Source organism: Glycine soja, chromosome 5, assembly GCF_004193775.1.
Source record: "Glycine soja cultivar W05 chromosome 5, ASM419377v2, whole genome shotgun sequence".
Classification (NCBI taxonomy): domain Eukaryota; kingdom Viridiplantae; phylum Streptophyta; class Magnoliopsida; order Fabales; family Fabaceae; genus Glycine; species Glycine soja.
The window spans coordinates 8171956-8239314 of record NC_041006.1 but is presented as its reverse complement, the minus strand read 5'-3'; the positions used below and the strand labels follow the sequence as shown (position 1 = coordinate 8239314).

At 35.0% G+C, this 67359-nt stretch overlaps 3 protein-coding genes across 3 annotated transcripts; all 3 read left to right on the top strand.

The window, feature by feature from the left end:
• Positions 1-2678: 2678 nt before the first annotated feature.
• Positions 2679-3059, top strand: LOC114411103. Its single transcript, XM_028374865.1, has one exon. It carries the CDS (start codon positions 2679-2681, stop codon positions 3057-3059), a length of 381 nt encoding a protein of 126 aa, XP_028230666.1.
• A 25312-nt stretch (positions 3060-28371) lies between these two features.
• LOC114412275 (AUGMIN subunit 6-like) lies at positions 28372-40211 on the top strand. The gene is made up of 13 exons (XM_028376101.1): positions 28372-28817; positions 28894-28950; positions 29044-29138; positions 30462-30612; positions 30984-31109; positions 31242-31398; positions 31850-31910; positions 31994-32255; positions 36795-36920; positions 37615-37773; positions 37874-38120; positions 38509-38988; positions 39489-40211. The coding sequence occupies exons 1-13, from the start codon at positions 28602-28604 to the stop codon at positions 39527-39529; spliced, it is 2178 nt and encodes a 725-aa protein (XP_028231902.1). The 5' UTR covers positions 28372-28601; the 3' UTR covers positions 39530-40211.
• Positions 40212-57336: 17125 nt separating this feature from the next.
• Positions 57337-63997, top strand: LOC114412274 (serine/threonine protein phosphatase 2A 57 kDa regulatory subunit B' theta isoform-like). Its single transcript, XM_028376100.1, has 3 exons — positions 57337-57661; positions 58008-59538; positions 63072-63997. The coding sequence occupies exons 2-3, from the start codon at positions 58318-58320 to the stop codon at positions 63453-63455; spliced, it is 1605 nt and encodes a 534-aa protein (XP_028231901.1). The 5' UTR covers positions 57337-57661; positions 58008-58317; the 3' UTR covers positions 63456-63997.
• Positions 63998-67359: the final 3362 nt, after the last annotated feature.

Sequence of the window (67359 nt, the reverse complement as noted above, 5' to 3'; positions counted from 1 at the left end):
GAAAAACCCTTGAAAAAGAGACATTGTAAAAGTTTCCTTTTTATAAAATAGACTTTTTTTTTGTAACATTTGTTGAACCCTGGTCACAGTGGCGTGATCAGAATTTCAAAATGACCTCTCTTTGATATGAATCTCAAAACACCCCTTTAGCCCTTTTTTAAATTGAATGGGTATTTGACCCTAAAATTTAATATTAACCTTGACTTTGAAATCTATACTGGTATATAGAGCTCTACGTTTGGACGAACGAACATGAACCCAAGAGATCTTAGAACAACGCCGCAAGGAACTAACAGAGAGATATAGATAGGTGAGGGGAGTTTATTGTTTGTTTATAGCTTTTGATACCATAGTTGGGGTCAGAGAATCCAATTATGGGGATGTATGTTTGTCCCTGTGCATGCTGGTTTTCAAGAAAAACTGTGTTTTTAACTAATGGGATGTGATGTATTTTTTATTGATGTGCATGTTGGTTTTCAAGAAAAATTGTGTTTTTAACTAATGGGATGTGATAGGTTTGTTATTGATGATTGAAATTGTCAATGATGTTGTTGTTGTATTGATTGGAATTTTTGAGAAAAGTATTAATTATAGAGGAGACTCTGCCCAAAATTTTATATTTGTTCTTCTATTTACTTCTTTATTAAATTTTAAATGCGCATAAGAGTTTCTTTTGAATATCATAGTTTTCCCCTTTAATTTAGAATTTTCCTTAAAAATATGTTTCTTATGATATTATAGATTGTTGTTGTATGAGGTTTATGTTGCTTGAAGACCTGAGAAATGTGAATCTCGGTCATGAATTTATATGTATGTATGTGGAATGTGATTTCTTGTGATGTTGATGATGATGTTGATGTTGATGATGTTATTGTGATGATGTATGTTATGTATGTACATAGGGGGTGTAGTGATCATGTTGGATATCCCTAGAGGGGGAAATCGAGTGTTTTAAAGAGTTTTAAGCATTCTTGGAGAGAGAAAGGGGATGGCTTAGAATCTTTAACTATTAATGGTCAGTGCATTGATGATGTTCATGTTTCATACTTCATATTGCATGGAAATAGTACAAACTTTGTCAGTAAGTACTCGTAGTTTTTCATGAGGAAAAATACTTGTACTTGGGGGCATGTCACTTGGTTTGGAACTTCCTTGAGACTCAAGTTGATCACCATAGGGGGGGAGTTGCCTGTGCACGACAGGGTGACCTCGACACTTGCTGCCTAGTTTCCCTAAGTGAGAGTGTCATGTGGACAAGCTTAGGCTATTTCCTAATAAATGGTACCACATTGCATTTTAGAGTTGAGTCAGGTACATGCATCATTCTAAGCATATATGAATTGAATTATGAAAAAGTTGATGACTAGTTTGTTAAGTGTGCGTTGAATCGATGGGTTATTAAGAATGATTGTGGTCATTGTTATTGTTTTCTTGTTAATAATTGTCTTTTGGTGTTTGTTGATCTTTTATAATAAACTCACCTTTGCAATTTTTGTATCGTGTGATTGGTGCCTGTGATGATCTCGAACTTTCATTCGTGGGAGCAGATGAGTAACAGTAGGTGACTTGGAGGGAAGTCTTTTGTTGGAGCCGCCAAGTCGACGTGATAACGTTGGGATTTATTTTGGGGGAGAGTTATGTTTTGTTATGAACTCTTCCTTAGTTGGTTCCTTGAATCTTTTTAATTGGCATGTAAGTCCCAAGTTTAGATATGTGTAAAAAAAATCTGAATTATGTTCTGACATTTGAAAGATGTGTAGTGGTGTACAATATATATATATATATATATATATATATATATATATATATATATATATATATATATATATATAAGTATGTATTTGTTCATTTGTTTGTGAGTTGTTTGATGAATGTACATCGTGAAAAATTTACCATCTTTTTCACAATCAAATTAATGAAGCTTTCACTTCTTAATTGAAATGTCACATTTTATGGTAAGTGATATCGTAGCAATGAGGCGGATTGTTACATTAATGGTATCAGAGCCGGTCGAACCTTTCGGCTAGTGAGTTGTGACTCTGCTATGTTTCTTTGTGCATTCTCTAGTTACCTTGTTGAATGCTTGGTGTTTGTTGTTTGGATTTGGAACTTTGTCACTTTGTTGTGTTTCGATGAGTGATAGAGATTTGAATGATGTAGTCATAACATGTTTGTATCCCTGATGTATGTTATACCATGAGTTTCAATGCCTTGTCATGAGTTATTAGACTGACCATCTATATAATTTGTGAAGTGCAATGGGACTACATGCAAGCGGTCAGGAATACAAAGGATGGAAAATGAGTGCTAATGTCTCAAGGGAAGACTATTTTAGAGGAGTATTTTCTTGAGGCATCAACTCTCAAGAGTAACTTAAGTAAGGACTGGAGATAGATATGAAATCATCTTATTCTTTTTATTGTGCGTTTTTTTTTTCATGTTCTCACTTCCTGGTATGCATAGGGAGTAATGACTAGATGGAATGATCGTGCGATAACTGATGCTCTCCAAGCCTTAGCCCAGGATATGGGAAACCAGAATAAAGGAGAAGCTGCAGGAGCTATCGAGTATCAAGGGTTGGATCGCTTCCAAAGAAACAATCCCCTACTTTCAATGGAGGATACAACCCTGATGGTGCTAAAAATTGGATACGGGAGATTGAGAAAATCTTCCGAGTGATGGCATGCCTTGAGGAGAAAAAGGTTGCTTTTGGCACCTACACTCTGGTAGAAGAAACTGAGTATTGGTGGGAGAACACTCACCAATGCTGGGAGGCTGAAGGTCAAGCTATGACTTGGGAAACCTTCAAGAGGGTATTTCTGGAGAAATACTTCCCTGAAGATGTTAGGAACAAGAAGGAGATGGAATTCCTTGAACTCAAGCAAGGGAACACGACTGTAGCTGAATACGCAGCCAAGTTTGAAGAGCTAGTGAGGTATTTTCCTCATTACCAAGGAAGGGATGGTGAAAGCTCAAAATGTGTGATGTTTCTAAATGGCTTGCGACCTGAGGTGAAGCAAGCTGTGAATTATCAAGGTGTTCATCAATTCCCACTATAGGTGAACGTGTGTAGAATTTGACAGTTGAAGAAAAGTTCTCCATAAGCTTGGACAGAAGAAAGTAGAAGAAGAAATGGGACAAAAAAAATGTTAATTTAAATTTTTTACAGCACAAGCCATGCTGGTGGAGCACAACCCATGCTACGTCAGGGTGTAAAACAGCATGGCCTGGGGAGCATGATCTGCTTCAAACCTAAGAGCATGGCTCGTGTTGTGATGAACAATCACAAGAATTCTAGAAAAACTGAGTAATTTTTTATCCAAAAACCACCTAATCTAAATTCATTGAAGATTAAATGACCTAAACTATCCTAGAAAGTCAAAACACAAAAACAAAAGCTAGATTAGAAGTCAACTTACTTGAATTGAAGAAAATGCAAGGAATGAGGGTTGAGAGAAGTGGGAATGTGAGGGAAAAGAGAAAGAAAACAAAGGGAGTGAGGGGAGAAAAAAGCAGTTAGGGAAGGGGGAATGGGGTTAGAAGAGTAAAGGATGCCAAACGACACTCCAACTTCCTTTTAAATTTGTGTACCCCACATCCTAGCATGACCCATGTTAATGTTGCATGGTGTCGCAACCTACCTTTTGGCGGGAGGGCGAGGCGAAATGCCAAAGCGCGTCCGTCTCCAAGGGAGAAAATGAGTGGAGTCGCCACTAACGTTTATTCGAGGGAAAACGTTAGAAAAACCAAAACGAGGTCTGCAAATTTTGAAAATAAGGGTCCAAGAGTTGTTTACGCATAGGGAAGGTATTTGCACCCCACACTCCCATCACAAGAGACAACAGTCTTTAATTGAGTGTGCAAAATATGACTTCAAAATTGTGTATTTTCCCTTTTTATATTTTTTTATTTTTTTGAGGTCGACAAGGCTGTTGTCATTGCTCCTACGTATCCTCAAGTGCGATGAGTGTTGGATCGAGTGGCCTGAGAATAATTAGGAAAGGGGGGGTTGAATTAATTATTCCTAAACCTTTACTAATTAAAAATTTACTCTTCTAAGGCTTTTACTATGTTGTTAAGTAAATGAAGAATAGAAAAGAAACTTAACCAAAAGTAAAAGCGGGAATTAAAGTGCACAGCGGAAATTAAAAGAGTAGGGAAGAAGAAGACAAACACACAAGAATTTTTACACTGGTTTGGCAACAACCCGTGCCTACATCTAGTCCCCAAGCGACCTACGGTCCTTGAGATTTCTTTTCAACCTTGTAAAAATCCTTTTACAAGCAAAGATCCATAAGGGATGTACCCTCCCTTGTTCTCTTTGAACAACCTAGTGGATGTATCCTCCACTAGAACTGATCCACAAGAGATGTACCCTCTCTTGTTCTCAGTCAAACCCAAGTAGATGTACCCTCTACTTGTACCATAAAGGATGTACCCTCCAATGTGTTAAGACAAAGTTCTCAGGCGGTTAAACCTTGGAAACTTTGTGAATGTGGATACAAAAGAATTCTCAGGCGGTTAGTCCCTTGAAATCTTTTGTATATGGGAAAGGGAAGAATCAAAAGAATTCTCAGATTGTGTCATTTTGAATTCTTTGACAAGGAGAAGGGAGACACAAAAGAATTCAGGCGGTTAGTCATTTGATCTTTTGGAAAAGGGAGAAGAGAGACACAAAAAGAATTCAGGCGGTTAGTCTTTAGCGAATTCTTTTTGGCAAAGGGAGAAGGTATTGGATCAAGTGGCCTCAAAATAATTAAGAAGAGGGGGTTGAATTAATTATTCCTAAACCTTTACTAATTAAAAATTACTCTTCTAAGGCTTTCACTAAATTGTTAAGAGAATAAGGAGTAGAAGAGAAACTTAACAAAAAGTAAAAGCGAAAATTAAATGCACAGCGGAAAGTAAAAGAGTAGGGAAGAAGGAGACAAACACACAAGAGTTTTTATACTGGTTCGGCAACAACTCATGCCTACATCCAGTCCCCAAGCGACCTGTGGTCCTTGGGATTTCTTTCAACCTTGTAAAAATTCCTTTTACAAGCAAAGATCCACAAGGGATGTACCCTCCCTTGTTCTCTTTGAACCTAGTGGATGTACCCTCCACTAGAACTGATCCACAAGAGATGTACCCTCTCTTGTTCTCATTCAACAACCCAAGTAGATGTACCCTCTACTCGTACCACAAAGGATGTACCCTCCAATGTGTTAAGGCAAAGATCTCAGGCGGTTAAACCTTTGATACTTTGTGAATGGGGATATAAAAGAATTCTCAAGCAGTTAGTCCTTTGAACACTTTTGTATTAGGGAAAGGGAAGAATCAAAAGAATTCTCAGATTGTGTCATTTTGAATTCTTTGACAAGGGAGAAGAGAGACACAAAAGAATTCAGGCGGTTAGTCCTTTGTTCTTTTGGAAAAGGGAGAAGAGAGACACAAAAAGAATTCAGGCGGTTAGTCCTTGGCGAATTCTTTTTGACAAAGGGAGAAGAAAATGAAAAGATGAATAGCACAAGTTTTCAAGGTTTAGAAAACCAGAAAACTTCAGAAAGCTTTTGGTACAAAGAAGAAGAAGAAGTTCAAAGAGATTCAAGGCTTGTAAAAGATTGATTGAATAAAATGAATGATCGAAAATGCAAAACAAAGCCTTGCTTTTATAGACTCTTCATGTCTGGTCAAGAGGACCATTTAGAAGAGTTATAACTTTTAGAAAAACTTAAAACCAGTTTGAAAAAGTCAAAAACCATTTGAAGAGTTACATCTTTAGATTTATTCAGAAACAATCACTGGTAATCGATTACCAAATCGGTGCAATCGATTACACAAAGCTTTTATGTGAAGGGATGTGACTCTTCACATTTGAATTTGAATTTCAATGTTCAAAGGCACTGGTAATCGATTACAACTTTTTGAAATTAATTGGAACGTTGTAAATTCAATTTGAAAACATTTTCAAAACCATTTTTCTACTGGTAATCGATTACAACAATCTGGTAATCGATTACCAGAGAGTAAAAACTCTTTGGTAAACATGTTTTGAGAAAAATCATGTGCTACTTAATTTTTGAGAAAAACTTTTCATACTTATCTTGACTAAGCCTTCTCTTGATTCTAGAGTCTTGAGTCTTAAATCTTGATCTTGATTCTTGAGATCTTGAACCTTGAATCTTGATTCTTGACTCTAAACTTTCTTCTTGAGTCTTGAATTCTTCTTGATTCTTATCTTGAACTCTTGAATTGTTCTTGATTCACTTGAGTTGTTCTTTGATTGATCTTTGATTCACTTGAGTTGTTCTTTGATTGATCTTTGAGCTTTTTGTCATCACTTTTGTCATCATCTTTTGTTATCATCATTGTTATCATCAAAATATCTTTGAATCACTCTTGATTCTTCATGAAGCTTTGCTTCGACAGAAGGGATGAAAAAAATGAATAGCACAAGTTTTCAAGGTTTAGAAAACCAGAAAACTTTAGAAAGCTTTTGACAAAGGAAGAAGAAGAAGAAGTTCAAAGAGACTTAGAAATCAATGTGGAAGAAATTGCTTGTGTAAAGAATGAACTGGAAAAGATAGATGTATAAAATGCAAAACAGAGCGTTGCTTTTATAGACTCTTCATGTCTGGTCAAGAGAACCATTAGAAGAGTTATGAATTTTAGAAAAACTTAAAACCAATTTGAAAAAGTCAAAAACTATTTGAAGAGTTACATCTTTTGATTTGTTCAGAAACTATCACTGGTAATCGATTACCAAATCAGTGTAATCGATTACACAAAGCTTTTTTGTGAAAGGATGTGACTCTTCACATTTGAATTTGAATTTCAACGTTCAAACACACTGGTAATCGATTACCAAAACATTGTAATCGATTACAACATTTTGAAATCAATTGGAATGTTGTAAATTCAGTTGAAAGCTTTTTGAAAACCATTTTGCTACTGGTAATCGATTACAATAATCTGGTAATCGATTACCAAAGAGTAAAAACTCTTTGGTAAAAGGTTTTGAGAAAAATTCATGTGCTACTCAGTTTTTGAAAAAACTTTTTAATGCTTATCTTGATTAAGTCTTCTCTTGATTCTTGAATCTTGATCTTAATTCTTGGAAGCTTGAATCTTGAAACTTGATTCTTGATTCTTGAAATCAAATTTCCTCTTGAACCTTGAAGTGTTCTTGATTCAATCTTGAACTCATTCTTTGATTCTTGAGATCATCATCTTTGTTATCATGAAGTGTTCTTGACCTTTGAGCCTTTTGTCATCACCTTTGTTATCATTAAAACTTCTTTGAATCAATCTTTATTCATCATGAAGCTTGCTTCTACAATGAGGAATTCAGACCTAAGTAGTTTTTTAAGTATGAATGTTTGTTTGTTAAATTGATTTTTATGTTTTTGAAAGATTCATTTTAATAGCGAACAAAAAGTCGTTTAAGGCATTGGACCTTGAAATGATGTTTTAAATATTGAAAAGCAGAGAGAATCGTTAAGGCATTGGACCTTAAAACAATCTTTTAAATTTGAAAAGCAGAGAGAATCATTAAGGCGTTGGACCTTGAAATGATCTCAAATGATATTTGATAAAAACAAATTAGTTATGAGTTGGTTTTATCTTGGTTTTGTTTATTAACTTTCAATCTCTTTAAAGACGACTTTACAACACTAGTGATCGGTTAAGATTGAACTTTACAAAGAAAAACGAGATCACCAATGAAAGATGGAGAAGATGGATGTGCACATAATAATAAGGGGGGCCCCTAAGGGTACATAGATCACATTCAAATCTTAAAAACAAAACTAAATGTTTTGGTAATCGATTACAACATTTTGAAATCAATTGAAATGTTGTAAATTCAGTTGAAAGCTTTTTGGAAACCATTTTGCTACTGGTAATCGATTACAATAATCTGGTAATCGATTACCAAAGAGTAAAAACTCTTCGGTAAAAGGTTTTGAGAAAAATTCATGTGCTACTCTGTTTTTGAAAAAACTTTTTAATACTTATCTTGATTAAGTCTTCTCTTGATTCTTGAATCTTTATCTTAATTCTTGGAAGCTTGAATCTTGAAACTTGATTCTTGATTCTTGAAATCAAATTTCCTCTTGAACCTTGAAGTGTTCTTGATTCAATCTTGAACTCATTCTTTTATTCTTGAGATCATCATCTTTGTTATCATGAAGTGTTCTTGACCTTTGAGCCTTTTGTCATCACCTTTGTTATCATTAAAACTTCTTTGAATCAATCTTTATTCATCATGAAGCTTGCTTCTACAATGAGGAATTCAGACCTAAGTAGTTTTTTAAGTATGAATGTTTGTGTGTTAAATTGATTTTTATGTTTTTGAAAGATTCATTTTAATAGCGAACAAAAAGTCGTTTAAGGCATTGGACCTTGAAACGATGTTTTAAATATTGAAAAGCAGAGAGAATCTTTAAGGCATTGGACCTTAAAACAATCTTTTAAATTTGAAAAGCAGAGAGAATCATTAAGGCGTTGGACCTTGAAATGATCTCAAGTTATATTTGATAAAAACAAATTAGTTATGAGTTGGTTTTATCTTGGTTTTGTTTATTAACTTTCAATCTCTTTAAAGACGACTTTACAACACTAGTGATCGGTTAAGATTGAACTTTACAAAGAAAAACGAGATCACCAATGAAAGATGGAGAAGATGGATGTGCACATAATAATAAGGGGGGCCCCTAAGGGTACATAGATCACATTCAAATCTTAAAAACAAAACTAACCGACGGTCACACGAAGAACGCAGAACATGAAACGAAGTAAGGAATGATCGTGGTCGCGATTCGGTTGCACCTCGGCCTCGTTTCCTCTTCTTTCTTTCTTCTCTCAATTCCATCAACTTTTGACCCTTGGAACCTCTCCTCAACCTCTTAAGCATGCCTATGTATAGGAAAATGGGCACTTGGGGCAATGGCAGCTCGCCCAGTTGAGCTGGAGCTCACCCAGGCGAGCTGATGCTTACTCCTGAAGTAACTAGCTCGCCCAGGCAAGCTGGTTCCTTCACCCTGAAGTAATTTGGGGGCCCAGGCAAGCCAAAGGCTAGTCTGGGCGAGTTAGGATCCAGGAAACTCAATGAAAAGATCCTTTTGCCCCTCTTTTTTTGGTATTTTTTGCATTTCTGATCAAAACAATGAATGTTTCCTTGCTTTGCATTGTAATTGGCGTTCAACACCGTAAGTCGAATAGCAATGAACAAAAGATCAACGAACGATAGTCCCCGGATGAAATTAGGGTATGGCACATGGCCTATGGTGATGTAACATGGGCCATGCTAGGATATGATCAATTTTTTTTGGGTAGCATGGTCATACTTAGAAAAGACAATGATGTTGCCAGAAAGTGGAATTTGAGCACGGGTTATGCTATGTAGAGCATGGTTTTGCTCGAATCCTGACTTTACTTTTTATTTAAAAGGAAAACTAGCACAGCCCGTGCTAGGACAACATGGCCTATGTTGGACGAAATAAAACATAAAAGTTTAAGAAAAGGAAAACAAACAACAAAAATAACATAAATACAAAACAAGGTGTCATACCCTAATTTCGTCTGGGGACCATTGTTTGATTGCATACAACCTTTGTTTGACCGCTTCGAGGAACTTAACACCCATCGTTAAGCAATCTGTGAAGTTCTGCGACATGTCGGGAGTCGAAAGGAAACATTATTGCGCAATCCGTAAAGTTTCGTAACATTCCAGAAGCTGAAGAAGGGATGGTTGCGTAATCCGTAAAGTTTTGTGACATTACGGAAAGAAAACAAGTATCGTTACGTAATTCATGAGGTTCCGTAACGTTATGGAAAAAGAATCAGCAAAAAAGGGGCAAATGGGGTGTATTTAGTAAAATGGGGGTGCAAATAGTAATTTTCAAATTTGGGCCCTTCTAGAGGTTTCTGGGCAATTTCTTGCTTAAGGTGGAAGCAACCTAGCTCACCTAGGCGAGCTGAGCTCGCCTCGCCTGGGTGAGCTAGGTGGCAACCACCTCCCCCGTTTTGTTAAAAAATGGGCTTCCGGGCGTCCGGGATACCCGTAATGCTTCCGTCAAATTCCCATAACCCTAAATAAGCATATTTCACTTAATATTGGTGGGAAGGAAGAGAAAAAAGAATAAAATCAAGTCCTATAGGCTTCCGTAACTTTTCCGTAAATTACGAAAGAAGGGGGTGAACTTATCAAAATTAGGGGGTACAAATAGCAATTTTGAAATTTTGAATTGGGCCTTCCAAACTGTTTTTTGAAGCTGGATTTCTTCTGGGCGAGCTGGGCGGCAACCTCCTCCCTTTTTTTCCTATAAAAAGGCAAAAGGGTGTTCTAAGGGTCCCTGATTCCCCTGGCTATGCATTTCAGTTGTTTTGGGTGACAAAAAATTATTTCCGTGAAGAAAATCCAAGCCAAGGTGCTTTCATAACGCTTCCGAGAGGTTTCCGTAAGCAAATCCGTGAAGGTTTTCCTCCGTTCTTCATCCGTTCTTCGTTCTTCAACGGGTAAGTTTCCAAATCCAAGACTTTTAATTCATTTCTTTCTTTTTTTTTTTTTGCTTTCATCTTTATTTCGTTCAATTTAGGTTTCTTTTTCTTCCGTTTTTAACGAGCTTTAACTGATCGTTTAAGTCGTTTTCTCGCCTAATAAATGATGAAATGAATTTAACTGATTATTTGCGTTGTAATATCGTTTAATCACTGTTAAAGCAAAATCTAACCGATCATTCACGCTGTAACCTCGGTTAAACCAAAAAAAGGGCAAAATAATAATAAAATAATCAAAATATCTTTAAATAAATTAATCAAAAAAATTGATCGGACATTTTTCTTTGGAAGTTTCCTTGAATGAATTGACTAATAACCAAAGTGAAACTAAGGCTAAAATCAACTCACAAATCAAGCTTTGTCCGCGAAAGTCACTAAAAACCGCTTTGAGGTCCAACGCCTTAAACAGTCCTCTTTGCTTTTATCGGTTAACATGGACTGTTCAAAAGCATAAAATCAACATGTAACTTTACCGCATTCGCGAGAACTACGTAGGTCTGATTTCCTCTTCGATGGAGGATACGTAGGAGCAAAAGCCCCGCTTTTGTCGACCTCGTGAGATGGTTAGAGGTCCAACGCCTTAGCTTTCTCACCAAGTAAAATGGATCATTTTAAGGTCCAAGGCCTTAAATGACCACATTCCAAGTAAAAAAGAATCACTTGATTCGCCCCTTTTGAAAGAGCTACGTAGGTCTGATTTCTTCTTCGATGGAGGGTACGTAGGAGCAAGAGCCCTGCTTTTGTCAACCTCAAAAAATAAAAAGAAATAAAAGTTTAGATACATAATTTCACACAATTCTAATCTAAGGTTGTTGTCCTTTGGAACAAACGTGAGAGGTGCTAATACCTTCCTCAAACGTAAAGATAACTCCCGAATCTGGAATATTCTCCATGACTGATTTCCTTTGGGTTTTTCTAACGTTTTCCTTTCAATAAACGTTGGTGGCGACTCCGCGCATTTTCCTCCTATGGAAGATGCACCTGTGAGCCCTCGCGTCGCCCTCCCGCAAAAGGGTAGGTTGCGACACAAGGATATAGGTGGGTCTTTAAAGACCCACATAACCTAGAGTTTGCCTCCTAGGGAGTGCTTGTTTAACGTCTCGAGCCTGACATGTGACATGGGGTAAATGTCACCCTTGAAGATGCACAATGTAGTGCACCTGAAGCAATGTCTCCTCATAATGCTTGTCCTCTTCATATTGATTTGAAAGGTGTTCCCACTGTTGCTTATTTGCTCAAGTACTCCATACAGGAATACTTTCACCACTAATAAGGGAACATACCACCTAGAGTGTAATTTTCCTAGTAAAAAGTACAGGTGTGAGTTGTAGACCAATACTTTTTCACCCTCATGGAACTTACGCCTCTTAATGCATTGGTCATGTCATTTCTTGGTTTTCTCCTTGTAGAGCTTGGCATTCTCATACGCAATTAGTTTGAACTCATCCAACTCATTCAACTGTTGCAACCTGTTACAACCTGCAAGCTCAAGATCAAAGTTTAGAAACTTCAGAAACCATATGGCTTTATGCTCAAGTTTAACAGGAAAATGACAATTCTTCCCATAGACTAGCCAAAAAGGAGACATCCATAGAAGCAAAGCTTCATGATGAATCAAGAGTGATTCAAAGGTGTTTTGATGATAACAAAGATGATAACAAAATATGATGACAAAGGTGATGACAAAAAGCTCAAAGGTCAATCAAAGAATGAGTTCAAGATATTCAAGATAGAATCAAGAACACTTCAAGATTCAAGAGGAAAGCTGATTTCAAGAATCAAGGATCAAGATTCAAGAGATCAAGATTTCAAGAATCAAGATTCAAGAGATCAAGATTCAAGACTCAAGATTCAAGAATCAAGAGAAGGCTTAATCAAGATAAGTATGAAAAGGTTTTCTCAAAAATTGAGTAGCACATGGATTTTTCTCAAAAATATGTTTACCAGAGAGTTTTTACTCTCTGGTAATCGATTACCAGATTGTTGTAATCGATTACCAGAAGCAAAATGGATTTGAAAAAGTTTTCAAACGAATTTACAACGTTCCAATTGATTTCAAAAAGCTGTAATCAATTACAATGTTTTGGTAATCAATTACCAGTGCTTTTGAACGTTGAAATTCAAATTCAAATGTGAAGAGTCACATCCTTTCACATAAAAGCTTTGTGTAATTGATTACACTGATTTGGTAATCGATTACCAGTGATTGTTTCTGAATAAATCAAAAGATGTAACTCTTCAAAAAGGTTTTGACTTTTTCAAATTGGTTTTAAGTTTTTCTAAAAGTTATAACTCCTCTAAATGGTCTTCTTGACCAGACATGAAGAGTCTATAAAAGCAAGGCTTTGTTTTGCATTTTCAATTTAATTAATTCATTCTTTCAATCTTGAATACTTTTCCAATCAATCTCTTACAATCCTTTACAAGCCTTGAATCTCTTTGAACTTTTTCTTCTTCTTTGTACCAAAAGTTTTCTAAAGTTTTCTGGTTTTCCAAACCTTGAAAACTTGTGCTATTCATCTTTTCATTCTCTTCTCCCTTTGCCAAAAAGAATTCGCCAATGACTAACCGCCTGAATTCTTTTTCTGTCTCTCTTCTCCCTTTTCCAAAAGAACAAAGGACTAACCGCCTGAATTCTTTTGTGTCTCTCTTCTCCCTTGTCAAAGAATTCAAAATAATTCAAAAGTGTTCAAAGGACTAACCGCCTGAGAATTCTTTTGATTCTTCTCACTCCCTAATACAAAAGTGTTCAAAGGACTAACCGCCTGAGAATTCTTTTGTATCCCCATTCACAAAGTATCAAAGGTTTAACCGCCTGAGATCTTTGTCTTAACACATTGGAGGGTACATCCTTTGTGGTACAAGTAGAGGGTACATCTACTTGGGTTTGACTGAGAACAAGAGAGGGTACATCTCTTGTGGATCAGTTCTAGTGGAGGGTACATCCACTAGGTTCAAAGAGAACAAGGAAGGGTACATCCCTTGTGGATATTTGCTTGTAAAAGGATTTTTACAAGGTTGAAAGAAATCTCAAGGACCGCAGGTCGCTTGGGGACTGGATGTAGGCACGGGTTGTTGTCGAACCAGTATAAAAAACTCTTGTGTATTTGTTTCCTTCTTCCCTACTCTTTTACTTTCTACTGTGCATTTAATTTCCACTTTTACTTTCTGTTAAGTTTCTCTTCTACTCCTCATTCTCTTAACAATTTAGTAAAAGCCTTAGAAGAGTAATTTTTAATTAGTAAAGGTTTAGGAATAATTAATTCAACCCCCCCTTCTTAATTATTCTGAGGCCACTCGATCCAACAAACACTTCAAGATTCAAGAGGAAAGTTGATTTCAAGAATCAAGGATCAAGATTCAAGAGATAAAGATTTCAAGAATCAAGATTCAAGAGATCAGGATTCAAGACTCAAGATTCAAGAATCAAGAGAAGGCTTAATCAAGATAAGTATGAAAAGGTTTTCTTTAAAATTGAGTAGCACATGGATTTTTCTTAAAACATGTTTACCAAAGAGTTTTTACTCTCTGGTAATCGATTACTAGATTGTTGTAATCGATTACCATAAGCAAAATGGATTTAAAAAAGTTTTCAAATTAATTTACAACGTTCCAATTGATTTCAAAAAGTTGTAATTGATTACAATGTTTTGGTAATCGATTACCAGTGCTTTTGAACGTTGAAATTCAAATTCAAATGTGAAGAGTCACATCCTTTAACATAAAAGCTTTGTGTAATCGATTACACTGATTTGGTAATCAATTACCAGTGTCTGTTTCTGAATAAATCAAAAGATGTAACTCTTCAAAAAGGTTTTGACTTTTTCAAATTGGTTTTAAGTTTTTCTAAAAGTTATAACTCTTCTAAATGGTCTTCTTGACCAGAAATGAAGAGTCTATAAAAGCAAAGCTTTGGTTTGCATTTTCAATTTAATTAATTCATTCTTTCAATCTTGAATACTTTTCCAATCAATCTCTTACAATCCTTTACAAGCCTTGAATCTCTTTGAACTTCTTCTTCTTCTTTGTACCAAAAGTTTTCTGAAGTTTTTTGGTTTTCCAAACCTTGAAAACTTGTGCTATTCATCTTTTCATTCTCTTCTCCCTTTGCCAAAAAGAATTCGTCAAGGACTAACCGCCTGAATTCTTTTTCTGTCTCTCTTCTCCCTTTTCCAAAAGAACAAAGGACTAACCGCCTGAATTCTTTTGTGTCTCCCTTCTCCCTTGTCAAAGAATTCAAAACGACACAATCTGAGAATTCTTTTGATTCTTCCCATTCCCTAATACAAAAGTGTTCAAAGGACTAACCGCCTGAGAATTCTTTTGTATCCCTATTCACAAAGTATCAAAGGTTTAACCGCCTGTGATCTTTGTCTTAACACATTGGAGGGTACATCCTTTGTGGTACAAGTAGAGGGTACATCTACTTGGGTTTGACTAAGAACAAGAGAGGGTACATCTCTTGTGGATCAGTTCTAGTGGAGGGTACATCCACTAGGTTCAAAGAGAACAAGGGAGGGTACATCCCTTGTGGATCTTTGCTTGTAAAAGAATTTTTACAAGGTTGAAAGAAATCTCAAGGACCGCAGGTCGCTTGGGGACTGGATGTAGGCACGGGTTGCCGAACCAGTATAAAAACTCTTGTGTGTTTGTTTCCTTCTTCCCTACTCTTTTACTTTTCGTTGTGCATTTAATTTCTGCTTTTACTTTCTGTTAAGTTTCTCTTCTTCTCCTCATTCTCTTAACAATTTAGTAAAAGCCTTAGAAGAGTAATTTTTTAATTAGTAAAGGTTTAGGAATAATTAATTCAACCCCCCCCTTCTTAATTATTCTGAGGTCACTCGATCCAACAACATCCCAATGGAAGTCTTAAAGGTTGTTTTGTAAGCCTAAAGTGCATCTTCCAATTTTAACAACCAATCCTTTCTAGATGCACTCACAATTTTCTCTTGAATCCTCTTCAATTTGCTAGTAGATACCTCAACTTGAACACTTGTCTAAGGGTGATAAGGATTAGATATCGTATCGGTAGCATGATATTTAGCCAATGGGCTATCAAACAATTTATTGGAAAAGTGCATTCTCCTGTCGTTAATGATTGTTCAAGGTGTACCAAAGCGTGTGAAAATGTTATTTTTCAAAAATTTTGTTACACTAGGAGCATCATTAGTGGGTAATGCTACTACCTTAACCTACTTAGACATGTGTTGGAATAATCAGGAATCTAGAAGGGGGGTTTGAATAGACTCTTTGAAATTTTACCAATTATTTCTTATATTCAATTAAAATCAATACCCCTTTATAAATCAAGGTTTTCTCAAAAGACTTGTTGAAGAAAGATCAACAACACATAAAACCAATATATTCAAAATCCTTAGAAAACATAATTTTATGGACCTTTCACATCAATTTCATTACAAAGATTGATTCCTAAAACTAAGGTTTAGAGAGAAAGAGAATCACACACAAAATTTATACTGGTTCAGTCCTCAAAAGGGCCTACATTTAGTTGTTCTAAGATCCCTTAGAACTTCCACTATTATAGAATCAAGTACAAATACTATGCACACACAATTCCATAAAATTCTACTTTTCCCTTAAACCCTACAAGAGAAAAATCAAAACCTTGTTGAACCCTACAACAAGAAATTCCAAGAGCTGAAACCATATCAACACAAAAAACCCTTGGTAACCCTAACCAAGATTAAGAAAGTAGAAAGAAATCAGAATTGGATTGAATACACCTTGATGCGCAAATCACAACATCTTCAACCTCTTCCTTTGATTATCAACTCATGATGAAGAATGAATGAATCCTGATCAACTTGAATCTCTTGATGAAATGCTGAGCAATTATCTTAGATGACTCTTAGTATGTGTTTTTTAAAAGATAAGATCGTATCAAGAGTTACTAATGAGAAAGAACAAGTGAGGGTATTTATAATTTCAACAACTAAAACTGATTTAATAGATTATCAAATATGGTAATCGATTAATTTGTTCAAATCCTTATTTGTTCTACATTTCCAAAATTGTGGTAATTGATTACAGAATGTGGTAATCGATTATCTCATATCACAAATAGCTTCTTGAGATTCTGTAGTTCTGGAATAATTGATTATCAAATGTGGTAATCGATTATTTTGACACACAAAGATGAAATCTAATTGATTACAAAATGTGGTAATTAATTATCTCGAGCCACAAAGTCTTCCTTCTACTGAAATTGGCTTATGTATGATTATTGAAATTGGTAATCAATTAATTTGGTAATTCTTGCCAAATTTCAAGTAGAAGTGAGTTATGTTGCTTCTTCTAACACTTTGTAATTGATTACTAAACTCTGTAATTGATTACATTGTGTTCAACTCATTGTTTCTAAGAAACTTTGAGATCAATTCATTAATCTACCATGTTTGATTTCTACTAAGCATGGATATAAGAAAACTACAACTAAATCACTCGTCGTCCCCAGTCTAAAAACATCCAATACAAATGCCACATCTTTTAAAACTTGTTTGGCATTGTAAAATGATCAAAAACAAAAACCTAAGACTAATCTTCAAGTCTTCAATCTTTGATTCAACAACATGTAGTCTATAGCAACCAGAATGTATTCACAGTCAAAAACCTTGAGTTAAGGACCCATGAAGTCAATCCCACACATCAAATAATTCTACCACAAGCATATTATTATGAGGCATCTCAAGGTGCCTAAACAAAGCACCAGTGCCCTGATGGCTATCACAAGACCTTACATTCATTTGAATCCCTATGAAGGGTGGGGAAAAAGAAGCCACATTAAAGGCCTTGTAAGTTGTCCTTGTGGGGGCCTTGGTGACCGCCAACCTCTATACAATGACAGTGTTGGTGAATGGAACCTACCTCCTTATAAGGCACACAATGCCTTACCACATCATCCTTACAAACCTTGTAAAGGTAAGGGTCATCCTAGCAGTAGTGTCTCACCTCTGCCATCATTTTCTTCTTCTCTTGAAACTTGAACTTAGGGGGAAACACCTTGCATGCTAAATAGTTGACAATGTCATCATACTAAGGTGCTCTGGGTAGAGCAGCTACAACCAACAAGTGTTATTCAGGGAATCTCTTGTATTGCTCAATCATCAACAAGTTGTCTAATAGAGGGATCAAGGTGAGACAAGTGGTCTGCCACCAAATTTTTTTACCCCTTCTTTGAAAAAGATGATGGAACTCACAAACCAAGAAAGGGTAAACTGGTTTTGAAAACAAATTGAAATAAAAAATATAGTTTTGAAAACTTTTGCTTCCAAGGATTATATCATAAACTTTTTGTTTAAAACCAATTATAGAATCAATCACCCAAACACAATATCTTTTTGTTAAAGCACTTAAAAAAAGAAACATCTTGAAACTCAACAAATTGATAAAGAATGTAATAGAGAGAGATAAGATTCAAGAGAAGATGGATAGGAAGATTTATACTAGTTCACTCTCTATTTCTAGATAAGCTACTCCAGTTATCTAATTCAACCTGAATTAGATTTCCACTATGCACTTTGAGTTCTTACAAGCAATCACAATCAATTTCATAATCCCTTATTGTTGTCTCCAAAAGTGACATATCCACCTTCCCTTAACATGAGGTTAGTAAGTTTGAACTTGTCACCGATCATGTGCCTAGAGCAGTCACTATCCAAGTACCATAATGAGTCTCTTGCTTTTAGGCACACCTACAAGACAAAATCAATTAGAGAGAGGTGGTACCCAACTGTGGTTGGATCCAATGGGGTTAATTTCCACAATTAATTCTTTGGGAACCCAAACATATATACCTCTAGGAACATCAAATCTCCTAACATAGCATTTATAGGATGTGTGCCCTTTTTTCATGCAATAATGACAAGTCTTTGCATTAGGTTTAGGATACACTATGCTTTTCTTTTTGGAGAATTTATTTGCATTCACCTTTCTTGGAAAAGTCAGTTTGCTTGTTATACCCTAAACCAATCTTATCGATAGTATGCTTTTGCACACTAAGTAAGTGACCAAAATCACTTTTACATTTATTCATTTTTCGAAAAAGATCCTTGAGATAGGAAAGCTCAATTTGCAACTTCATACATCTTCATAGTGATCCTTTTTAAACTTTTCAAACTTGTTTTGCAAATATTTGTAATCATCCATATTAAGAGAAGTAGAAGCACAAACACAACCAATGGCTTTATAAGTTGAAACAAGTTTTTCATTTTCATGCTTCAATTTATCAAGCTCACTTTGTGTTGAATCCAATTTAGTGATATGCCCTTTTAGATCGCTTCTCAGCTTATTGTTCGAAACAACAAGCTTTTGTGCTTCCTCATGCATTTCATTAAAGGCTTCCAAAAGTTCCTCAAATTCAGAATTTACCTCATTTTTTCAATGATTGAGGAGTCATCCTTTGAATCAGCCACTAAGCACACATTTGCAACTTCTTCTTCACTAAAAGAATCAGAGGATGTTGACACATTGTCTTCCCAAGCTATGTAGGCCTTTTTCAGTTTTCTATCCTTCTTCCCTTTCTTTTCAACACGTTGTTTTCAAAGGTAGATAGGACAATCTGATTTGATGTGGCCTTGCTTCCCACATTCAAAGCATGTGAAGGTGTTGTTGTTTTCCACCTTCTTTGAAGGTTTGCAGAATTTTTTGTCTTTGGACCTCTTGAGGAATTTGCCAAACTTTGTGACCATTATATTCAAATTCTCTGTATCTTCATCATCACTAGAGCTTTCTTTGCAATTTTCCTTTAAGGAACTAACTTTGAGTGCAATTCCTTTTCTTTTCTTTTATGTATCTTTTGCATGATACTGTTGAATCAACTCATGTTCATATGCAAGCAATTTTTCAAAGAGAGCTTCCATCGAAATTGATGCCAAGTCCTTGGATTTCTTGATCACTATGATTTTGGATTCCCAAGTTCTTGTAAGACAGTTGAGGATCTTGATGTTCAACTCATCATCTTCAAATGTTTTTCCAAGATGAAGCAAGTAATTCACTATATGGGTGAATCTTGTTTGAAGTTCTAAAATGGTTTCACCATTCTTCATTCAGAAAGCTTCATATTCAGATACAAAAGTGTGCTTTCTTGCTCTTCTCACATCCGCAGTGCCTTCATGAGTGACTTCAAGCATTTTCCATATCTCCTTTGCGCTTTTACACCTTGTATGGAAAATTCATTAGAAGATAAACCAGAAGTAAAAATGTTTTTAGCTTTTTTATCATCTTGCACTTTTCTTTTCTCATCATCTTTCATCTCATCTGATTCTTTAGGAACCAATTCACCATTGACTTCTTTAGTCGGTATAAATGGTCCTTTAACAATAACATTTCATGCACCAGGATAATTTGATTGAATAAAGATTTTCATTCTTTTTTGCCAAAATGAAAAATGCTCTCCCTCAAAAATGGTGGTCAATTAGGAGAAACACCTTCTTTGAAAGTGATTTGTTTAGATTCCATTTTTGAAAACTGTGATCTTGAGCAACCTTCAAAACGTAGCTCTAATACCAATTGAAAAAGATGATGGAACTCACAAACCAAGAGGGGAGTGAATTGGTTTTGAAAACAAATTGAAATAAAAAAATAAAGTTTTGAAAAACTTTTGCTTCAAAGGATCGTATCACAAACTTTTTGTTTAAAACCAATTATAGAATCAATCACTCGTACACAATATTCTTTTGTTAAAGCGCTTAAAAAGAAGAAATATCTGTAAACTCAACAAATTGATAAAGAATGAAATAAAGAGAGAGAGAGAGAGATAAGATTCAAGAGAAGATGGACAACAAGATTTATACTAGTTCACTCTCTATTTCTAGAGAAGCTACTCCTGTTATCTAATTCAACCTGAATTAGATTTCTACTATACACTTTGAGTTCTTACAAGCAATCACAATCAATTTCATAATCTACCCAGAAAGTGAAACTAAGGAACTCAACCCTAGGGTCCTCTGTGAATATAAGCCTAAGAGACACATATCCTAAGCTTCAAACTAGAAAATCCTATTCTAACATGTTGTAAAGACTCATGCATATACTACAACAATATGTAAAAACATATGAAAATAGAGTCAAAGAGAGATGCAACCTTTTAATTCTAATGCAAGAACCAAAGGTTGATTGAATGCATGCATATCTCTTGATCTCACAAGATGTTAACAACTCACTTTAACCTTTGAAAACTTCAAAATACAAAAACTAGAGTTTAAGTCTTAAAAGCTCGTTCTTTATCTCTTTTTCAAATATATGAAAGTGAGAACACAAGGTGGATATTTATAGAGAAAACAGTCATAATCGCCTGTAATTGATTAAATTGGCAATGTAATTGATTATCTCGAAGATGTAATCGAATAGATTCTTACTTTAATCGATTAAAATGTTATTCCCAAAACTTGGAAAGCACTCAAGAACAATGTAATTAATCAGATTCTTAATTTAATCGATTAAAGTGTTCTTGATCGCTTATGGGAACACTTTCTAGAATTATGTAATCAATTACTACACCCTTGTAACCGATTAAAGCAAAGACCCAAGAAAATAGACATGGTCTCAATAGAATTGTGTAATCGGTTACAGATATGAGGTAATCGATTAATCCAAAATGAAGATATCTCTGCAAGCTTCCCAAAAGACTCGTGTAATCGATTACAAATAGATGGTGATTAAAATATAGAGTTATGCACTAAAAATGTTTCTTACCTTAGAAACAATCTTCCTACTTCTACATGATGATGATTAAGACTAAGAAGCAACAATCAATACAAATGTCACTCAATGAGTTGGGCATTTAAAAAGACAAAACTCTTCAAAGCTTGATCTTCATGTTGTTCCCCTATCTCTAACATTCTTATCCTTTATCTCTAAGTGAAACTCTTGAAGAAGTGATATCCACCCGATGAGCCTAGGTTTGGCATTTTTTTACTGAGCAAAAACTTAATAGCAGAGTGATCAGTATAAAAAATGACTTTAGACAAAAAAAAAGGTAATGCCTAAATTTATTAAAAGCAAAAACAGTTGCTAAAAATTATTTTTCAGTAGTGGAGTAATTTTTCTGGGCCTCATCTAGCGTCATGCTAGCGTAGTAGATGGTGTGAAACACCTTCTCTCTTCTTTGGCCTAGAGTTGCCTCCACAACCATGTCATTAGCATCGCACATAAACTTAAATGACAATGACCAGTTGGGGGCAACAACCATAGGAGCACTAATCAAGCGCTCCTTCAGCAAATTAAATGGACTTAAACACTCAACAAAAAAATATAAAAAAAGACTCTTTGGCTAGGAGATCATTCATTGGTTTAGCAATTTGCTAGGGATTTATTTCACGCAAGATTAAACTTATAGGTAAAGTGTAACTCAATCATGATGTAGTAACTGAACTATTGTCCAGGTCGTCTCCCAAAGGAATAAAGGAGGGATTTCATGTAATTATTTAACTAAGAACTAGGTTTTTTGTATTTTTGTTTTGTGATTGTCATGAAATAAATAAGATTAAATAAATTGCAATAAAAATTAAATTAAATTAAAATAAATAAGATTAAATAACTTGGAATTCACTCGATCCGATGTAAATTCACAATTCTATACTCATCTCTTTTGTTCATCCCTAATTCACTAATGTATTCTACCCCATCTCCCGCATGGTCACAAATTTTAAACTACTTGCCCGATACCCAATCCCTTGGGCATACTGACACAAGCAATCAACATTAATGATTGAGAATTAGCGAGGCTTAACCAAGACTATTCTATCCCTAGAGATAATCTCAATTAAGTACTTGATTCATGTTTGGGTTTCAGCAAGGCTCGCCAAAGCATAAGTCAATTCTTAAATTCATCTATAAGATCACCAATCAAACAAAAGCATGGAACAAATAAAGAACTCAAGATGAAGTATTGAATTGATAGAATTAAAGTGAAACAAGGTTCATCATTTCCTCTCCAAGGTGGAAGGAATTGCACTCATAAAAATAATATAATGAAACCTAGAGTGTCTAATGGAATAATGGAGGTGTTTAGTAAGTGGAAATCTAAAATATAATTCTAAAAATTACTTGGGACTTCTACACCATTACAATGAATGCCTAGTCTCCTATTTATATAATTGTAATTAGGTTTAATTAAGGAGGTAATCACAAGAAATTACAAACAAATAATATATCTAATTAATTCAAGTAATTATCTTTTTCTTCGGCTGATTTATCCTTGAAAAATATCTTACTCTTGATTTTCCTAGCTTTTTATCTTCAATTTTCGCAATATCTCCTTCCAGAACTTTCTGCTGATTTTGGGCTTCTGGAGGAGCTCTAGTTTGTTTTTGTTGAAAAACTATCAAAAATTTATTAAAAAAACCAACATAAAATTCCACCTAACACAAAGTAAAAAATTGAATTTAAAGCTAATTTGATTCAAAACCAAGTCTAAAGTTAACTAAAATGTCAAATAAATGTCACAAAATGCATATTAAAATTCGATAAATTTGACGTTTATCAACACTCCAAACTTAGAACCTTGCTTGTCCTCTAGCAAGACTAACTAAAACTACTAAACAATAAAAACTACTTAAAAAAGTAAGGACTCAAAAACAAAATTAAACTAAGACTGAAAAACAAAAGACAAATGAAAAACTAAGGATAAACAATGACAAGTTACAAACACACTCTTCTTGCATTCCCCTTTATTCAACTAATTTTTGTTCATGTGCTTCAATCAACTAAGCATAATGCCCACATTCAACTTTTTAGTCAAATGCAAGGTTAGAAATATGCAACAAGAATGGCAATCAAATTAAATGGCATAGCAACTTGTCCTCACAATAAGTGTTTCACTCTTAAGCTTTTGACTTAGCTTTGGGTAAGTGTTTCACTCAATTCACAACATAGGACACCACAGTTCAACTTTGACTTTCATCTCAAGTTAATCAACACATCACATGCATGCAAAGATCACTAAGGACTTTCTTGCTTGAAATGGGTCTTGGCTAACAAGGAAAATTGGTTTTTCTAGATATTCAAAGTAACTCAAAGGAAGGAAAACATTTAGTCTATTCATTGGATTTTTATTCACTTCCTACCAATCCTTGGTACCCCTAATTTTTCAATTAGATTCATACTTTACATGCCCTCAACTTTTGATTTTTTTTTTCTTTACTTTGCTTCTATCTTTATTTTTCTATTTTTCAGTTTTTTCCTTTTTCAAGAGAGAATGAGGATAATACTTTCAACCTTTGTTCACGTGATAGCTTGTTAGTACCCTTTATTTTGTTCCCTTTGAGTGGTGCATTGCCACTCCAAACTTAAAAATTTTCCCAATTCCTAGACGTATGTTCTCCTATCCTTTAAGTTAAGGGTAGTAGCGGATATATAAACATATAAATTTCAAGGTTAGAGAATTAGACAAGATTACATCAATTAATCTCAAAGTAAGGTGCAAGGGATAAACAATGTAGGATAGACTTTTTGGCTATTGGCTAAACATGCAAACATGGCATTGATCATTTCAATGCATACAATTGCAATCAATCTACAAGAGATTTAGTCAAAGTCTACTATGAGAGAAATAAAAGTGTCTCTCAATATATATTTGTATCATTATATCACTCACTCATTGGGCTAGGTCTACAAGTTGCATCTTTTGCTTTCAATTCTTCATACCAGACTCATTACACTTTTCATTCAAGCAATTCAATGGTTTTCACAATTAGCATATGAGTTCATCCACACAAAGAATGATTTAAGCACACAAAATCTTTTATTCAATTTTTTTCATATGGGTTTGCAATAGAAAATAGGTGATGTTCTTGAGTCATGTGTTTCCTAAAAACTACCTAAGAAAAACTAAAACATACTTCCTAAACAGAAATCCTAAAATATTATACTTAAACAAACAAACAATTAAAAATCCAAACAAAACAAACAAAAATAAAAGCAATAAAAGAGAAGGGGGATAGAAAAATTTCATTAGGGCTCAATGGCCCTCATCTCCATTGCCATCATGCATGACGTCCTCCTCCATAGCTTCTTCTCTTCCAACCTGGCCAACATTGACATTGTCCCAGAGCCTGCTGGCCATGCCACATAGGTTGGATACTCCTCTTGGGATGGGCAATGATAAGATTCAACAACTCTAGTTGTGACATGTACGGAAAAGCTATAAAGAGAATCCATCACCTTATTAATGGTGCGATTATTGGTGGCTCTGGTCGCCCTCATGTTGTGTATCTTCGCTTTATAGTCCATTGGGGCTTATTGTGCCTGTTGTTGTTGTCTCATTTCTTCTCTTTTCCTTGCCATTTCTTCCACATCGAGGTTGGGGTTATAAATATCTACTCCACAATTGGTAACAATGTAGTTCTAATTGATAGGTGGACGAATGGACTCATAGGGTGGTGCGAAGGGTGGATCTACCATGACTCCATGGGCTTGGCAGATGCCTATGATCAAAGAAGGAAATCCTAGAACTCCCTTCCTCTGTGGGTTCCTTGGGTTCTGAAAGAGCACAAATTCTTTCATCATTTTAGAGTTTGGATTTTCTTTTTTAGAACTTCATTTGATTTCTTCGATTTAGTGTTTTAATAAAAAGATATTTTGTATTTTTCTTTATACTTTTTGTATTGAAGAGAAATCATATGACTGTTTTAAAAAACATAGTAGGGCCTATCTTCTTCATCATCTGATGAAGGACAAGAAGAGTCAGATTTAGAGCATGTTTTTACCTCAACTTTTTCATTTGTTTTGGCCATTAGATAGATGTTAGCTTGCTTATCGTCTGAACTACTGCTCTTTTCACTATTGGAGTCATCTTATATGACCATAAAACTTTTATTTTTCTTGTCTCAAGAATGTCCTTTTCTCTTTAATTGAGGACATTTTGTCTTCATATGACAAAGTTTCTTACATTTGAAGCAAATGATCTCGTTGTTCTCTTCATTTTGTTTCCTTTTAAATCTTGTATCTTTTTGTCTAGAAGGGTGTTGAAATTTTCTTTTCTTCTTCATCATTTCTTTGAATTTTCTTGACATAAGAGCCACTTCATCATCTGTGGATCCTTCAAAATTGTTATCTAAGCCGTCACAGTCAGGCATCTACACCTTCAAAGCCTTAGATGAGCTCTTTCTTTCTTCACGTCTGGAGTTGGTTTCTCCATTTTTTTGAGCAGCGGAGTTTCTTTTTGGCAAATGAACCTTGTTCAAAAGATGAACTTCATGAACTCTTAGGATACCTAACAATTCATCCCAAGCTAGAGTTTTTAAATTTCTAGCTTCTTGAATAATTGTTGTCTTTGGTTCCCACACCTTAGGAAAACTAACTAAGATCTTCAAGTTTATATGAGCTTTGGCGAAGGTTTATCCTAGAGCTTCAATTCCATTCATAAGGACTTACAGTCTTTCAAAGATATCATCCACAAATCCTCCCTCCTTTATACAAAAGCTTTCATAATGACGTGTCAGAGTGTCAGCTTTTTTGAGTTGAACACCTTTTGTTCCTTTATAATTGATGCTTAGAGAGTCCCAAATTTCTTTAGTTGTATTTAATTTGCATATCTTGTTGTACTTATTTCTAGAGAAAACGTATGTTAATGTATAATGAGCTTTTGTGTTTAGGTCCATTATAGCCAGATCTTCGTTTATCCAGCCTGCTTCAAGCCTGATAATGGATAAGTCTCCATTTGTAATGATCAACCAAAGTTTGTAGTGATTGGACTTAATGTACATCTCCCTTCTATCTTTCCAATATGGGTAGTCTTCTCCTATGACGCTTGTGGCCTTGTGAGAGATGCTCCCTCAATAATGAATTGATTGTTGTTGTTATATACCATCAGGATCTTTTCCTCTAGACACCATCAAGTGCTCAACCCTTAGAGGCTGAGCTATGATAAAACTGTAAAGGCAAATATCACAAGAAGGGGAGGGGTTGAATTGTGATTTTAGCATAATTTTTAAACCATTTCTTAAACCAACAAATTTTTTCGTTTGAGAAGAAAACTTTGTAAAAACATATAACAAATTTTATAACAATAACACTCAAACAATGAGAAAAAAGTTTACAAAACACAAGATATTCTCAAACGACTAAAAAACCAATTCAGACCTAGGGTCAGTTAAATGCAGACAAAGCAAAGAATTATCAGACATAGAGAGTTATACTGGTTTGTCTTTACCACCGAGTTTACATCTAATTCTTGGTAAAACACCAAGTTCCACTAACTTTTCACAAGTTACAAGTATTATGTCACAACCACTTTTAGCTCTTACAAATCAAGCAGTACCCCAAGCTTGATCAATGCCCAATATTCTTTGTTCTACCAAGTCATTGTTGACTCTAAAGAAATTATAAAAGATTTGTATTTGAAGTTTGCTCAGAGACTAAATCTAGAATCATCTTAGAAACGAATATACAAATTAGTGCTTAGTCTTTTTCTCTTAAAGTGTTCAAGGTAAACATAGATTTGAACAAGGTAACAAAATATAAATTTTGAACTCTTTATTTTAATCAATTAATAATCGATGTTTTTTGACTAATGGTCTTTGTCGTATTGCAAGATTCTATCAATGGAATGGAAGGATCAATCTTCGGTTACTTCGTAGGGGCTTGATTGAGATATTTCTGTTTTTGATCAATTAGGTAATGAAATTGCATATCCATCTTTTGAGGAGCGCCTTACTTGTCCAAACTTTTAGTACTACTACGATCCTAATGACAATAAGGTTAAATCCAAAAAGATAACTTTCTCTGATTATATATGTATATATATTTATTTGTTTGTCATTTAATAAGGCATTTGTTTTGTATTACCAGGTGACAATGTTTCTTTGTGGAGTTTATGCTTGAACTATTTATTGGATTAAGCAATTGCTGATGTTTTTGAATATTTTGTGTATCTTAATGACTCCTCTGCATTAATGTTTTTTTGTTAAATGGTTTTCTAATTTTAGTTATATACTTTGCTTAATATGTAGCTGTTTTGTTGATAGAGAAATCCCTAACTATATGGACACTTTAGCACTGGACTTAATATCAAATGCAATATATTTTTTATATAGTTCTTTTTGTCCATTTGTATCTTTCTATTGTATATAGATAGACACCCCCTTACACTATAGAATCAATTGTGTTATGTTATTTAAGTGGCAGACATACACAACAGATTTTTGTTGCGAACACATTTTCATCTATAAATATTATAAAGAGAGGGGTGTCAAAATCAAGGTCCCAACAAGAGTAGCTAAGAGGCTTGTTAAACAAATATTTTTTAGATGTAGTATCAAGTTTTAAAAAAAGATGGATTGAAATTTAATCATCGTTGTTTCTTTGGGTAAAAATATAAATACAATTATTGTGTTTTCTTATTGAAAACTAATATTTGAAATCTCAACCTCAATCCCTTTTTATTGTTTTGCAAGTTTTCTTAATTTCCATGTTAATAAACTTTGCAGCATTACTAAAGTAAAACTGTTTTTGAGTTATTATAATTATTAGATTACCATAATAACTATTATAGAGGGTTGGTAATTACAAAGTTTTTAGTGTATATAGTATACCGTGCGTGCGTTGCACGGGTAGGACAACTAGTTCCTCTTATTCAAATTCGACGAACAAGTCTGAAGTGTTACTCATCCGTGGTTGGGTCCCAAGCACGACAAAACACTCCACCTCCCCTAACCCGAAACGACAAGACGTGCAACGATACAAATTCTGGCCGGCACCGAACGACGTCGTCGTGCATTTCCCGAGGCAAAAGTAAAAAAAAAAAAACCCAAACTTCCCGAAATTCTAAACGCACCCCTACTTTTCAAATTGAGGTGCCGCTCCGCAATTTTGCACAAACCCAGGGACCTCCTTCCCTTCCAAAAATACTCCAAGAAAACAAAAAACAAAATCAAAAAACAAAACCACAATTGCACAACACGATAGAGCAGGATCAGAGAGAAGAAAGAAGCAAAAGCAACCGAAACACAGAAGAAACAGAAGCAAAAGAAGAACAAAACAAACCAACGAAGAAGAAGAAGAAGAAAAAGAAGAACACGGAGAGAGAGTGTGTGAAGGTGATGACGATGGACAGAGAGAAGGAGAGAGAGATAGAGCTGGAGAGTGCAATGTACACGAATTGCTTGTTGTTGGGTCTGGATCCGGCGATCATCGGAGTCGGAGCCTCCAACGCGACTCCTCGGGTCGGGCATTTCCGTCACTCGAACCCTAAATTGGGGGAACAGCTTCTCTACTTCATCCTTTCCTCTCTCAGAGGCCCAATTCAATCCGCAAAAGTATATATATCTATAATTTTGCTCTTCGTTGTTCTATGATCTCTCGCTCTAACCTTCGTTTTTTTCGATCTCGCAGGATTTCGATAAGGTCTGGCCGATTTTCGATTCCGCGCAGTCGCGTGATTTTCGTAAGGTAATATCCATTTCTGTTTTTTTTTATTCTCTCCCTTTTTTTTTTTGAAATTGAGTGAATGCGTTTGAATTGTGTTGGAATTTGGTTGTGTAGGTTGTTCAGGGGATTATTAGCGAGCTTGAGTCGCAGGGCGCACTTCCGAGGAGCAATTCGAGGGTTTCTTCACTTGCTACGTGCTGTGGACCTAGGTTAGTGTGTTTTTGTGTGATGGATTGTGCCATGTTGTGTTGATATGTGTTTGTGTGCTGTTGGCTGTCTTGATCCCTGGGAGTACGGGATACTGAGGGGGGAAAGTGAGTTTAATTTAAGGGTTTGACCTTTTGGGAAATTGGTTTGTAAATTGGTGCATTGTTGTGGTGAGAGGGCAAGTGGTTGTATTTGTTAATGAATGAATGGATATTTACAAAGTTCAGGGAAATCATGGACAATTGTAATCTGCTGAAACTTTAATAGAGTAATTTTGAAGAATTTCGGACCTGAACTAAGTAGTTGGAGGGATTGAGGGACTGAGACTTTTTCCCCTAAATAATACCATTAAAGGAAAAGAATCCTTTACTGAGGCATTGAGTGTTGTTTTATGATACTGAGTGCTGGTCGGTCAAGAGCTAAAAAGAGCATAGGCTAAGTGTTAGGGAAGTGATAAGGAGCAGCAGAAGACATACTCAAGGAGAAAGAACCAAAGGTGCAAGCAGGGGTGCAAGTAGCAGGAAAGCCCAAAAGGAAAACTACAAGGCCTAAGTACCTGAAGGGTTACGCATGAGGGCAGCTCGGGGATTTCATCTTTAGCATTAGCAGCACCAATATCGTATCTAGCTTGATTTGGAATTGTCTCCTATAGCTAGACAAATACGACAAATTCTGTTAGTGCAGAATATTCTTGCATGTAATCCAATCCCATTCTGTTAGCAAGAGTTCTATAAATAACTATGTAAATAACCAAATAAGGCATGAATGAAAATAGCAAAGTTTCCTTTCTCCCTTAGCTTTCTTCTTCTTCTTCTTCTTCTGGAGGTGCTGACCCTCGAAGTTTAGCTTTTAGTTCTCAGCACGTAACACTAAGAGATGAGGACATTGCGGTGATGTGAATGAGTGAACATGCTAGACAAGATTGAGAGTTAATTCATTTGAGAGAAGGTAAGTGTAGAACTTGTTGAGGAAAAGACGGTAAAATTAGAATCTCACCTAAAATTGTTTGTTCATGTGAGAAGAAGACTATTAGAAACCCTAGTAGTAATAGCTGATATGATGGAGAATAGCCCAATATTACTGGTAGATAGAGATCTTGAAAAAACAGTAAGTGAAACCAATAAAAAGGACTTAGATCTAAATGTCCTTTCTATAGAATTGGTTTATATGACTTTTGGATCCATAGAGTGCTCACATCCACCTAGTGGAAAAAGGCTTTTGTTATTGTTATAGTAGTCTCATATGGTAAGATGGTAATGGAAGCTCATTGTTTAGATTTTGTTAAAGACAGTTCCGAAGTTATTTGACTGTACATTTTGATGTAGGTTTGTTGAGCTTCTATGGCAACTTTCTTTGCATGCTTTACGAGAGGTTCATCGACGGACATTTACTGCTGACATATCTTCTAACCCATTGCCTGCGCCATTGACTGATGTAGCCTTCTCACATGCGGCTACTCTACTTCCAGTTACAAAGGTAATGGTGATATTCCATGGCAGTTTAGTGAAGGATGAATTGACAATCATTATGTGGAATATGTGCGTATGTTTAGCATATATGCTGTAGAGTGCAAAATTGTCATTCCAAATATTTGCAAAAAATGGTTGTGCTTCTAGTGTAATTGCTTTTTGAATCTGAAGTCCTTTGAAGTCCTAGAAAAGTATCAATACTACTTTGCCTGTGTATGTCCTTTGAATTTTGTACTACATTCTCATTTGCTCATGCTGATAAAAATGGGTAAGAAAATAATTTTTATTTTTTTCTTTATTTTGTTTTTCTTTCATGTTCTTATGTGATGATGTCACTTGGCCTTTAAGTAACTCAATTGAGTCTTTGGTCTTAAACAGGCAAGAATAGCGCTTGAAAGAAGAAAGTTTCTTAAAAATGCAGAAATGGCTGTACAGCGGCAGGCTATGTGGTCTAATTTGGCTCATGAAATGACTGCTGAATTTCGTGGTTTATGTGCTGAAGAGGTATATCAATTACTGAAGGCTATGCACCAAATCCAGCTTATATATGTTATATATATATTGCATATCGTTCATATCCCCTCTCCCCATCAAGAATATTCTCTAATGCAATTATAATGTAAAACCTGAGTACAGGCTTATTTGCAACAAGAATTGGAAAAACTGCATGACTTGAGGAATAAAGTGAAGTTGGAAGGAGAGCTCTGGGATGATCTTGTATCTAGTTCAAGTCAAAATTCCCATTTAGTTTCAAAGGCTACTCGGCTATGGGAGTCTTTATTAGCTCGTAAAAGTAAGTGTAAAGATTAATCTTCACTCGCTCTTTGCATGTCTAATGGATCATGTAATTCTAGTAAGTTTGATTTTGTTAAGTGGTGCTAGATAATTAATTATATGTTGATTGGTTGGGTTATATCTTTACAATTGTATTATTGTATTTATAATATGATTTTGCTCTTCTAATTGGTGTCTAACATGCTCGTGCCATTTTTTGTGGTATAGCCGGACAGAATTGCAAATTTTCAAAGTCTTTTATTTTTCCTTTTTCGTTTCTGATATGCTCATTATGTTTTCAATGAGTGTTGATGATAAACCATTGGTACTAGGATCCTTGCAATTTAAGATATTAAGGTTCCTTGCTTAGTCTCTCCGTGACCTACAATACTCTGTTTGTTATTTTTTAACTGTTTTATAAAAAATAAAATAAAAAACTAGCTTATGATGATATTGAGTTTTTAATACAGGTCAACATGAAGTTCTTGCATCTGGTCCTATTGAGGACTTGATAGCTCATCGAGAACATAGGTAATGTAGTGATGTAGCTTGCCTTGCCTGTCCGATGCATGTAGACCAAATTTACCAGCTAACTTTTTGATACAAAATTTCAGGTATCGAATCTCTGGATCATCTTTGCTTGCAGCAATGGACCAGAGTTCACAAGCTCCTTATTCAGATGTATTATCTGCTCAGTCTGGGGATTTGCCTGCAATGGATAACAAAGAAGAGAATGATGGATCACATTTCAGCAATGAGACATTGACAAGATTGGATGACAGAACTGGAAGAGCCCACCAAACTGTTGATGTAGCTGAGGTTATACGGCGATGGACCCATGCCTTGCAACGTATCCACAAACAATCACTTCATTTGGTATGCTCTTTGCAAGCTTTTCTTTAAAGATGGTACCATCTGCTCTTATAATTCCTTCCTTTCATTGATGTCTATAGTTTATGGTTTCCAATGACAGAAACACTGTTATATGTTTATTTAGTAATTCGGTTTGAGGCATGAGGGTTTCATAAACTGCCTTTATGAAAATCATTAGCTAATTTTAACTTTTTGAGCATGGCACAAAAAAAAACGAAGAAATTTCAAGAACTAAAATCAGATTATAATGAAGCTCTTCATAGTTGTGCACTATTTTCATTTTTTACTGAGATATCAACTGTGATATAAGAAATTTATTGATGTTACTTGTGACCATTGCCTGTGTCTGACACTGTTATATGTTTTTGCATTAACTAAATGGCTTTATTTTTGGGATATGAAACCAAACAGTTTTGGTTATATTATTTGTTAAATATCTTGATTTTTGTCAACCCTTGGGCATGCATGATTTTTATCTTATCAGCTAGCAATCTAGCATTTTATTTCTTTCGGCATTATATTTCTGTGATAGACCTATGAAAATTATAAAACTTTTTTTTTTATCAGCAAAGATATATATATATATAACTGAGTACCAGAGGTACTAAATTACAAAAGTTTTGTTACCCAAGCTACTGTTCCAAATCAGACTAAATGGAGTCTAGATAGGAACCGCAGCCGGGCCTCACCGTGTTAGTGAAATCTAATGCTAATCTATGTTTCTATTCTTTACTAATACAAAATCCCTGCTCTAAGGTTACTAGACCATTGGTTAAAATGCATTGAGAAATCCTTCTCCAAATGCCTCAGCCATGTTCACAACAGGAAAGCATCCTCATCAATCAATTTGTTGCTGTGAAATGATTCATTGGAGAATATCATCTTATTTCTTTGCTGCCAAATAGTCCAAGTCACTGTCACCCACCAACATTTCCACCTAGTAGCCCTAATCCCATCACCCATTATATCTCCATGGTGTAGGAAATGCTGTCTTGGATCTTTCAGGAAAGCTGCAGACTTGTTCACCCAGGATAATGATTCCCACCAAATAGGGATGACTCCATTGCAATGGAAAAACAAATGTCCTGCTACCTCTTCCGTACTTCTGCAAAATGGACAGCTCCTATCCATTACCTCTATTTGTCTCCTATGTAAGTTTATTTTAGTAGGCAGCCTATCTCTAAGTAGCCTCCATGCAAACACTGCAAATTTGATTGGCATCTTCAGCTTCCACAGCTCCTCAAAAGTCCTATCCTGGATCCCCTCAACTGCTGCCCCCCTCATTAAAGTGTAAGCAGTTTGCGCCGTATATCTCCCACTTGGATCTGTCTTCCACACCCACTCATCTCTTCTATGTGTTTGGATAGTCTTCCTTTCAACATCTTTTAGGAAATTGACAGCCATTGGTATCTCATTATCGAACAATGGCCTTCTCCATGATAAGTTTCACTTCCTTATATCCTCCCATCCAGCATCAAGCAGTCAAGGATCCGGAACGGCTTTGGGCCCAATCTACAAACTTGGACCTAAGCACAACCGGGCAATGGTCAGAAAAGTTCCTATCCATTGGATGTTGAGTACTTCCAGGCCATTTTGCAAGCTATTCTGGAGATACTAGAAATCTGTCCAACTTGCTTCTTGCAGCTCCATTGGGTCTGAACCATGTGAATTTTCTTCCTACCCATGGTGCTTCCTCCACCTCCAGTTCATCAATCCATTCATTAAACTCTTTGATATTACTCTCCTCCATCCCCCTTTGACAAACTCCCAATCTTTCTGAGGGACCTCTGATGTTGTTGAAGTCCCCCAAAATGCACCAAAGTCCCCTATGATTTTCTGTTTTCAGTTGTTTGATGGCCTCCCATAGGATTCTTTTATTTTGCATGTCACATGGCGAGCATATGGTTACAATATGAACATGCAGTGCCTCCTTAATCCACTGACCTGTCAGCCAAATGAAGCCATTTCCAATAACTTTCCTTTCTAATTTGAATGTCTTTTCACTCCACATGCATAGGATTCCCCCTGCAGAGTTAGTTGCTGGCTGTACCTCCCATGAAACTGCTGGATCCCCCCACATTGCTTGGCACATTGATTTGTCTATTGTATCCTTCTTGGTTTCCTGGATACATAGCATGTCTACACTCTCTTTTTTAACCAATCTCCTTATTGCTGTCCATTTCATCCCCCTCCCTAACCCTCTCACATTGTATGTGATAATATTCATGAGTTGTGGCTCCTATTCCCCACTTTCTTTGCCTCTTTCCTGTCTCTATCCTCCATTGTCATGAATTTCTCCGCTATCCTCCCCTGGTCTTCAACTCCCGTTGCCCCCAATTGTTTTGCGAGTTCCCATATCATTGTTGCTTCTTGCTTCTCATTTCCCCCTCCACGTGTCCCCTCCTCTACAACCTGATCTGTTGTTTCTTCTTTATTATCAGTGCACTGTCCTTCCTCTTCTCTGTCCGAGAGCTGCTGTTGGTGTGGGGTGGTTATACTTTGTTGCTGCTACATTGGTCTGCTGTGTCCTTATCCCTCCCGACACCTGACACCCTGTGTTCCTCCATCTTGATTTCTTTCCTTATATGGGATATTGACTCTGGTCTCCCTCAATTTTCCTGCTACCCGTTCTGCTCCCTTACCTCCTACCTCGTCCTCTGCGTTGTTATCCAGGATCGCCCCTTTTGTCTGCAGGTCAATACCCTTACCCTTTGGTGCTTGTGATTCAGGTGGACCATTGGATAACGGCGAGCTCCGTTCTTCGACACCCACACCCCCTGAGCTGGTGGTGGTCCGTCGCGAGCCAGCAGTGTTTGGCTGTGTCTCCGCTACCCACGTGCCACCATTGAACTCTGTCACATGTGTTTTCTCCGACGCCGACGACCCCATGAAGCTTCCGTCGGAGTCGATTTCTTCCGAGGACAGCGTAATGCTGCTTCTTCTCCGCTGCCACGTGTCGGTATTGTAGCCACATTCCTCTAGTATGCATACCTTATACACCTCTGCACCTATGTGAACTTCTACAGTGTGCTGGATGTCAGGTTGCCATGGTGTTTTCACGAGCACCCGTGCTCTATCCATCCGCCGTCGTTCCTCGGCATCATCGTCAACCTCCACCAGCTCTCCCATTACCCCCACTATCTTCTTGATAGACACCACATCCCATGCTATGACTGAGATTTCCCAGCACTGAACCCAGGCTAGTCTGTAGCTCGGACGCAGGCTTGGTGTCCATTTTTGCAACGAGTAGAACAAAGGGACGGTGCCGTGGCCATCTTCTTGAATCAATTTTCCTGCTGTTGCATTGTTTAGCCCAAATAGCAAGACCATGTCATCCCCCAGGTACTTGGTTGAAATATCCACTCCGAAATCCAACCTCAGTTCATCTTCCACCTCGTCAAAAGTCGCTGGGTTCGTCAATCTCCCTACCCATGCGTCACTAAGCCACTTCAAAATTTCTGCAGAGGGCTCAAGGTGTACTGATGATAGCCTCCTTTCACAGCTGTGTACTGCATGTCTTTTCCTTGCTACCACCTCCGCGTAGGATGCTTGGTTTGTTCTTGCTCCTCCTTGGATATGACGAGAAACCTCATTCTCATTCATATTCCTTTGCTCGTGCTGTTTATCGTCTGAAGTTATCTTTCCTCCCTTGTGTCTCCTGAAACGTGGAAGATTGACATATAACTTCATTCTTCCAATGACAATACTGTCCAGTTGCCTCTCCAACATGTGTTCGTCGTTTACTCCTTTGAAACGAACGAACCCATACCTTCTGCCGTTCTTATTTCTTTGCCTGGATATGAATACCTCCCTGACGTCTCCCCACTTTTTGAATTGGCACCACAAGTCCTTCTCGGTGATGTCGTCGGAGAAACGCGTGAAATAGAAGGATGATATCTCATTTCGATCCCTCCAGTTTGTCAGGTTATAGTATTGTTGTTGCCCATCCCTTGTCCTGGTTTGTGTCTTTTGAAAACCCGCTCTGAACCTCGCTCTTTCCCTCTCGAATGCCTCACCTCTGAGCCTAACTCTCTCCCATCCCCTGTTTCTCTCACCTCTCATTCTCTCTCTCAACCGCCCAATCATTCACACAATCATATTCAATAGAGTCCAATATACTTGTGATGCACACCGATTTTCTGGTTGGTTAACATTCAGGAACCTTTATAGCCAACCCCCCTTTCTTCACTTTCTAAAATGAGCTGAGTCATGATAAAGTTCTTTACTAAACATGTGTTGTTTGATTAATGAGTAAGTTGTCCCAAGTTTTTTTTAATATATTTCTAGCAATATATAGTTGATGCTTATTGCTCATAGTCCAACCTCTTGAAAATTAAGATAATCAAACTTTGTTGCACCAAATACTTGGTGATTAAATTTATGTTGTAATTATATCTTATTTCCCCTTTCCCTACACCTACAGATATTTTCTTTATATTCAGTTGAGAATCACAATGTCCTGTAGTAAGTTAATTCATGTCATATTGTTATTCACTCTTATATGTTACTTATAGAAACATCTAACCATAGTATGATCTGTAGGCAAAAGCGAATGATGGAGAGGGTCCAGATATATTACGCAGTGCACAGGAAGGTGATTCAAGTGGCCATGCTGAGTCTTTAGCAGCAACCCTTGCAGAGCATCAGCAGCATTTGGCTAGCTTCCAGGTAATGCATTAAAGTATGCTTTAAAATCTACTGAGTGGTAGATCCTACCTAGGTTGAAGTGATTCCAAATGCAGCTTCATTTTAATAGTCAATTAATTATGATAAAGCTTTTAGACCAACTTGATGCTTTTATGCTGAAGGAGAAATGATGTCCTTAATACTTTGACACTACTTATTTAATTGATCTTTTTGGAACTTTTATTGTGCAGAAAGTTACATTGATTTAATGGAAATTTTGCTTTTCTTGGGCAGGTGTTGTTTATTAGAGTGGATAAAAAGTTGTTTGGGGATCACTTTAGCCCACCTTTTATGTATGAGGGATTAAATTTTTGCATTTTTTTGTGTTAGTGGACTGTATCTTTTAAGATGCAAACAGACTTTATTTTCCTTTTTTGCTGCCAGCTTCTTGTATATAATTATTGCTATATGTCTGTGGCTTGTGTATTAATGCAAGTATATGAGTAAAATACCAGCTAGCTTTGTCCTTTGCTATTCGGCGAATAGCACTGGCTATGGAAGAGTTATATTCCCTTTATCAGTTAGGTGCTGGTTTTACTCTTAAATGTTGATGTATATTTTGACTATTTCTTCCTGCTTTTTGCAGTAAGGGTTGAGTGAGTATCTTGCACAGAGTTTCCTATACTTGAAAGATTCCTCCCTAGGAATCTCACATAGTTGCGTTTTTCATTTGCAGGTGCTTATTAACCAACTCAAGGATGTTGCTCCAACCATACAGAAGTCCATATCTGAGTGTACAGAAAAGGTTAACTGTATAACCTCCAATTTACCTCCAACGAACAGACCTAATGGTCGGTCAACGTCACCTATCCAGACACAGAGTAGTGGGAGGATGGTATTCTACTATTTTAGTATAATTTGATTGATGCTTTGATGTCTTCACAATACCATGTCTGATTTAACCCTATTTTTCCATGTCACATTATATTGTTCAGGACAATAGCAATGATGATGTTAGCGATGTGACTTCTAGAATATCTAATATTCAGCTTGACAAGGTTTCTGTTAGTCCTCCCACTTTAAAGCTTCCTCAATTATTTAGCTTGACTCCATCTTCTGGAAAATCTGGAAATGTCCAAAGGCGGCACAATAATGCTCCTCAAACCAGCCAAACAGAGAACCTCTCTGATAGAAAATCACTGGATCCTCCTTCAAATAACGAAGTAGAAAGTTCAGCTGAAGGTATGTTTTGTCATCTTAAGCCTTTGGTCTAAATGTTTTGTTAGAGCTATAAATCATATTTGAGCCTCCACCCAATAGCTTATGCATTTAGGAGACTTGGTCCTTGACATGGTATAAAAGCCTCTCTGACCAAGGAATTAGGAGTTCAATCCTTGCCTCCATCATCCCCCCTGTTCATAATTCAATTACGCTTCAATACAAAGGAAAGTGAGCTTGTGCACCATCCATGCTTAACCCTAAAGGACTCTTGCTATTATGTTAAGAGATAAATCATGCTTGGGCTGGGATCACCTAATAGCTTAAGCTTTTATTGAAGCTTACGAATTTTTTCAAGGGGATTTCATCAGTGTGTTAGAACACAGTGGCTCATAATGGCTTTGTTTTGTAGATAGTGATAGTTGCTATGTCCACAATTTGAAGAGGTCGGTAAGAGAAGCAGCACTGTCATTGCGGTCATGTAATTCAGAATCGTCACGGGATAGTCAATCTGATGGAAGTTCTGAGCACTTCTTTGTCCCTCTTTCAGAAACTGGCTTTTCTAATTTAGATGCAGACAAAAGGGGAGCTTCATTAAGGAGCAAAAGATTATTTGTATCCCAAATGGATGATTCTTTGCTTGAGAGTCATGCATCTGGTGGGCATGGGGAGAGCAAGTTTGATGAATTTCCAGATATGTTGAATGATTTGGAAAGGCTTTCTGTCTCTGATTACAACAATGTTAATGGTTTTCTATCATATACTGGTTCAAATTCAACATCTGATGCTCAGCGGTCATTTTTTGACTTTGAGGATTCCCAGGATCAAGTCTTCTCACCACCTTTGCTAATGGACTCATCACTTTTGACAGATCCATTTGAAGACTTGCTGGGTATGTCAACACTGTTTTGGTTTTTATTACCTGATTTTTTTAAATGCTTTGCTTATTTGAAATATAGTACAGAGCAGGAAAAAAACTTGGGGGGTTGGGGGGGGGGGGGGGGGGGGGGTGAGGCGGTGGGGTTGGGTGTAGGGATTTTAAAATGCTTCTTTAATGTATGTTTCTGGATTCTTCCCCTCTCAAAAAGGGGTTTCTCCATCTTTCACAGAAAAACTATCATTTGCATATTATTGGAGATATATTCTTCTAAAGCATACATTCATGGGAGGAACTAGGATAAGGATATTTGGGTGGGCTAAACCCTAAAGTTATAATTTATATGAATATATTTTCAGGTTTTGCTCTTTTTTTGGGTTGGGGAGGATGGACATGTATATGTACATGTACTTGTGCCCCCATTGTATATTTATACTGAAAGTTTCTAAACTTAGCAACTCTAAACAACCTCTCACATGTTAGTTAATTGATGAGTTAGAAATTTGTTGTTGCAGCCCCTCTCTCCGAGACTGAAACGGCCTTGATAGACCATTGAAAATTTTCTGGGCAACCTGCAAGACTTCATTGAAGAATCAGCATTACTGATGTGGTGGATTGCTATTCTTTTGTTGAGATATATACTCCATTAACCTTATATATAACACGATGCTTGTATGATTTATTCTTGTTTGATATATTTTCACCATCTATGACTTTGTTGATGCCCTACTGCTACTGGGAGGAACCATGATGAGTGACCCGTGTTCTTCATTGGTGAATGATGATTTACTTCGGGATGAAGATGCTAAAATCCAAAATGCAAGCCTGTGTTGGATGGTGAAGATAGTTTGTCTTCAACCAACACTTGAATTTACATTCTCATTTTCATCCACTGGTTTGTTATTTTAGTCCAACCATTTTCATCTGCTTAAGTAGACTGACGTCCCAATGGGCCTGTTGAAAACAAATTTGTGGATATAACAAATACAGTTCTGGGCTTTCTCTGCATCCCTCTGGCATCCGTTTTAGTCAGTCATCGTCTATCCTTCGATTGCAATTAATTTATGTATTTTGACAGTTGTGTATCTCATGATCTAGGTCTTGTATCTTCGCAATATATCAGGAATGAAACTCACGTCATTTTATTTTACTGTTTAGTGATATTGTTTTGTTTTTCTTTTCTTAAGCAACACTCCACATGACCGATTAGTGGAATATAATTCTTTGATTTAATGCTATGGCTTCCACCAATTGTTAGTTTAGCATATAACAAAACTAAGAACTGCGATTAGATGTTTTCATTTTGGTTGATATGGTAAAGAGATGGACTGGGAATTTTTCATTTGTGAGCTTTATTGAGATGGACCTATCGAAATTCGAAAAATATTATTTTTAATCCATATTTTAGCTTTTTAATTTGATCATTCTTATACATTGTTTGCGATAGAGTCGATAGTTCATAATTGTATGGTAGCAAAATGAGTTATTAAATATGCATTGATGGCTATTTCTTATAATTACTTAGATTCTTTGACTTTTCTACCCCGAAAAGTCAAAATTGATGCGCATTAGAATAACGCTTAGCAAAAAGATAAGATCAGCACGGGGTCATTCAATAATAATTTCTTAAAAACTATTCTGACATTGTTGGGGTCATTGATGATAATGTTAAGGCAAAAAATATGCACGTAATTCAGTATCTGTATGTAAGAAGCATATTAAGCGAAAGAAAAAACCTCATTTGATCATGTTCAATTTCGTCAAACATAAACAATGAAAAAAATATTTTAGTATATTTTGAAAAAAAAATATTTCATCAATTTTGATTTGTACAAATAAGGTATTAAATCTAATTTTCGGATTAGTATAAAATTTTGTATATATAATTTAGCTAAAAGAAAATTTTCTAAGTAGATAGAAGTTACTAATGTATTTTGATTTTGATGCTAGTAATTGAATTTTCAATTTTGATTTCCGGTGGCGACATTACTTTCTTTTTTTTTTTCCGTTTCTTCTCCCTCTTCTTCCCTCTCCCAGTGCCTCCTTTCTTCCATTACAATTTACTCTGTAGGTTAATCTCAATTTACTTTGAGGTTGTGAGGGACAATGATTAGTGATGAGAATAAGAAATACTCACTCATGTTAAAAGGTAGGCATGGCAAGATAAGTCAAATCGAGGATGCATTTGGCTCTTTCGCCTCCGTTTGTGAAAAAAGGCAGTGCAGATCCGGATATAAAAAATGCAAGTTAAGAATTTTAATATCTATCCTCATCTATGGCGGATTTTAATCTATCACATCATTATTGTTTAAGTATTATATATATATATATATATATATATATATATATATATATATATATATATATATATATATATATTATATTGTAACAACCAACAAGTTATTAGGATGAGTAGTAATGGATTTAGTTCTCATAACCAAGATCTTATATTCCATTCTTGTGTATGAAAAAAAGATATGACTAAGAAGAGACACAAATGAAGTTTAACTCATGAGAACATGTAAAAATTCTATTTAAATATTTTAAAGACCGGTATTGAATACTTAAAATATTTTTTTAAAATAAAAATTAATTTAAATTTATGCATATTAAAATATATATTTTTAGGTTAATTCACCCTTTTTGTTTCAAAAGTTTTTTTTTCTTTACAATTCACCATATTCCAACATAAGCATTTCTTTTATTTATATTTTTTATACAGCTGAACTTAAGCATTTTCTTTGTTTCCAAATTCGAACTATAAACTACTAAAATATCTGAAAATATACTCATATTTTCTTTTGGTGCAAAAATATACTGATATGACCTGCTTTACACATTTGATAGTATATAGTATATTCAATATGAAAAAAATCATATATTAACAATATATTATCATCTAATTACAACACGGTCTATGATAAGTTTATTGATTTTTATAATAATTATTTAAAAAAATCATGTTAATAGTGTATTCTGATTAGACAAGAGTGTAAATGTATTTTATACTTTTAGTATAAAACTATTAACTCATTAAATATTTATTTAGTGAATTTAAATCTTATAATAATATGCAACTTTAAAATTATTTATAGAATTAGCGGGCAAAGTAGCTTGCGTGATATAATTTGTGATTTCTTATATCATGTGAATCATAATTTACACAGTAATTATTTTTGCTTCAAAGTTGATAAAACATTGTAATAATTGATGATTCGAATTCAAGTTTTTAATGATACTATATAAGTACGATTTCTTCACAATGAAACTGGTTGGGCTTTCATTCTTTTTTATTTTTTTATTTTTTCCGGTAATCCGTGTCAAGTAATGGTTGAAATTATTCAACCACTCATTTCATTTCAATGTTGGTGCGATTTTCCTACAAAAAATTATTTAAAAGTAACATTTAACAGGTATTCATTAACCGATTGGAAACAATGAAAAAGATGTTACTTTCATTCAGCCCTAAAATCTTGACTAATTATTTTAATAATAAATGGCATTATCATGATAAGAAATTATTATCCAAAATATGGCTTATGCCAATCACACCTTAACTTTGTTCATGGCACCTTCTTCAAAGTTTGAGTAAGACAATCGAAATTATCTTAAGATCTTCATAGCCGATTAGATGGGACCCACCCATCGTGTGCCCACTAATGACTGCTGCAGAGGCCTAAGTGATAATTTATTTAACTTTGGGGTAACATTGAATTCGACAGAGTTGCTATTAAAAGAACATTTGTATTAATCAATCATATTTTAAAATTTTTATTGTCGTGTAGCATGAGTGTGAAGATTTTTACACCGTTAGTTTATCAGAAGGAGAGTGTTACAAAACTTTTCTATTACACTCTTTTTAACATATTTTTACTTTTTATTAAAAATTACATAATTATAAGTAGTTTATTATTTTTTATAAGCAAGTATGATTTATGAGATAATAATTTTTTGTCATTTTCAATCAATTTTAATTGATAATAAAGACTGTTAAAAAAAGTGTTTTAGAAAATGTCATTAACAATTTTCTCAATTAAAAATCATGTTACACGTAAATTTTAATATAATTATTATAAAACTCAATAAAATTATCATATATCCCAATATATAAAAGTAAATTATTTTTGTAAAAATAAAATTCTATTGTGGTCCAACAAATTGGTGTGTATAGTATGTTTGTTAATTTTTACAACAAGTTAAATGTAATACTGTTACTACTCAAATTTGAAATTTAAATGTTTATCCAAAACATACGAGAAGATAAATCGGATAATGATTACACTTCAATATCATTGGCCAATCCTAAAACTGCCATATATGAGTAACTGCCTCCACTATCTTTCGATTTTTAAGGCATAATCAATCTTTGGTGCTCGTGCAACCGGCTAATCTTTAACTATTGGATAGGAAATTTAAAATAGCATTTTGATTGTCGATTTAAATTTCTTTTATTTTATAAATATTTTATTTGAATGAGACAATTTAATTTCTTGTATTTTAATTTTCTTTTTTGGATAAAGTAATTCAATTTCAATAAAATTCAAATTTTCATTTTTAAATATTTATTTAAAAATTAAATTTTTAATATTGAATGAAAATAAACATGAGTCATTTTTTAAATAATTAAATATTCAAAATAAATTTAATGTTATACAATATATAATAATAATTTTTTTAATATTTAATAATTAAATAATCAAAATAATTTTAACATTAAACAATTTTGAATCTTATATAATATTCTTGTAGTAACACAAAAAAAACTTGGATTAAATAATGCTGTAAAATTAAAAGATGAATGATATGTAATTCTTTATTCTTGTTAAAAAAAATTAATTATCTAGTCTCGCAATAATTTTAAAAAACATATTAAAATTAAATAATTATGTAATTTAAAGACAATTATCTCATACAAAATTCAAATGATGTTAATTTCATTGTTTGTAAGGGAAGAAAATTCAAATTGTTAATAATGCACCAACGCATAAACATGAATCAACACAAGCACATGTAATTTGATACGATTTTTGACATGAATCAACCACCAATCTCGTTCAATGTAAGGTCGTTGTTCAGGTTCGTCAAGTCCACCCGTGATGAGAGCCAAGAAGACTTGTTAGACACTTATTCATATAACCCCCATATAGAACTAAAGTCATTGAAGAATGAATATAATATAGTAGTATTAAATAGTCATCTTAAACTTGATATAACTATTTGTCCGCAGTTAAAAGTTAAAACAGGATCCAGAAATATTTGTCTTCAGTTTCACATGGTGCTTATATAACTATCATAAATTTAAATGAATAAATTATTGATATAAAGTTGTATAGTAAAAACAATCAGTGCATTCAAAAAAATATATGTTAAAATAAAAAGGGTGAGAAAAAACATAAAATTCAGAAGAAACACACAGCCCCACTAATCAATAGAGACACAGATTGGTAGTTAAAATTACAAGTAAATAATTACCTGCATACATTAAACGGTGTTTATCCACAGCTCGATAAAATGGCCTTGTTTTCTTCTCTTTCGCAGCTCTTTGAAGTTCGTCCCATGCTCTTTCACGATCTTCATGTGTAACTTTGCTTGTATTCACAATCTGCAATCAAGAGTTCATGGGAAATGTCATTAAAAATTAGATATAGCAAATGACATGGAAAAACAAATATAGACAGGGAGTTCGAACCTTAGAAAATAGATGGTAAGAGGGGCGAGGGATCCGTGCAAGATTATTTGCCCGGTCAACCGCAACAAGTCCAAACTTGGGACCATATCCATCAACCCACTCCCAGTTATTAGAAATAGTCCAGAACAGGTAACCAAGTACACGTACACCCTGTAGACAAATTGCATGAAGCCTAACATGAAATTGGTGTTTATGAAAGAATAACTTAATTTTGAGCAAATAAAAATTTAATTCATAATCAAAACCATGATCATGGCAGCATAAATAGCAAGCAAATGCTCCAAGAGATATGGCCGACGGATCAAATCTGTCTCATCTGAAACCCCATTTTCAGTAATGATGAAGGAAATATTTAGATGTTTGTATCTTTCATGGTACTGAAGCAGCATGTGGTATAAGTCATCAGGGTATACCCCATGACCAGACTCACTGTACTCAACATTTTCCACCAACTTCAAGCCTGCACCTGAAACCACTTCCTAAAATAAATGTGAGAATTGTCATGTGAGTATGTCAGATATCATGCACAGTGCACTCTCAAGGTTAATAAAGCAAACCTGCCCATAGTAGTTTATGCCTATATAGTCCAGCTTCTCAAATATTTCATCAATGTATGGGAAGAGAGTCAATGAATTAGCTAGTGAAACAGAAGCAATATCAAGCAAACCATAGGGTCGCATAAATGACACATGATGTGCTACACCGACTATTGAATTTAATGTGTTACTGCCAAAAAGATAAGTTCCAATAATAAAAAAATGTTACTTTGAAACTTAAGGAACAACCACAAGCTTGCTCTGTTCCTTTTCATAAACTTTTAAAAGTCATATAAACTCTTTCATTCTTTATTATTCTCTAAAACTTTCAAGGGTCTGTTCCAATAATAAACACAAAGTTTTAATAATAAACATAATGCAATTTGAATTTATAAACCAAATTGACAAGAAAGTTCCAATAATAAACACAAAGTTAAGAAACAAAGTGCAAAAACCAAAGTTCTTAATAGAAGAATAAACACAAACACCTACAGTGCAGGGTCTGTTCCTAACAAATTTACAAAAATATCCATAGTACACGTTAACAAAATCAAACAATGAGCAACGGAATCAAACAATGAGTACCCACAGTATAAAACCAATGAAATCAAACAACTAAATAAAAAATAAATCACAAATTAACGGAAAAAAATGAACACACCGTGGCACAGCAAGAGTATGGGTCGAAATCGCAAGGGAATGAGCCTGCGGGTCGAGATCGGAGTTCTTGAAACCTCTGAGAAAAGACCCCGAGAGAGAGGAGTGAGTACCCACAGAGAGAGGAGTGTCGCTGGTATGGAGAAAGGAAAGAAAGGAGTGAAGTCAGCGCTAATGGTAGAGAAAGGAGAAGGAGTGAGTACTGAATTACTTAGATGAAAGTATCCATCTAAATACATTGTTAGTGATAATTATATTTAAGAGAAATACTAACAAGTAATAACTGTTAGTTGTAATTCAGAATATTAGTTGTAAAGTTTGGTAGTTTGTTTAGTTAGTTGAGTGTGATAAGGAAGTGATTGAGGCTAAACTTGAGCTGTATAAATAGCCTCTGTGTAATTCAATTAATAACACAATTTCATCTCATTTTAGTATATGCTTTTTGGCTGGCTTTCTCTCTTTCTCCCCAACAGATTTGGTATCAAGAGCACTAAGTCTTGGGACTAGGTGGGATAAGAGAGGTGTGAACTGAGAAAGAGTGGTGAGAGATTCAAATAGTGTGGATCCTTCGAGTGTGAAACAGCTGAGAGTTGTGAGATTGTGAGTGAAGCAATCTGTGCGGCATTGAGAATCAAGATTTGGCAGATTCTGGATCTTGCTGGATCTTGCAAAAGAATCTTGGTGATTGCTGGAAAAGCTTGAGTGTGGATAGATCAAGATAGCATCATGAATGGCCATGTACCTGGAAATTTACCAGTTCTTGATGGGAAAAACTGGTCCAAATGGAGTGTGCAGATGAGAGCCCTCTTTGGTTTTTAGGATGTCTATGAGGTGGTTCAGAATGGGATTGAAGAGCCTACAGCCAGCACACCAGATGCTCAAAGACAAGTTTGGAAGGATTTGAAGAAGAAAGACTGTAAGACACTCTTTTTCTTGCATCAATGTGTGGACTCTGCACATTTTGAAAAAATTGCGGCTGCCACAACGTCAGATGACAGGTTGAAGAAAGTGAAGCTAAACGCTTTGAAGAGAGAATATGAGCTACTCCAGATGGAAGACAATGAGAGGATCTGTGATTACTTCACAAGATTGCTCAGAATTGTGAATCAAATGCAAGAATGTGGTGAGAGATTCAAGGATCAAGATTTGGTAGAAAAGGTGATGAGAACTCTAACCCCTCGATTTGATGGGAGAGTTGCTGCTATCGAAGAGGCAAGGGACCTGTCTGAGATGAAAATCGAGCAGCTACAAGCCTCTCTAGAAGCACATGAGCTGAAGATGAATGAGAGGAGCCCAGCAAGATTGCAAGATCAGGCCTTGTATGCTTCAAAACAGAAGCAAGGTTGGAAGAACAAGAAGTGGAGAGGGAATGCTAAGAGATATAGCAACAAGCATGAAGGAAAGAATCCTTCATTTCAAGGCAAGAATGATCAAACTGACTTTGCTCTGGATCACTCAATGCCATATGGAAGAAAAGGAGAATCTGGTTCAAGTAATAAGGCTGGAAAAGGAAGGTTTGAAAAGAGCAAGATCAGATGCTACAATTGTCAAGGCTGGGGTCACTTTGCAAATGAATGTGGAAGTGCAGATGTAAGAGAAAAGAAGAAGAAATACAGCAAAAATGAGGCTCATATGGCACAAGCAAAGCAACAGAATGAAAGTGAAAGTGGTTCAGATGTGGAAGCAGTTGTGTTGATGACAACCATATGCAATTTCAGCAGCAATGTGGATGCAGAAACATGGTATTTGGACACTGGATGTTCAAATCACATGACCTGCAATCTGAATTGGCTTGTGAATCTTGATAACAACAGAAGTGCACCATAAAATTTGCAGATAATAGTACTGTGAAGAGCATGGGAGTTGGAAATGTTGCTTTCAGAAGGAGTGATGGAAGTCTAGCAATAATAGAAGAAGTGATGTATGTGCCAGATATGAGGTGTAATCTGATGAGTTTGGGTCATCTTCTTGAAAAGGGTTTCTCAGCATCCTTGAAGAACAAGTTTCTGGATTTACTAGACCTAGGTGATGTAAGAGTGTTCAAAGTTCCATTGTCTAGAAACAGAACCTTTCAAGTGAATATGAATAATGCTGATGTGCAGTGTCTAGCATCAACTGCCAATGAAGATGAGAGTTGGCTTTGGCATTCTAGACTTGGGCATTTGAATTTCAAGGGCCTGCATCAACTCCAGTCACAGAAGCTAGTGGATGGCCTACCCAGAATCAGAATTCCTCACAGAATCTGTGAAATATGCTTGACAAGTAAGCAACCTAGGAACTCCTTCAAATCTGAATCACCTACTAGAGCAATTGAAGTGCTAGGAGTTGTATACTCTGATGTATGTGGCCCACTGGAAGTGTGTTCAATGGGAGGTAACAAATATTTTGTGACCTTCATTGATGAGTTTAGTAGGATGATGTGGCTGTACCTGATAAAAGCCAAGAGTGAAGTGCTTTCTATATTCAAGGAGTTTAAAGTGTTGAGTGAAAAACAAAGTGGAAAAGCAATCAAGGTTATTAGAACAGATGGTGGAGGGGAGTATACATCAAAGGATTTTGAATTTTTCTGTATCCAACATGGCATAATTCATGAAGTTACTGCTCCATATACTCCTCAGCATAATGGGCTGGCTGAAAGGAGGAATAGGACTGTAATGAAGGAGAAACACCTGCCATCAGAATTTTGGGGAGAAGCTGTGTCCACTGCAGTCTATATACTGAATAAGAGTCCAACTAAGAAGCTAAAGAATAAAGTGCCTGAAGAAGTGTGGACACAAAGGAAGCCAACAGTGAAGCATGTGAGGGTGTTTGGGTCTTTATGCTTCAAACATGTACCTGATGAGAAGAGAAAGAAGCTTCAAGACAAGAGTGTACCTATGATACTGGTTGGATATCACCCAACTGGTGCCTACAGGCTGCTTGAACCATTGTCTAAGAAAATATTCATAAGTAGAGATGTGGTAATTGATGAAGATGGCTCATGGGATTGGAAGAAGAAATCCACAATCAGTACCCTAGTTGAAGAGGAGAATACTGAGGCAGAAATCATTGAAGAAACTGGAATTGAAGTTGAAAATGATAGGTCTACAACTATGCATCTCAGACCACAAAGGGATAGGCACTTGCCTTTGAAGTTTAAAGACTATCATGTGGAGTTGCCTAACATTCTTGGCCAAGCAGCAGTAACTGAAGATGAAGAAAAGGTAGAAGCAAAGAGGAATGCAAGTGAGTTTGTACATTTTGCTTTCCTGGCAGATGTTGAATCAATTGATTTCAGAGATGCACTACAACAAGATCAGTGGAAGGCTGCAATGGAAGAGGAATTGAGGGCAATTGAAAGAAATCAAATCTGGGATCTTGTTGACCTACCTTCAAATCAGTCTCCCATTGATGTGAAGCGGGTATTCAAGCTGAAACTAAAGCCAGATGGATCTGTAGCCAAGCATAAAGCAAGGTTAGTTGCAAGAGGTTTCCTCCAAAGAGCTGGTTTGGATTATTCTGAAGTATTTGCTCCAGTAGCTAGGCTGGAAACCATAAGGTTGGTAATAGCACTAGCCCACAATAGAGATTGGTCCTTATACCAGCTTGATGTAAAGTCAGCTTTCCTGAATGGTACCTTGGAAGAGGAGGTGTTTGTTAAACAACCTCCTGGTTTTGAGATCAAAGGCAAGGAAGATAAAGTGTTCAGATTGCATAAGGCATTGTATGGCCTAAAGTAAGCTCCAAGGGCCTGGAACAAGAGAATAGACTCTTTTCTGATAAAAGAAAGCTTCCATAAGTGTGAAAAGGAACATGGAATATATGTAAGGAAGAATGACAAAGAAGACATGATAATTTTGTGCCTGTATGTTGATGATCTGCTGATCACAGGAAGCAATCCACTGGCTATAGAGAAATTTAAGGAGAGATTGAAGCTTGAATTCGAAATGATAGATCTGGGATTGCTGTCATATTTTCTAGGAATGGAATTCAAGAAAGCAAAGGAGTTGATGATCATGCACCAGCAAAAGTATACAACTGATTTGCTCAAAAGATTCCAGATGATGAGCTGTAATCCAGCATCCACTCCAGTTGAACCAGGCTTGAAGTTAGTGAAGGATGAGTCAGAAAAATCAGTGGATAGCACCCTATTCAAGCAAGTTGTAGGGTCATTGAGATATCTCTGTAATACAAGACCAGATATCTCATTTGCAGTGGGTCTAATTAGCAAATTTTCAGACGATCCTAAGGCCTCTCATTGGGCTGCTACCAAGAGGATTCTGAGATACCTCAGAGGCACACTCAGCTATGGTATTTTGTTTACGAAGGAAGCTGATCAAGATGGTTTCACAGACCAGGTGGAAATTTCAGAATTAATTGGCTTCTCAGATTCTGATTGGTGCGGAGACAAGGTGGAAAGGAAAAGCGCTACAGGCTATCTTTTCAAGTTTCTGGGTACATCAATAAGCTGGTGTTCCAAGAAACAGCAAGTGGTGGCTTTATCCTCATGTGAGGCAGAGTACATAGCAGCTTGCTATGCTGCATGTCAAGCCTTGTGGTTGGACTCCTTGCTTGAAGAATTGAAGGTGGAAATTCAGAGGCCAGTTAGATTGTATGTAGACAACAAATCTACTATCAGTTTGGCCATGAATCCAGTAGCACATGGAAGATCAAAACATATTGAGACTAGATTTCATTTTCTGAGGGAAAAGGTGAGCAAGAAGCAGCTGGATTTGAGGTATTGCAGCACTGAAATGCAGCTGGCAGATATTTTTACAAAAGGATTAAAGGTGAATAGCTTTGTAGTGTTGAGAGACAAGCTTGGTGTTTCACCTATGGAGATTCTGAATTAAGGGGGTGTGTTAGTTGTAATTCAGAATATTAGTTATAAAGTTTGGTAGTTTGTTTAGTTAGTTGAGTGTGATAAGGAAGTGATTGAGGCTAAACTTGAGCTGTATAAATAGCCTCTGTGTAATTCAATTAATAACACAATTTCATCTCATTTTAGTATATGCTTTTTGGCTGGCTTTCTCTTTTTCTCCCCAACAATAACACACTTTTTAACATACTTCTTGTATCACATTCTTTATTATTAATTAAAATTAGTTATAAATTATGAAATTATGAGATCTCACCTCCTACATAATGAATCTGGTTCATTAGCAAGGGAGTACTATATTTTGTAAATTGTACGTATTTATCCGATAAAATTTAACAGTCTCAGTTTCTGTATCACTTTTTAAATTTTTTTATAAATTTTAAATAATAATAAATAATTGTGTAAGAGAATACTATGCTATATCATTTTTCCTATATTCAATGTAATTTAAGGAATATTTTTTTTACCAATAAAGATGGTAAGTTTTGAAAAAATGACTACAAATCATTTTTCTGACCTGAAATAGTTTAAACCCAAGTTATCGACATTTACTTGTATAAAAAATACGTATATGTCCTGTAAATAGCGTTCTCAGTACATTAAGAATATAAAAAATAAATAATTAATATATTTAAAAATAAGCTCATATTTCTTATAATTAATATACTTATTAATTTATTTTTATATAAAAGATAAGAAAAAAAGTATTATTTATATTATTTATTAATTCATTTTTCTTGGCGTAGCATCCATGTGACCCAGACTGTGGTTAAAGGAGGACTTAGATGGATGGTTGGGAATTGTAGGAAGATTAATCTTTGTAGGAAATCATGGCTGAATGATGCAGAAAACTCTTGTGTCAGTAGCTTACCCGGGGAGGGGGATGCATGATGTGTGTTGCAAATTTGATTGATGAGGTAAGCGCAGGATGGAAGCTACAGTTGTTGAATGGGAGGGATGTGCATGCAAATTGCAATCGTGAAAATTTCTATTTGCATATTTGCATAGTGTAAGAATTGAGAATAGAATTATTCAATTATAACAATTCAAAACTTTATTTATGAATTAATGAGAATGTATATAAAGACATTTATTTATACTTTCTTAATCTGGATTTTCCTTCAATTAATGCTATTTCTATTTTTAAGCAACTTATTCCTTATTTTTTTGTTTTTGGCAGCTAATAATTAATTATTTTTCTTAAAATAAAATGACAATTAACTTGCTAATTAACCCTCTAATTTCACTTATTACATAGATGTGGGAGAGAATGGAATGATGTGGAAGTTGAGTAGGGATGGCCTTTTCTCGGTCAAATCTGCTTATTTTTATATCATGGAGCATGCTACGAAATTTCCCAATTCCATATCCCTGGGAATTGGAATGCGATTTGGAGACTAAAAGTTTCAAAGAAGTGGTGTGCAATGTTCGGGTGTGTGCAACATTTTTATTGGGTGTGGTTCATTGAAGAATTTTTGGAGAGAAGCATGATTATGGGATAATATCAAGGAGCTGGTAGACAGAGTTGATCTGATTATGTTTTTAACTGTCTATCAAGACGGAGATTTAGGTGTGAAAGTGAAACTATTTTTGCACCGTAAATAAGTTTGGATAAAAAAAAATGCATCTCGTCCATTTGATTTTAAAATTAAAAAATTAAACGGTGGAGATCGATTAAGTTACGAGGGAATGATTTACATTATATCAGATAAAAAATATGAGATTTTTTTTCTCTCTCCTCCGAGCCTTCGAGCTTCTGCCTTTCGTCCCCTCCGACCACCCATCTTTCTCCGACACCATCTACGATGTCCCCTCCCCCCTCCTCCCTCCCTTCCCCCCTCTACCCGTGGTCCAACTCTCCCACGCGTCGCAGCGCGGCTCGTACCTGGTACACGCACCTAAACGCCTTGTCATCTGCCCCCTTGTGAGTCCTAACCACATGCACTAGCTTGTATTTGGCTCTTGCTCTGTCAGAACTTTTGTTGGAGAGAAGAATCGTGGCCCCACCAACGCGGAAAAGGCAATTGGGTATGAGCATGGCCTTGTTGTCCCCGAAGTACCAATTCTGGGTTATGTTCTTGGTACAGACGACGACGGTGTAGGTGTTGGGGTGAACCTGAAGCATGTCTTTTGCGAGGTCAACGACGTCGACGATGACGCCGACGCTGCAGCCCATGCCGCCAAGGTTGAAGCTTTTCACGTTACCGCGGAGCATGTACTTGTTAACGATCATGGAGGAGAGGAAAGGGGTGGGGTTGAAGAGGCTACAGTTGACGACAAGGATGTCGATGTCTTTGGGGTTGACAAAGGAGAAGCTCGGAGGAGAGAGATAGTGTTGAAGAAAGAGGGGTGGTCGGAGACCAAAGGGAGTAGCTTAGAGGAGAGAGAGGAGTGGTCTGAGGGGACGAAAGGCAAAAGCTTGGAGGCTAGAGGAGAGAGAAAAAAATCTCATATTTTTTTATCTGATTTAGTATAAATCATTCCATCGTAATTTAATCGATCTTCATTATTTGATTTTTTAATTTTAAAATCAAATGAACGAGATACATTCTTTTTTTTTATCCAAATTTACGTACGATGCGAAAGTAATTTCTCTTTTGCACTGTAGTCTCCGTCGTCTATCAAATCTGTTTGCATGTCAAATGTGTGAAGTGGGTGTGATGTTGTGGGTTTTATGGTGACGGAAAAACAGATAGGATTCGTAGAAATTCCTGTCACCATAATGAGCTGGGAACGATTCTCTTGCCTTGTCGGCGTAATCTTACTTACTATCCAAATTTTTTATTAAGTTTTATTAGGAAACAAATTAATTATTTTATTCATTTTTTAGCAAGGGCAACGTATTTGTATGCTAAGTCACCACACTTTCCAACGTATTCTACCATGTATTATGTATTGAGGTTCTTGTTAATACAGAAATGCAATGAGTATATTCTAGTAAAAAACAAAGTGTACGCGCATGTGCTATGCGTAATGTGTGTCACGAAATTGTGGAAAGTCACTCTTAAATTTTTTTAAAAAGAAATAATATTCGTTCATTTTTCAATAAAAAAGTCATATGTTATAAAAGTTCTGAATTTTAAATTTATATGTTTTTTGACAGCAAATTTATAGCTTTTTTGAGAGTCAGATTGTAAGAACTTTTTATAATCAGTTTGGTAAATATTTGGTTTACATTAAAAAAATAATTCATATAGTGACTAATCTTGTTTGGTAACTTCTATAAAATTTCAAAATTAATTCTATATAGTGTTAGGTAATATTGAATACCATTTTTTATATTATCAGTGTACAAATTGCTAATCAATGAAAAATAATTTAAATATGGTTTTTAAAAAATTATTATATAAATGAATAATTTTATTATATCTAATAACATATAATTAAATGATAATATAAAATATTTTTACAATATTATTATATTCTAATTAAATTTTATAGTAATTTTAAAAAGTAAAAATTTTAAATTTTTTATTAGACAAAATTGACTCTCAACGTGAGGTTTACAAATTATATTTTATTTTGAGAGAAAATAATTTATGCTTTAACAATGTAAATAATTTTTATATTACCATTTAATAATAAAAAATATCAAATATAATAAGTTGATTGATTTTTACAATAGTTACTTGTAACATTTCAATTTTGGTTCATTAAAATATGTAATAACTTGTCTTTTGGTAACCATTCTAATTAAAGTCTTTGGTTTCCCAATAAGACTCTCACCTATTATTAAAAGTTTCAATCATTTGAGTAGACGATGATCCAAAACTTAGTTATACCTAAAGTTTTTTATCCTTTCCCAAAAGTATATTAGGGAGGATCGAACTCAAGTCTTCTCCTCAAATTCAATGTGTGTGATCAACTGAGTTACATTCATCAAGTTAAAAACTTATTTTAAACATACTTTTAAAATTAAAGTTATATATAATTATATATTATAATTTCTAATTAATAATGTAAATTAAACTCTTAGTGTATGTTTGTATTTTCATTAGGAGACTTCAAAAGTATTTTTTTCTTCTAAAATAACAATTTTTGTCTTCATTTTCTACATTGAAATTTGAAAAATATTTTTTCAACTTTTATCTCAAAAGGTAATTTTACTTTATCAATCAATTAAATTTAATTCTATTTTATCGCACTTTTAATATTTTACATTTAACCACAAATCCCTTAAAAAACCACAAATCCCTTAAAAAACCACAAATCAATTGTTTAAAAATAAATTCTATTAAAATTAAATTTATTGAAATCTAAAACAAACGGACCATTAGTCTAAAATAAGTAACCAAAATGGGGAAATGGAATGTTTAAATCTTAGATACTCTCAAAATTTCTTTTATAAGAAAACTATTCAAGTTGGAAATTTACTTTTATTTTAAAATTTCCCCCATCATATGTTTCCCAAGGTAAATATCACAAGAAAAGAATTGTTATGATTTTAGAAAATTTTAAAGCTTAAAAAATAAAGTTATTGTCTAAAGAGAATCTTTGTAAGATCGATAATAAATTTTCACAAAAATATTTTTCAGATGATGAAAACAAATTTTGCAAAGCAAACAAAGTTTTCAAAACAAAATCCAATTCCACCACTTAGACTGCGTGCATTTATTGGTTAATCACCAAGTTCCACTCACTACAACAAGTTATAAATAGTAATCACGGTCATTTTTTGCTCTTATGACTCACGTTCTACACAAGCTTGATACAATCCATTATTCTTTATCCTACCAAGCCATTGTTGGTTGTATACAAATCAAACAGATTTTTTGTTTGTTTGCACAATGACTAACTCTTAATCGTCTTACATACAAATATACAATCTCAACACTTAGTCTTTTTTTATCTCAAGGTGTTCAAGATGTTTTAAGATCTTTTTCAAACTATACAATAATTTACATAAAACTTTTTACAGAAAGAATTTGAATCAAAACGTGTGGGTTTGTATCCATGTCTTCAAAACTTTTGGTATTTATTAGGGTTGTTCATAGATTTGGGTCTACCCATGACCTAACTCCAACCCAATTATATTGGGTTGGTTTTTTAAATTGTTTGGTGTTGAATCCAACTTGACCTAATTAAGATTTGATCATAAACGAATTATATTTTCTTAACTCAGTTCGACACAACCCATACCATATAATTAAATTTATTTTTGTATATAAATTAATTATTAAATATAAAACACATTAATTTTTAGCTTGCATAGTTTATTAAATTATTAAATTAAATCACATGTGATTTTTTTTATTTTAAGTTGTTATTTTTTGTCTAGATTTTGTTTATATTTTCTCATGTTAATACAATATTTTATTTCTATCTAAAACAAAAATATCATATTAGCATTGAAATCATTAATTCTATTAGTCAAATATTATCATAATTTGGCCTCTTTTGAGTGTATTTAGATATTATATACTTACAAAGTTTTAGACAAAAGTAAATTATTGTTTAAAAAACTTTTGTTTTACAAAAGAAAAAAATATTTTTTTAAATATTTAGACCTGATTAACCTAATTTGACCCAACTTGTTTATGATTGGATTGGTTTCGGTCAGGTCTGTAAAAAGATTCCACAAACTCGACCTAACCTGTAAAATTTTGGTTGGGCATGACCCAATCTATCTCGTGAACACCCTTGGTATTTATAGGCCTTCTTCAATAAGTGTCCATTGTCTTTAAAAGATGAATTTCTTTACTCGATCTCACGTATGAAGATTGTGGTCATTGGAGTATTTAATGTTTGCATTAAATGCACATACTCCTTCATGCTAGAAACCACTTCTGAGTTTTTGTGTTGATCACTTTGGTAGAAAATCACTTGCTTTAAGTTAGAACAAGTTTTTCACCAGCAGCGCATGTCTTTTGATGGTGTTTGACAACTTTCAAATCTTAAATTTCATTTATTCTTCATAGGATTTGACAGATCCTAAGAAAATGTGTCAAATCATGACATGTCTTTTCTATCGTCTGATAATACATACACAAATGTATGAGACATAGTTTGAGATCGCATAAGACACAACTTTTGACATTTGTATGTATTTACTTTGTATTTAGGTGCATCTAATCAAAATAATTAAGAGTAATAATTTTTTCTTCAAGACTTAAATGTCTTTTGACTTGACAATGTTATATTATATTCATATCATGCAAAATAAATTCTTGCTTTTGGCTATGTTGGACAAACTAACAGAAAAACTAGCTTATTAAATTTAAATGTTTGCTAAAACTAAATGTTGAAGTAACTAAAAAAATATAAAGATATAAAAATAATAAAATCATGATTTATTTAAATAGGACAACTAGAAAATTGGACAACAATGGTAAAATAAAAATAGAAGAAAATATAAAAAGTTAAAAACTAACGTTTCAAACAAGTTTTTCAGCTAATAAAAAAAGCTAAAAACTAGGTGAAATGTTTTTATTAGAATAAAAAAACTTCTTAGATGATAAATTAAAAAATATAAAAAAAGAAAGAAAAGTAAAAAAGAGTAAAAATGAGAAAGGAAAATATTAGCAACATAAACAAGAACATTCATTTTTATTTGTTTTTCTTTTTCCGGCTACCAAAACCATAATTACAACTACAACTTGAGCCAGTGGCCAGTGATTGCTTTGCTTCTTCTCACTTTATTCTCTCTCTCTCTCTTTTTCTCTCTCTTTGCCCTTTGAAAGATGCACTTCACTTCTCTCTTTTGGCAAAGACCAGCATCCTTAATTCTTCAAAATTCTTTTACTATGTAACACCCCCCCCCCCCCCCCCCCCCCCCCGGAAAAAAAAACCTTTGCTTTTTCTCTCTTCCTCTGCACCCATCCCGAATTTTGATTGTTAAGGTTGTTCCACATCGTGTTCCACTCAACACTTTTCAGCGAAAATTCCATCCGGGGTTTTTGTGGATCCGACCCAGATCCTGTTTCTCTCTGATCCAGCTATATTGTTAAGGTATGCCCTTTTCTTCTTACTGTAGTTGAATGAACAAGTCAAAGTTTCTCTCTTAATACTTATGGTGTTATGTTATTTTACACAATTTCATAATTAATTGGTTGGTATCAATTGACGAGGGAATTTCCAATTTCTTAATTTATTTATTTTCGTTTTTTTTAATTTGGGGTATTTGTTTGTTTCTTGGTATAACTGCAAGAGTTGGTATAACTGCGAGCGTTGTTTTATTTATTTATTTATGGTAGGAGAGGGAGGGGGTTACTTTGTTTGATTCCTGTTATTTTTTTAATAATATATTTGGGATTTAGGGGTAATTTCGAGTTTTTGTGGTGTGTTTGTGTTTCAGATTTGTCATAATAAGAAGCACCATGGATGTTGATGTTGATAAGGAGTTTTTTGCTGAATCCTCTGGCTGTCTACAATTAGTGTTTTTTGTTGATAAATATAGCATAGATGATACTATCTTATGATGGCTAAGACAGAAGTGATGTTGAAGAGAGGTTATTGTTTCATTGGATGTTGTCTCTATCAGGGATTCAGTTAGTGCACTTGCTTGGCTAAGTTGCTAATTGAGGTTGCTGCTTTGTATGATTTGAAGAGTTTCAGTAAGGAGTGTGTTCTGACATAAAAAACTTTTGTTGAGCCAATTTTAAGCTATGATCAAGCAGATATTGAATAGGCTCCCTCGGAAGCCCTCCAAATCGGGGGAAAGTCGTGAAGGAGGGGCAATATTGACTCCCTCTTCAACTCCTTCGACAAGTGCAAGGAGCAGTGATGCTGCAGGCTATCACTATGCAAATGCAACTGCCTCACCTCTTTCAGGCACTGCTGATTCGGTTCCTGGATTAAATCATGGTGACAGGATTGTCCAAGCTATGAACTCAAAACTGAATCTGAATGGGAGTTTTCCAGTTATGGCCTATGAAGCCTTGCCAAGTTTTCGTGATGTTCCAAACCCAGAGAAGCAGAATTTGTTTATAAGAAAGCTGCAAATGTGCTGTGTTCTATTTGACTTCACTGACCCTACAAAGAACATCAAAGAAAAGGAAATTAAGCGACAAACACTAGTAGAACTTGTGGATTATGTTTCGTCTGCTAATGGGAAGTTTACAGATGTTATGATGCAAGAAATTGTAAAAATGGTGTCTATAAATTTGTTCCGGACATTTATTTCTCCTCCGCGAGAGAATAAAGTTCTAGAAGCATTTGACGTGGATGAGGAAGAGCCTTCCATGGATCCTGCCTGGCCTTACTTGCAAATTGTGTATGAACTGCTTCTAAGGTTCGTCATGTCAACCGAGACTGATGCGAAGTTGGCAAAAAGGTATATTGATCATTCATTTGTTCTGAGACTGTTAGACCTTTTTGATTCAGAGGATCCCAGGGAACGGGATTACTTGAAGACAGTTCTTCATCGTGTTTATGGGAAATTTATGGTGCACCGACCATTCATCAGAAAAGCAATCAACAATATATTCTACCGCTTCATTTTTGAAACTGAGAAACACAATGGGATTGCAGAACTCTTGGAAATTTTGGGAAGTATAATCAATGGATTTGCTTTGCCACTGAAAGAAGAGCACAAGCTGTTTCTTGTGCGAGCTCTTATTCCTCTTCATAAACCAAAATGCATACCAATGTACCATCAGCAGTTATCTTACTGCATCACACAGTTTGTGGAAAAAGATTGCAAGCTTGCAGATACTGTTATACGGGGATTATTAAAATACTGGCCCATTACGAATAGTTCTAAGGAGGTTATGTTCATAGGGGAGCTAGAGGAAGTCTTGGAAGCAACTCAACCTGCAGAGTTCCAAAGATGCATGGTACCCTTGTTCCGCCAAATAAGTTGTTGCTTGAGCAGTTCGCATTTCCAGGTTTGGTAACTACAGTAATTTCCATCTGTTTCCACTTTCTCTTTGTTTTCTGTGATAATTTCTCAACCCTCAAAATAGATGAAATGACACCTATATTTGCTTCTTGGTTGGTGTCTGATTTTTGACATAGGGTGGTAGAAATTTGGTGAAGAAAACCATTTTCCATATGCAAATAATATCCTAGTGCATGTTTGGTTCGGATTGTTTTTGGAGAAATAATCTGTTTTTCTTTTCTTTTTTGAAGCTTTCTCGGAAAGTGGACAAAAATAAGTATTTGTTTTTTTAAAATAAGCAAAATCAAACACACCTATTTTTTGTTTTTTGTTTTTTTTTTTAATGTTTAGACATGAAACATGAGCTTCACGAGACAAATTATAATGTCACTGAAGATAATTTAATATTTGGATTACTATCACTAGTATAAGGAGCAGTTACAAATACATTTTGACAGTTTTTTTAAATGTGTTTATAATACACTTTCTCACTTTTAATTCATAATATGACCTTTGATTTTCACTTTTGTGAACTTTACTTTTGAAAATTGATGGAGGATATTGGTTAATGTGGCTTACTTTTGCTCTTTCCGATATTTTATGGTTTTCTCTTACACTTTTTTGTTTTTGTTTTATTCATGGATTTTCAGAAGGGTAAAATATGGTTTTGGTCCCTCTATGATGTTCAAAGTTCAATTTTAGTCCCCCTAATTTTTTGTCCGTTTCCCGTCCCTCTAATTTAATTTTGAAGTGTAACACTTTTGGTCCTCAAAATGCTTTATAGAGGGATGAAATGTGGTTTGGATAACGCTGGAGGGACCAAAAATAGTGCATTTCAAAATTAGAAGGGCTAAAAACGGATAAAAAAATTTAGAGGGACTAAAACCAAACTTAGAAAATTTTAGAGGGACAAAAACATATTTTACCCTTTTCAGAATGCTTGAACAGAATTTTGGTAAAAGATTTGTGGTCTGCTATTTCTCTGACAATTTATTGTCTGAGACTGCCATGATGGGGGCTATTTTGGTAATCTGTTACTGAACGGTGTAATTGTGTTAATTTTTTGTGGGGCGATTGTTGGGAATCCATGTAGACTGCACTGGAAACTCAACTCAGTGAAAATGTTGTGGTCTGGGCTACTGAAAAGATGGTAAACGTATTGCATTCACCAATATAATAAAACTTCCTAGATGTTAAGCAGTCAACTTAGAATGCATTTATTATATCGACTAGTGGAAAGACAAGTGTTGTTGTGCCTGTCTGCATTTTTTATCATTTGGTAAAATGAGAAGAATGAGAACAATTAATTTATAACATATTCCTACTTCAGAAAGGAAAATAAAATTGGAGAGTGATAAACACCCAAGCACTTGGGGAACCCTCTTCTAAAAGCTGTGTTAAGGGGGGAGAACCAACCACTTAATTACTCCACCGAGCATCCCATTATCCCAGAGTTCCATGCTACTCAATGTGGGGCTTAGGCACCCTGTAATACTCAAGTCCCTATTATAGCTTTTCCCTTGAGAGCTAATTGTACTTTACAATGCTTCACTAAGCCTTTTTTTATCAGCCCTTCCGAGACACTAGCAACCAGCTCTGATACCAATTGAAAGCACCCAAGTACTTGGGGAACCCTCCCTTGAAAGCTAGCTATCAAGGGGGGAGAACCAAGCCACTTAAGTACTCTACCAAGCATCCTATAATACTACTCAATGCGGGATTCAGCACCTCAAAATACCCATGTCTCCTTATTAGTGAGTGTGCTTAAACTAAAGCAAATAAAATTTAAAATTACTACCTTTTTCCCCTGTACATGTCTTCAGAGGAGAGTGGAAGGAGGTTGTCCCAATGGACAAATCATGTCTGAGCAATGACTAGCGATTTTTAACTCATTTTATTATTGAAATTAGAAAAATAGCTACTGCTTGGGACCCTCTCCTTTGGTCTTGTGTTCCTTTTACTACATCATCTTAAAATAGTTTTGAAGATTTTAAGCAATTGTTGAGACAAAAGGTTGGAATTTGCTTTATTAATAGGATAATAGAACTTCCCTAATTTTGGGGCTTTGACAAATGGACCCCTGAATGTTTTGTTTTGGTTATCAGACCGCTCTTATATCTTAAATAATGTCTCCATAGCTAGTCTGTGTTCTTGCTAGATGGTCAAGTTTAACATATTGGTTTCTGAGTTGTCATACCCCAGTTTCCTTTTATTTCTTTTGTATTTTTTTAAAAAAAATTATCTACACTTGAAAGTCTATGTTTATATTTATATTTATCTTGTTAAAGTACATGACTGGGCAGGTTTGCAACTAGGATCTCGAGTGTTGGAAAATTCTAATACCTTTTCTGTTCAAATTTTAGTTTGGATACTTGTTAAACCATAAGTTATTTTCAAGAGTAAAACTATGATTTTTTTTTTTAAGTTGAACATTTTATGTAATCAAGTATGAGTCTTGAACATGAGAGTTGGAAACATCATTTGGTAACAAGATATTTTTGGATTAAAATTTCTATGAAATTCAAAGAGTGGTAAATATTGTGCCCTTTTTGTAGATAACCTAAATGGTTGGGCCTATTAATTCTGCAAACCACAAAGATTGCACCAAATTCTCTCTCTCTCTCTCTCTCTCTCTCTCTTACACACCCATGTGCACACAATTTTTCACTCTCCTCTTCTGCAATAGCTTAGATTTTGGATTCTTTCCTTGGCCAAGGGACCATAATTTATGGAGTTTCTATTATTGTTCTCTTGTTAATAATGGTATAAAGATTGGTATTAGGAAGCTTTTTCAAGATATATGATTACATCGCCATGAATGATATTCTCAAGAATACTATGACTAGGAATGTTATTTCTAGATAAATTTAAAAACATATTTGTTTAGAATTTAATGTTTTTGGGAATATTTTTCAAAGAGTTTGTGTATGCAATGACAGTGTAAAAAGTTTTTGCACTATCATCCATTTATAAACTATTATGTATGGTAAATTTGCTAACTTTTACAATAACTACCTTAAAAGTCATACCAATGATGATTTTTGATAGGTTAATAGTGTAAAACTTTTTACACTAACAGGGCATAGAAATTGAACTCTTTCAAAATGTAAATGATAGTAGAAAAGAGTGGAAATAGAAGTTGATAGTTAAGGTTATAAAGAAACTTCAATATTCCTTTGGAAAAGTAACACACCCAACCGTCACTATGGGAAGAAAAACCAACCAAGCTAAGCAAGGATGTTACTTTCCTGGGAATCAAAATCAACACACATTGGGAATATTATGGCTTGTACCAAACTTAAGAATGTCATATTCCCAAATTTACTCAAGTAATTTTACTATTAGACACTGTTGTGAATGTTTTTCCCAAAAACTAGGAATGTTCCCATTTATAGAGTTGGCTTCATTGTTCTTGGTAGGATTACTTAATAACAACACATATTACTGACATTGTGATGCATTGTTCTGAATAGTGGATACTCTTACCATCATTTTACTCCTATGCTCTTTCATATGATCTGTTTGCTTCTTAATTTGTAGGTAGCAGAGAGGGCTTTGTTCTTATGGAATAATGATCACATTGAGACCTTAATCAAGCAGAACCACAAAATTATACTTCCCATTGTCTTGCCTGCTCTGGAGCATAATGCCCGAAACCACTGGAACCAGGCTGTCCAGAGCTTGACAATAAACGTTCGCAAGATATTCGTGGACACTGACCCTGAATTCTATGAAGAGTGCATGATCAAAGTTCGGGAAAATGAAGCGCAAGAGAAGGATATGAAGTCAAAGCGCGAGGCCAGATGGAAGCGTTTGGAAGAAATGGGAGGCATGAAAGCTACAACCAACGAAGCAGTTCTAGTTTCTCCCAGAACTGCTTCTCATACCCCTTCTGGCAAGGCAAGTAGAGCTCAGTTGGAGTGATCATTGATTTTTGGCATTGCAGAGTTGAAAAGCATTGCATTATGCTGCATAAGAATACAAGGGGTGGTGATAATGAGTTGCTTTTTGTTGGTTGCATTGGCTACATGATAAAATTCATGGCCAAAAAATGTGGGGTACAAAATAGCTCCAATTTGGTTTTACAAGCATGGAATGAATGTATATATATTGGATTGCATGGACAAGAATGGTTGCCTCAAGCCACAGTTTATTTGGGAATTTTCCTTCTAAAGGCGACCTTTGCAGTTTGATGTTGTGGAAAAATCTTAATTGCTCGAGTTCAACGGTTTATCTGCTTTCATACTTTAACTTTGATGGAAGCATGCTACATTTTTTCTTGCCAATGTGTAGTGTTAATCTTGGTTCCTTTGTGTAGGTGAGATGGTTGTTTAAGGAAATTGAGCAATTAGAGCTTATCTTATATGAATTGCGGTCGACACTGTATTTTATATATATGATGAAAGAAAATTATTTTAGTGAATGTATTATTACTGATAAAAGTATTCAATGAATCTTTTTTTTTCTCTCTTTTTTGTCTTTTTAAATTCCAGATTGGCATGAAAAAGTTTTGTTCATGTAGCAATTTATTTTCTTAGAAAATTGTCAAGCAAGTTCATGTTTGGTAAAAAATTTTTTGGAAAATCTAACATGCACCTATTAAGAATTCTTAGTGCAAGGCATTGGTCATTTTGTCATCAACTTCTTTTCCCTTGCATGTACTTTTTTTTTTTTTAGGTAATCGTGTTTTGTCAGACACTAAATGATAGATAGATATTTTTTCTAGCAGAAATTTGAATTTTGGTTTATCATATTACGAAAAACTAGTCTCTTTTACTATACTCAACTCTTGTTGATTGCTGTCAATCTTAAATTAAACTTTACCTGCATTATTGAATACTCAACTCTTGTTGATTGCTGTCAATCTTAAATTAAACTTTACCTGCATTATTGAATGAATAAAAATTGGCCTGATTAATCCAATTCTTAACAATCATTCTTGTTAGAAATCTTCAAGCTTGGTATGTTTTAGGAGTGCTTCCAGATTTGATTGGTAATCATCCAATCCAATCCCTTAGGTTTTTTTCTTTTTAAAAATTATCATGTAATTTATTTTGTTCGAAACTTTAAATCAATCAATCCAATCGAATTTGATATGGTTTGGATTGGACCATTTTTTGATTTTAATTATTTTTATTTTTTTTATAAAATGTGAAATAAATGATAAAATATATAATAACTATAGTAAAAATTAATTTAAAATATCAAATATTTTATTTACATGTCATTTATGACTATATTTATACATTTATGACTATAATTTCCAATTCTTAACAATTATTCTTGATAGAAATCTTCAAGTTTGGTATGTTTTAGGAGTGTTTCCAGATTGGATCGGTAATCATCCAATCCAATCCCTTAGGTTTTTTTTTATAAAAAAATTATCATGTAATTTGTTTTGTTTGAAACTTTAAATCAATCCATTCCAATCCAATTTGATATGGTTTGGATTGGATCATTTTTTGATTTTAATCATTTTTATTTTTTTTGATAAAATATGAAATAAATGATAAAATATATAATAACTATAATAAAAATTAATTTAAAATATCAAATATTTTATTTACATGTCATTTATGACTATATTTATACATTTTAACTCAAATAGTTAGTAAAAAAATAATTGTCAATTGAATATATTTTTTATAAATATATATAAGTTAATGATAAATTTATAAATATATAAGTAATAAAAATATAAACATGAGTGATATTATCAAATTATGAATAAAAATATATACATATTTACAAGTTTGGTTTGGATTGAATTGGACCACATCGGTTTTGAAAATTAAATCCGATATTCAATCCAATCAAATAAAAAATTTTAGTTTTTCAAATTTTTTATCCATTTGATTTTTTATTGGACTGATTTTTTCAGTTTTCATTGGATTGGTTAATGAATACTCCTTAAGAGTATATTTGTAGTTTTTTTTTTGTTGAAGAGAGAGAGAGAGAGAGATTGAAATAGGAAATAGTCTTATAAAGAGAATCAACTTGAATTAAGCAATCTCTAGTTAAAATGGGTAATTAACTTTTTTAAAAGTGGAAATATTGGTTATGTTCGATAAGATATTTCAGTTAGTTTTTAGTTTTTTTATCAGTTAAAAAACTTGTTTGATTGTTCGATAAATGTATTGTCTGGGGTCCAAAAAATGGAAGTGGCAAGCAACGTGACACTCTAATACACACGTCAGCTCTCCATGTCAGCCTTGACGCAGGAGCATGTAGACATCGTCCTTAGCAGTCGATGGGTTATCTATAAAAACCTTGATATTTGAATGTTAATGATAATGTTATAACTCCTTTATGAGGTGACAGATACTTAGTTATCTATAAGATACACATTATCTTTAAGTCACAACTTATCAACTAACTATTATCTACAAGTTAGGAATTATCTACAAGGGTTGTTACATTACTATAACTATCTCAATAAACAAGGACCCGAAGCTCCCATCTCACTCTATAAATACCAGGTTCTATCTCACCCTTTTCATTCCATTCTCACCTAACTCATGTACTTACTCGAGCGTCAGATTCTTTTGTTTTGCAGGTTCCCCCTCTTGTCCTCCTAACAAAAGGTACCCATAGTCTGACGTACGAGATCATGGAGCCCACCTTGGCCACATTCACCCTGACGTTGATCAACTCCAAATTTTGTTAAGTACATTTGACGCCTACTGTGGGGCCGCGGTAAAACTTACCCCATGACCTCTTTCACCAATGGTTAGCACACGATATGGCCTCAGACGCAAGACACCTCTAGAGAGCTCCAATCCTCCCCCAACAACCATGACAAACACTAACACTCTCTAGCAACTCAAGACACATATTGCGGAGATGGAGCGACGCTATGAGAAGGAACTCATAAAGCTGAAGGCTGACCACAACCAGTTGAAGGCTCATGTGAGACGCCCTTAGGGCAACGAGCACTTTGCCCTCACAATGCATGAACGTACTCAAGGGGAATCACACCCCTGACACACCATCAACATCCAAGATGATCCTAGTCTCTCTCACATACACCACCATGAAGGGCGGACGACGACCCATCGACACCCTTTTGTTGATCGTATCATGGAGGCCGATCTACCCTTAGGTTGGAAACCGCTCAACCTAGAGCATTATGATGGAACTACCGATCCAGATGAACATCTGGATGCATTCCTCACCTAGGAAAATCTCTACACCAATGACGATGTAATTTTGTGTCACGTTTTCCCAACGTCCCTCAAAGGGGAAACATTGGCATGGTATAGAGGACTCCCTCCAAGGTCCATTGACAGCTTCGACACCCTTGTCGAACACTTCAACTCTCAGTATGCAACTAGCTGGTCACACCGCATAACTTCCGTTGCTTTGGCCAGTTTGCGACAAGCAGATGATGAATCACTTCAAAAGTTCATGGACAAATTTGGACAAATTGCTGTCTAGATTCAAAATCTCAACCCAAAAGTAGAATTACACTCCATGTTCTTCACCCTACGGCTTGGTAAGTTTGCGGACGATCTATGGAAAAAAACCTCCTAGTAGCATGGACGAGCCAAAGGCTACATCCAAATGGAGGAGATGCAACAGTTCATAAATGAGGTCCAATAGGCTAGAAGAAGTGAGACTAAAGAGAAGGAAGCACCAGGATCGACTCACACAAGTTGGACAAACGACACAAGCTGGACAAGCGCCAACCTCTCCCAAGGGGACCCATGTATGAGTGATACACACCCCTGACTGCCAATTGAACCATTATTCTTGAAGAAGCCTTCAACACGGAGGTACCCATAAAGCTACCTCCGCCACTTCCTCCTAGACCCGAGTTAGACAAAAC

Bases quoted from the DNA above. Each gene is read 5' to 3' on its own strand.
- LOC114411103 (XM_028374865.1), top strand. From the start codon at position 2,679: ATGGCATGCCTTGAGGAGAAAAAGGTTGCTTTTGGCACCTACACTCTG.
- LOC114412275 (XM_028376101.1), top strand. From the start codon at position 28,602: ATGACGATGGACAGAGAGAAGGAGAGAGAGATAGAGCTGGAGAGTGCA. The intron at 29,139-30,461 runs GTTAGTGTGTTT...ATTTTGATGTAG, and splicing joins GCTACGTGCTGTGGACCTAG to GTTTGTTGAGCTTCTATGGC. The intron at 36,921-37,614 runs GTAATGCATTAA...TTTCATTTGCAG, and splicing joins AGCATTTGGCTAGCTTCCAG to GTGCTTATTAACCAACTCAA.
- LOC114412274 (XM_028376100.1), top strand. From the start codon at position 58,318: ATGATCAAGCAGATATTGAATAGGCTCCCTCGGAAGCCCTCCAAATCG. The intron at 59,539-63,071 runs GTTTGGTAACTA...CTTAATTTGTAG, and splicing joins TGAGCAGTTCGCATTTCCAG to GTAGCAGAGAGGGCTTTGTT.